General features: G+C 40.0%; 1 protein-coding gene across 1 annotated transcript; it reads right to left on the bottom strand.

The window, feature by feature from the left end:
• Positions 1–15,535: 15,535 nt before the first annotated feature.
• Positions 15,536–51,832, bottom strand: LOC124139276 (putative glycerophosphocholine phosphodiesterase GPCPD1 homolog 2). Its single transcript, XM_046506217.2, has 18 exons — positions 51,676–51,832; positions 42,340–42,544; positions 39,000–39,154; positions 38,279–38,323; positions 37,574–37,725; positions 35,416–35,502; positions 33,872–33,982; positions 32,135–32,291; positions 29,071–29,200; positions 27,888–27,942; positions 27,080–27,172; positions 25,167–25,241; positions 24,529–24,565; positions 23,178–23,302; positions 20,808–20,935; positions 20,222–20,357; positions 18,900–19,060; positions 15,536–17,212 (listed from the first exon to the last, which is right to left on the bottom strand). The coding sequence occupies exons 2-18, from the start codon at positions 42,477–42,479 to the stop codon at positions 17,119–17,121; spliced, it is 1,881 nt and encodes a 626-aa protein (XP_046362173.1). The 5' UTR covers positions 42,480–42,544; positions 51,676–51,832; the 3' UTR covers positions 15,536–17,118.
• Between the last annotated feature and the right edge of the window lie 20,257 nt (positions 51,833–72,089).

Below are 72,089 nucleotides of genomic sequence, written 5' to 3'. Positions count from 1 at the left end.
TTGAAGTTACACTCCTCACGGCAATCAATGTCCACACGCCAAACATTAATTTGGGAAAAGTGGAAAACAAAATGCAACACAGCAAAAGAGAAAATTCGAAATCAAATTCTTGATTTACTGAGGGCAAAGTTAAATGTTCAGGCAGAAAGGAAAAGAAAGTGGGACAAGATTAATAAATTCATAAAACAAAATAAACTGTTCAAATTTATTGAACAGTTTTACATATAACCAATGCCAGTTATGAGAAAAGACCCACCATTGATTCCAGTGAAAGGTTTTGGAAACAATTATGGTCTATACCCGGCAACTGCAACCTCGGGGAACCATAGGTAGAGGATTACAATTATAATGTACATGACAAAATAAAGTTACCATTGTGTTTCCTCACATCCGATTGCCTGAAAAAGGTAATTAAACAGTCCAAATCCAATACGGCGCCAGTGCCTGATGGTATTCGAAACCGGCTTTCGAAACTTATTCCCTGTGTCCAAACACCATTACTTCAATGTTTAAATTCTCTTGTGGGGACAGTGGATATTCCGCCTTGGTTGTGGTCGAACAATACTTCTCCAGAAGAAAGGTGGTTTGACTAACCCTAAACACTTCTGCCCTATTACTTGTCTGAATACACAATACAAAATATTTTCAGGATGTCTTACAGATATTGTGTCATCATACTGCGCATCCAATGACATTATCTACATGGAGCAGACAGAAGCCAGATGGGGATGTTGGGGTTGTAAGGATCATTTGCTGGTTCAGAAAATGATCTTTGAAGAGGCTCAAACTTACCACCGTAACCTCTCAATATGTTGGATAGACTATAGAGAAGCTTATGATTCTGTACCTCACGAATGGATTTGGAAGTCACTGGAATGTATTGACCTGCCCGGGTGACTACTTGTTTTACTCAAGTCTTTAATGAATTGCTGGTCAACTCAACTTGAAATGAATTTTCAGGGGCAAGTGATGACTTCGGAACCAATTTACATAAGAAGAGGTATATTTTAGGGTGATTCTTTTAGTCCCTATTTTTTGTTTGTCACTAAATGCTTTTTCGCTCGGCAAAGAGGAAGGTTATCATTCTGGACCTCCTCGGTACACGTTCTTTTCCATTTCCGTGTCCATTTGGACCTCTATCACGTTCAACTCTCTGTCACTAATACACAAACGGCCTCAACAGACCAAACACACTTGCAATTAACTACTCAAACAATGTACCACATTCACAAGTTCACTTTATTTTGGTCCAAAGTTGAAAGTTAGTCAGAATTAGGACTTTTTGACCAGCTTTCGTTTTGAATAGCCGTATCAGTATAATATGTGCTCATTTAGTCCAAGCGGAACAGGGCATAGAGTATTTGAATTGACTTAGCAATTGTGCATGATTCAGGTCATCTACTGAGCCCAAAACACTCGCTCCAGGCTCAGATCACTCCCCGTTGGGTTTCAATCAACCCCCCAAACAAGTTTTACAGTGTTCTACTTCTGTTCAGTTTTGGCATACAGTTCTGAAGCTTGATATTTTCATGTGGCCTTCTTCTTCCCCGAAAAGGTTGTACGTGATTGTCGACATACATTATTATTTGTAAACAGTTTGTAGTTTTGCATGAAATGATCTGTATATGTTACTTTTGAAATAACATATGACATCAATCGCTAGTTACAATTCTGAAAGGATATTTAATTTTACACTTACATATTGTCAGATCTCTCAAATAGTTAAGTTAAAGGTCACTTTGGTTCCACTTTATTTTTTTTCTATTCATAATAATCATATCAGGTTAATGTCAAACTTTGACACATGAAAAGAATAGCATACATCTATACAATTGTACATACCCATATCAAATAGTAGATAGAATCTCTATTTCTCCTGGAACTTTTCGAAAACATATTAGTTGATTTGGATTTCATAATACTAGGAATTAGAGGATGTTATAATTGAACACTTTATGTTCTATACATAACATAGATAAATGTAGAATCAACACACTTCAGTCGTGTGTACCCGTGACCTGGTATAGACCCGTGAAGACTCGGGGTAAAATCGGTCTTCAGCAACCCATGCTTGCCGTAAAAGGCGACTATGGATCGGGTGGTCAGGCTCGCTGACTTGGTTCATGCATGTCATCGTATCCCAAATGCGTGGATCGATGCTCATGATGTCTGTCACTGGATTGTCTGGACCAGACTTGCTATTTACAGACCGGTGTCACATAGCTGGAATATTGCTGAGTGCGGCGTTAAACAACAAACAAACAAACAAACAAACATAACCTTGTATCGTCTGTTGATTCGATCTTCTGCAGATCCCCGTTTCCCTAAAGGTACGAGCACACATACAAACTATATCTGCAGTCAATTAAAGATCTTCAACACCTTATTGTTTGATATGTCTCGCATGTTACAAAAGACATCTTGGTATGTGGTGCTACAATGGCAACACTGTCCGATCATATTATGTGACAGTCCTTATATATGACTTGATATATTGTAATCACAATAAGTCCCTGTTCGGGCTCATCCCACTTCCCCTAATTTCACATGTTTCCCTTCACCAGGAAGGAACTGGCGCGTCAGATGTATTTAATAACGTTTTATAGATGGTGTATGAAAGTTTTACATCAGAATGTTTACGACATTTGTTTCAGATAACCATCTTTGACAATTTTACTCAGACAGCGAATTGAATGTATGGGTTTTCCTGGTCCCATATTTCCCATATCTTGGTGTGTAGGGTGAAGCAGGCAATGGCGACATAAGACGTTCGCTATTCTGGAAGTGTAATACACTAGTAACATAAATCCAAATTCTTCTATATATTTTCTACTCGGAAATACCATTTCATTAACACTTCAGTTCACTGTTTGTTTATATTAACCTCTGTCTAAAGGTGGTATATTACACACAGGGTTATACTTCATCCACTGTCTTTGTCCTTCTATGTGAACTACACAGGTATGTATAACAGTGAGGCCACAGCAACAATCTCAATGTCTGTGGCCCCCACGGCAATCCTGCCCATGCCACTGGCATCTTAAATGTCTGGATGACCAGAGTAGTATTCAAATGTTTTCTGTATTTCTGATCATTCAGAAACATCAGGTTTACTATGAGATCAAGAGTACCTGGAGCTATCCAGGGAACCTGCCTTTGAAACATGTAATTGAGAGTCTATCATAACTACATCTCCGCCACTCGGCGTCAGTAGGCGTGAACGGGATGTTGCTTTCCGAGCTGGATATTTCTTCAACATCGGCGTGGACGTTGGTCTGACATTGTGGAATCTGTTGCTGGACCTTTAGCATCTATCACACGTAGATACATGTGATTTGACGTCATCTTTGACCCCAGGCAAAACCCGTAATGGGAAATAAATAAATCAAGTTCCATCTATATTTTAGAACATATATCCAGTCTCACGGGTTTACGTTTCCTCGTTTAGTAAACTTGATTTTTTTCATTTGGTTGATTGATAAAGGAAAAAGGAGCTCACTAAAACAAAATAAATATACTGAGTCAAATTAAAAACTTCACATTATTAAAAGTAATCCCATATATGATATACAACGGACAAATTTATCAGAGAAGGTAATTTTTAATCATTAATGTCCAAAGAAGGATTTTAATTAACGGTGGTACACATAAGTTGTTCCAAGCACCTACGGTATTCGGTAATAACATCAACGGTTTAAATCATAAGTCCCAAGTACGAGAATCCGATGGCACACAAGTTCAGTAGCGTGTATGGCCACCATGTGCGTTGACAACTGCCACACAACGCCTCCGCATGGACCTTGTGATGCTTGTGAACACATGATAAGGAAGACGACGCCATTGTTGCTGCAAAATGGTGCCAAGATCTTGCAAATTCTGTGGTTGCCAAGAGCATCCCAGACGTGTTCAATGGGATTGAGGTCAGGAGACCTTGACGGCCAGTCTATGACGTTGACTCCCGCATTCTGAAGGAGATTCCTTGTCAAAATTGCTGTGTGGGGTCTGGCATTGTCGTGTTGGAAGATCAAACCGGGTCCATGTGCTGCCATAAAAGGCAGAAGTTCTGGTGCCAGTACCTGGTCGCGGTAAGCAGCAGCGTTGAGGTTGCCACGGAAGACAAGAAGCCTGGATCGTGCATTGCCACAGAAAGTACCCCACTTCCTGTACACGACACTGGACGTAACGTTCATGACAGCGCCTCCACACCCTCGCCCTACCATCAGCAAATCGAAGATTAAATCGAGATTCATCACTGAAGACGACTTGATTCCAATTCCTCTGAGTGCATCGTAAGTGTCGCTGTGCCCACAATTGACGCTGACGTCTGTGTAATTGAGTCAGAATCGGCCCGCCGTATGGCCGTCGTGCTTGAAGGTGAGCAGTTCTCAGACGGTTTCGAACAGTTTGCGCACTCAGTCTACCCCTAAACAGTTAATTTCTGGTTGAAGTAGCCGTCAAAAATCGGTTACGGAGGTGACGTAAGACAATCTGACGATCCTCTGCATGTGACGTCACACGTGGTCGACCTGGCCGAGGGCGATCAGCGGTAGTACCCGTTTGCTGTAGACGCGTCTGTAAATCATAAACAGTCCGTCGACTACAACCCATCGTCCTTGCGATTTCAGCTACGGACGTTCCCGTCTGCAACATGCCGATGGCACGTTCACGTTGCACATTTGAAAGGCTTGGCATGACAAATGGCCGTAAAGACTTTCGTTTTCTTGTGTTTGTCTTTTTTTGTTAATGACTGCTAACAAGTATGGCTGAAAACACGTGCGGTATTATGGCCACGTGACCAGTTGCACGTGAAAAACCACTTTTGCCACGATAGTGCTGTGCACATGATTTTGATCGATTCACCTGCACAAAAACGGGTGTTATATGAAGACAATATGTGGCCATTACTGTTTAAATACACAATAAGGGCCCACAATGATAACTGGTCAAAATGTTAAAATTTTAGGATTGTGAAGTTTTTAATTTCGTTCAGTATATATGTATCTTCTGATGAAGTCATATTAACCCCAGGTTTAATCCTGTAGTCCTGACAAATCTTCCACAAACAACGTTCAGTGAATGATACAAATAACTATAGAGACATTGTGTTATGAAGCCTTTTTAGCAAAGTGTCCATAAACATTATGAACAACAGATCGGTATTCTGGGCTGATGTTTTTGCAAAGAGTAGTGACGCATAATCTTGTTTCAAGAAATGGTACTCTACAAATGATAATATATTTTTGTTGAAAACACGTATACAAAAGAACTTAGCAAAGAAGCGTGGTAAAGTATTCGCAATTTGTGAAGACTTTTTATTCTGTCAGCAGAATAAATCATTGTCACGTTTCAAAACACATAGTCCTCGGAGTAAGAACGTAAAGGTTTGTGCGCGAAATAACGGTATTTTATATGACAACTTTGAAAGCAATATTGGCGTTAAACAAGGGTGGATTTTATGTCCATTTTTCTTCTCATTCTCTCTCAATAAATTAGCTCAACAAAGTCAGCACAACTGTTCTGATGGCATCCAACGTCCCACGGAAACAAAACGTTACTTCTTCGTTTCTTTGCCGATGACATGGTAATATTTTCAAACACAATATCTAGACTACAGAGGCAAATTGATCAGTCAGAATGAGCACCATGATAAAACTAATGAAAACTTGATGATTTAACAAGAGTTGTTGAATCATGATTTGTGATATATATTCATGCCCAAACTCATCTCTCCAATAAGGATTGTCCATGTGAGATGAGCAGTCACCAATATTAGAGCCAAGTGAAAATATGTTTCTTATGGTAAAACAGATGTTATTGCTACATCTGTTATTTTTCAAATATCGTTTAAAGGTGGGCAGTTTAAGATCATTTATAAAAGGTTCGATGTTAATCATTCTAATACCACCATCACTATATGCTCGATTCATAGTTTTCTCTTTTAATTTTCTCTTTTTTTTGTTATTCCAAATTAATTTATAAAAGTTGATTTCATGTATAAATGTTTTTGGCAGTTTAGGTAGTGCAGAGAAAATATGTACACAGTAGAGACGGGCAAGGTTTTTCTAACAGTGATTTTCTCCATTTGTGTTAACTTTCTTTTACGCCATTTGGCAAGTAATCTGTTTATAATATCAAATGGTCTCTTTGTATTGATCAACCACAGGTCTTTTGAAAGAACGGTTAAGTTTAATAGCTAAGATTTCAATATCTTCTTTGAGCCAGTTTTAAATCATTACCTAAAGTTATATTACTTACCGACATTGCACCTATCCAAATTGCTTATCTGCATTCATTCTAAGGCCAGACATTTTACAGAAATTATTTAGTGTTTCTATGGCAGCATTTAGGCAATTTTCCGATCTGTGTGTGTGTCTGTGGCTGCTTGTACCAGTCCGGACTGATGCCGATTTATAGTGCTAGCTCACTGAGATACCATGCCGCAGTTTAACATGAATACCCCACTCAGACACAGTATACTGACTCCGAGCCGACCAGTCCTTGTTTTAGCCCCTTGCTGCCGAGCGCCAGACAGGGTAACAACAAGTACCATCTTTTAACGTCGTTTGGTATGACGCGGCTGGGGATCGAACCCCGGACTCCCGCTCTCCGGGCGGACGCTCTACCATTAGACCACGGAGGCGGTCCCCTTTATGTTATAATTAACCCTGATCATTATACCTAATATTTCGACTACAAAATAGGGAGATAACAAGTCTCCCTGTCTACAACCCCTTTCTAACATGAAAAAGATGAAAGATGACCATTTTGTATGCCAGATGCTGATGCATTGTCAGCTAATTCTTTGTATTCATTTAATATTTGGCCCAAATCCATTTCTTAAAACATATTCAAAATCAATTAATTACAACAGGCCTGACCTGTTTAACTTTCTAGTTTCAAAGATAATATCGTAGAGTTTTCCTATATTTTCATTTTTACATTTTCCATGTATAAAGCCTCTTTGGTTATCAGACTTCATATTGCTTTTAAATTCGTATTCAATATCAATATCGGCAAAAATATTAGAAATAAAATATACTGAACAACAAAAGTTTCTGTGACATTGAATAAGATTTAATGCAAAGTTATGTTTTTTTACCAAATCTGAAACAATTTCGGTTTGCAACAGATAAAAGACTCCTTAAACTTAATGGTTTAACTTGCCATACTGACTTCAGAAAATGCGTGATTTCATAAAAAACCACAACATTAACATGCCAAAATGTCAATTTACAAATCAATAGCGTGTGTGTCCACCTCTGGTTGCGATGCAAGCAACACATCTTCGTCTCATGGAATGGACCAGGCGTCGCACAAAGTCCTGTGGGATATTTGTCCATATCTGCTGGAGCATGTTTCGAAGTGCCTGGAGTGTGTGGAACACGTGGTTGACGTCGAAGGCACCGATCCATCTCATCCTACATGTGCTCGACTGGTGAGAGATCAGAGGAGCTAGCCGGCCTGGGGATGACATTCACGTTGTTTTGTTGAAGAGAATCCTGAACAAGTCAAGCAATATGAGGCCGGGCGTTGAGGCCTGGGCCATGACGACGCAAAAACGGTAGAACAACAGGGACGATGATCTCGTCGCGGTAGCGCTGTCCATTGAGATTTCTCTCTACCACTATCAAACGGGTCCTCTGTCTTGCTGTAATCCCACCCCATACCATAACGCTGCCGCCCCCGAACCGATCTTCTTCCATGACACAATGATTGACGTAACGTTCACCTCGACGTCGGTACAATCGAATCTGTCCATCGCTGTGGCTGAGGTGAAAACGAGACTCGTCAGTGAATGGAATAGAACATGTCCCCACTGCATGGCCGTACAGCGTAGACGCTGTCTGCACCAATGTAGACGTGCTTGACTGTGGTTTCGTGTCAAAATGGTCACTGTTGCTGGCTGGAATCGATTTCGTAGGTGTGTTGTTCGAATCCAGTTGTCTTGTCGATTATTGGTTACGCGTGGCCTGCCACTCCGAGGATGGTCTCTGACTGCATTCGTCTGTTTCCAACGTTGCCATAAACACCAAATGGTGTTTCTGTGGACGTTAAATTGTCATACCAATGGCTCGCAGACGCTCATTTTCGGACAGGCGTGGCATTTCGTAATGTTGAATAATTGCGTAATTATGTTGTTCTTCTAAGTGGTTGTCAGCACGATGCTAAACAATGCATATGGAATCCCGTTAACGCACATGTTTTTATACCCATTCTTGAGTAGTGAAATGCATGGGGCTTGCATAAAAGTCAACTTTTGCATGGAATGCATGCATTTCTGTAGCAGTTGCGTTTTTGTGACTTGATTCCATGCATGTACTACAATATTGAAAACCAAACTTTACTTGTTTGAAAAATACACTAATATATGGGTGTCACAGGAACTTTTGTTGTTGAGTATATGTATTGGATTGTATGACCAACAGACAAGATGCCCAAAATTAACGCCTCTCTCACTTAATATATATAAATTTCAAGGACCCAGTAAAGCTTTCAAAACGTATTATGATAGCATGTGGAGGGCATTTCCAAATTTGACGCATCAGTGACACAAATGATGTCCGATGTAATTTCCTATTTTGACTTGTACCATATGTTCCCGTTTTTTTTTTCAGGTGAACAATTGCCAAACCTTTGCATGTTTTTATCTCTGGGTGCCACAAGTGGGGCAGGATAAGCTCATCTTTTAGCGAACACCTGCCATCATCACTATTTGATAGTGTCAATAAACACATGCTCATCATAAAATCGGAATCGTATTATGGAGTCTGCTTTTGGCATTCAATGGCATATGATAAAAATGGCATAAATTGATCTGAAAAGAGATTACAAACATCCTATAAGTAACAAGTTTTCATGACATGACTGGTCGATCTCAATCACTCACAATCTGATAGCACTATATAAAAATGCCTGCCATGTGTTGGTCTCCTAGGAGTGAGTGAGTGAGTATGGTTTTACGCCGCTTTTAGCAATATTCCAGCAATATCACGGCGGGGGACACCAGAAATGGGCTACACACATTGTACCCATGTCGGGAATGGAACCCGGGTCTTCGGCGTGACGAGCGAACGCTTTAACCACTAGGCTACCAGACCGCCCCGGTCTCCTAGGAAAGCAGATGCCCTTATAATGACTACCTTTAGAAGTATCACTAAATCACTGCTATAACTCACCGTAAGGTTTCGGTGTTTAACTCTAAATTCATACATTTATGTCCAGTGCGTTGCAGGTGACACGACTTTTCAGCAGGTTTTAAAGACAGCACGTTTATCATTCTTTAGTTATACTCGAGGTAATACTTATATTACATATACTTCTTAGGTAAAAAGTGTCTGCAATTGACTAGCCACAACGGCTGCCGAACTTTGTTAAGAATAATTTGCCTGAAAAGAAGACTCTATGCTGTTGTTCGTTTATCGCCAACTTTGAATGATGTTCACGTAGACAAATCCTTGTGATTTAAACTGCATGATTTGTAATTACATAATATGTTATCGTCAATGTGTAACATGACAAAAAATTCACTAAGACAATTTTCAAAACGCCGAAATTCCGTTATTTTACATATTGACTGACAAATCTGTCCATTATTTCAAAACGCCGAAATAGTTCAGTTATTTTACATATTGACTGACAAATCTATCCATTTATTTCATTAGACCCCTGAAGATTCCGGGGAAAAATAGGTCTTCAGCAATCCATACTTGCCGTAAAAGGCGACTATGCTTGTCGTAAAAGGCGACTAACGGGATCGGGTGGTCAGGCTCGCTGACTTGGTTGATACATGTCATCGATCCCAAATGCGTGGATCGATGCTCATGATATTAATCACTGGATTGTCTGGTCCAGACTCGATTATTTACAGACCGCCGTCATATAGCTGGAATATTTCTGAGTGCGGCGTTAAACAACAAACCAACCAACATTTATTTCATTAAATGAGGTTGAATGATTTTTTTGATTTTTTGGCTTCTAATCCAAGCATAATTAGCCTATTGTGGTGTAAGCCCTTTCGAACTTCTTGTATCTATCTGTCAAATAAATGGACATATTTTTCAGTCAGTTTGTAAATTGAATAAGTGAATAACATTTTGACTGACTTTCGCATTGACAATAACATATACACACGAATCGGAACGGCTTTATACCGACAAGACAACTTGAACACAGCAAAACTAAGATGCTCTGAGCTAAGGTCAATGCTTAAAACCCCCGTACATTTATATTGTATTGGGTGTGTTACAACGTTCTCATGTTATGTACAAAATTAAACCTCATTTGAAGATTCCGATTAGAATTGGTCTTCAGAAACTCAGGCTTGTCGTAAGAGACGGACCAACGTGATCAGGTGTTCTCACTTGGTTGATGCATGTAATTTTTAGCCCAAATGCGTACAACGTTGTTCCAGATGTCAGTCACTTGATTGTCTGGTCCAGACTAAAATACTATCTACATACTATTTACCGTCATGCAGCTGGACGTTTGCTGAGAGGCGTTAAACAAGAAAAAATAAAAACACAGTTAAAACCACATTGTGCAGAATGTAACTTCTTAACATTTGTCTTTTCTTTAGTGTGTTCTCCTCTTTACATGTCTGTTCTTTAGTGTGTTCTCTTTACATTTGTTTTTCCTTTTTTTGTGTTCTCTTTACATTTGTCTTTTCTTTGGTGTGTTCTCCTCTTTACTTGTCTTTTCTTTAGTGTGTTCTCTTTACATCTGTCTGTTCTTTAATATGTTCTCTTTACATGTCTTTTCTTTTGTGTGTTCTCTTTACTTTTGTCTGTTCTTTAGTGTGCCCTCCTCTTTACATGTCTGTTCTTAAGTGTGTTCTCCTCTTTACATATCTGTTCTTTAGTGTGTTCTCTTTACATTTATTTTTCCTTTTGTGTGTTCTCTTTACATTTGTCTTTTCTTTTGTGTGTTCTCCTCTTTACATGTCTGTTCTTTTGTGTGTTCTCTTTACATTTGTCTGTTCTTTAGTGTGCCCCCCTCTTTACATGTCTGTTCTTTAGTGTGTTATCTTTCCTTTAGTGTCTTCTCTTTACATTTGTCTGTTCTTTAGTGTGCCCTCCTCTTTACATGTCTGTTCTTTAGTGTTATCTTTACATATGTCTTTCCTTTAGTGTCTCCTCTTTACATTTGTCTGTTCTTTAGTGTGTTCTCCTTACATTTGTCTTTCCTTTAGTGTGTCCTCTTTACATTTGTCTGTTCTTTAGTGTGTTCTCTTTATAGGTCTGTTCTTTATTGTGTTTGCTTTACAAAGTTTTTCCTTTTGTGTGTTCTCTTTACATTTGTCTTTTCTTTTGTGTGTTCTCCTTACATGTACAGTATGGAACTTCTTAGCATTTGTCTTTCTATTAATCTCATCTGTACAGTATGTACCTTCTTAACATTTCTTGTGAATATGGAATGAGCTTTGTCGATTTCATTTAAATACATATTCAAATTCAGGTTGAACTGTTTCTTTAAATTTACGATGATTGTTTGTCAACACCAAATCCAAACTCGTGGGTTTCATTAACGAGGTACATGTCTGCCACCTGCATCACTTCCAACAGCAAACTTACACGCCCTGAGAACTGAAATACTGTAGCAAGCGACATTAGTAGTCACTCTTTACCTTTAAAGAGTTTGTTTATTATTTAACGCCGCACTCAGCAATAATATTCCGGTGACGGTGGTCTGTAAATAATCGAGTCTGGCCCAGACAATCCAGTGATTGACATCATGAGCATCGATACACGCAATTGGGACACGATGACGTGCATCAACCAAGTCAGCGAGCCTGACCACACGATCCAGTTAGTCGCCTCTTCCGACAGGCATAGTCGTCTTTAACGGCAAGCATGGGTTGCTGAAGACCTATTCTACCCCGGATCTTCAGTGATGATCAAAAACGACAAAAAAATAACAAGACTATTATTCCATGTTTGGTTATATTGGTAACAAACAAATCCAATCTTGTTATGAGTCTACATAAAATATATTTCCTTCTCATGACTTCCAAAGGTGACTGGGAAGGGAGGGAGATTCTAAAATGTCCTCTTTTGGCTAGGTTATATGTATGTGACACACCATGAATGCGCAAACTTGGGCAAAAACGTCATTAAAAAAGTTGATCTTAATAGTGCTTTTAACGAAATAGTGGGGAGGAAATTGTAAGTGTCCGATAGTCATGAGAAACAAGTTATGTTTTAACAAGCTAAAAGATACAATAAATATGGAATCTCGATCTCATGTGAACACCAGATGATACATTCGGGAACAATAACGTGAAACAGTTTTACAAATATGCCAACCGTGTACTTGTACATTTGTATGATTTTCTTCTAATTGAGACAGAATGTTGAAACTATCTGACTCAAGTGTTCTTTACACAGTTGAAATGAACATAGGGATACAACCAGCCTTAGAAAATCGTATTTCTTCAAAGTGAGTGAGTATGGTTTTACGCCGCTTTTAGCAATATTCCAGCAATAACACGGCGGGGGTCACCAGAAAAGGGCTTCACACATTGTAAGAGTAAATCATTTATTGTCGCCATCAAGATAATAAACTATATAAAACCCCATTTTTTTCTTTCTCTTGAGCTACTTAACATTTTAAGGAAATCAATAATATACATTTAAAACTGGATTTTTCTCTCTTGACCACCTGAGCTGGGATTTTTTAACCAAAAATCTGTACCTTCCCCCTTCTCAATGCTGTAACAAACACAACAGTGTCACTTTAGGCCGCTTTGTTTCATAACTGGGTTAACATATATCTTGGTTATTTGGTGGCAGTAAAATGAAATGTAAATTTCAAGAACATGTACCAGTACTTTTGTCATTGGCCGCTTAAAGATTATTGACATTTCAAAATATCACTGAGTAATTACAGATAATTGAATGCAATGTATAACATTTGTAAATAAGTTCTTTGACTTGACACACGTAGACCATCTTACGAGGCAAGGGCGCTAACTGACTATAAAAGTCCAGTTTCCACTCTTGCCGAACTAGGCTGGAATTCCGGAGTCTATGCATAGTCCAATCAAAATCGCGTAACGATCTAGACATCAGGGTGCCGTGGTACAGAGCAAACTTAGTGCTAAGGTGATCGTAACTCACACACCTTAACATAGACTTACGACAGTCGTAGCGCTAAGGTTGCTTTGTACAACGGCACCCTGGCTTGTAAACAATATGGATTTCAACAAGCAGATCGTGGTCGATTGCAGGATTTGCAAAGCACGTGTCGACGTCGACAGATATGTTGAAAATGTTTTCACGTTTATAAGGTGCTCAAGTCATTTGCACTTCGCCGGGTGAACTGTTTTATCAAATATAGATCTTGATTATCGATCAGATCGTCTTGACTGGGGACGGCCATTTTGTTTGCAGCAAATGCAAGTGATACCTGAGGTGGAACCTGATTGGTCAAAAGGAGGGATATATACTCCAAGGCAAAAGTTATTGTGGCGTGAATTCTTTTCACTTACAAACCATCTTCCCTTGGTAAGAGCGTCCACTAGCCTATTTATCAAAGTTTCCACCCTTGCCACATCAAGCCCACTTGCCTGTGCTAAATATGATTGGACTATCGCACATATCGATAGTCCAATCAGAAAACGTTTCACAAAATCAACATCCACGACTGGTACACCTTCGTATGAAAGTGCTTTACTGCTGCCTGTCCTCGTTGACACGAATGTCTTTTTCATATTATAAACATCCAACGATTGCCTATGTTTTTGTGTCAGTGATGAAATCGCGAATGTTTTCGTTATCCCAAAGATGTATATACGTCTTTGGTTATCCTATTGTAGTTGCCATCTTTGTGAAGATATACGAGATAAGAACAGTGATCTGATTGGATATCGCTTTTCATTGCAAAGGGCACAACTCGTGATCTACGCGAGGTGGTCCCAGGGTCGAGCCAAGAAAAGTGGCCTTGATGTGGCAAGGGTAGAAACTAGACTTTGATATAGGCTAGTGGACACGCTTGCCTTGGGAATATGCTTACAAACTTACATCACAATAACTTTTGCCTTTGAGTGTATAAGGGGCATTACTCGTAATAGCTCGGACTAGTTCGGCAAGGGTGGCAACTAGACTTTACAGACAGTTACCACCCCTTGCCCCGGGAAGAGGAACATAGACTCACGGGTTACAGCCCTGTTACAGTGGCAAGTTATGCTTTACCAACTTTCACACACATCACTAGAAGTCTGGTAAAACATTTCTACCAAACAACAATAATCCTGATCACAGATAAGCACTTCAAACTGCCAGGTCCCAAGCTATGAAAGAAACCAAATAAAGTCTTGATGTGCGACCAACACGGGTTCATTGGCACAATGATCCTGCTATCTTGCTCCTTTATTTGTCACAGGTCAAGATTAAACAATCGTCAGTATCACATCAATAACCTTTGGACATAACCACTTCAAATTTCTAAAAAAAATAAGGTTATCCCTCTGAGTGGCTGAAAGTCTGCTTAAGTTACGACATTTTGATCATATTTTTGTGATCTGTGGCATCAATGTTGACTCTATTGCAGTGAGTGAGTTGGGTTTAATGCCGCTTTTAACAGTATATCAGTTATATCACGGCATGTCAGCTTAATGTGGGAGGAAAGCCCAAAGTGATGCAGGTCTCAGACGTTTACCACTTTGGTGAAACCCACGAGCACGGGTATGGAGCTGACAAAACCTAGAAACATAATCGGGGTGAATCGGGATTCGAACCCACAATCATAATTTAGCGTGCCCAAGGAATGCAACTCTACACAATGAATTGCGGCGCCATGTTAGACAACTGGGCCACCCCTACCCTAATTCCATTTCAAAACACTTTAAAGTAAACGCAATTATAATGGCTACAGCAATTTCCTGTACATACGCTATATATGCTAACAACGAACTACGGTTATAACAATCTAAAACAAGTATTTGTCACAAAGTGACGAAATGTCCCCCGCCGCCTTATGCGATGTGTTTTTTCCCCAAATATTTTATTCCTTTTCTGTGTTAGATACCTCCATGGAACTATTTGTCGTACCATTAGAAATAATTACCCAAATTCCTGCAAATCAAATCGGCTCATGGCTGCTCATATAGAGACATGTCTGATCATCAAACGTGAAGGAATCCAGAAATTAGTTCTTTAGATATCGCAGTAACACTGTTTTCCATCTCGAAAAACAGATTTGCCTGCTGTGACCTTGAAAATGGGGTCAAGGTCACCAAAACCGACTGGTGTCTGCGGAGTCTGTATATACACCATAGTTCCAAATATGAAGACAATCCAGTGTTTAGTTCTTGAGATATCGCGGCAACAAACAGGTGGGACGTACGGACAGACGTACGGACATACGGACGGTCGTGAATACTATGTCCCCCGCCGACAATTAGTGGTCCCCTTGAGTTCGTCATAACCGTACTTTACTGTACTTGTACATGAAGATGAACCAACACCCTGCCTTGTTCAGTAAATACCTTCCAACATTAGCACTCACTAGAACACCCTCTCAAAAACTAGATTCATTGCATGAACAAAATCAAACTCCTTTTATTCTTCGAAGTAATAAATCCATAGATATTCACGAAGACTGGTTGTGAGAATTTCTTTTTAAAATCACATCTAGAATGGATGCTGCAAACAAGCGACTCATTCATAATTCTCAAATGATGCAATGCCATACCAAAGTCACAGTAAACGATATCACAGGATAGTTTAGGTGTAAAAGTATGTCAACATATTCTGTGATTGACATAGCAGAGGGCGGCTAATTCGAGATCGGGAGAACCACGGGAATGAATCCTTGGGTTAGTGTAGGTTTACCAAAATGCGAGCCCTGGAGATGTAGATGATATAGATGTAGAGCCATACATACAACTTGACCACCATCCCATCCAGTGATCAGGTGAGTACAATAATTTATGTGATGATACCTAATGGAGAATGTTTGATCATATCATTGAGGCTGAAATAATGATGTAAACATCATATGCTGTTGAGACTAATGTTATGCAAGTTTTTTATAGCTGAATTCACAGAATTCATGTTTCTTCTCAATTTCTTATCATGTCACTCACATACCCCACGACTATGTTGAGTATGGTAAAAAGAGAGTACGGCAAAACAGTAATCAGTGTACTGATGTAAACATCATATGCTGTTGAGACTAATATTGTCATGCAAGGTTTTTTAATAGGTGAATTCACAGAATTCATGTTTCTTCTCAATTTCTTATCATGACACTCACATACCCCACGACTATGTTGAGTATGGTAAAAAGAGAGTACGGCAAAACAGTAATCAGTGTACTGATGTAAACATCATATGCTGTTGAGACTAATATTGTCATGCAAGGTTTTTTAATAGGTGAATTCACAGAATTCATGTTTCTTCTCAATTTCTTATCATGTCACACACATAACCCACGACTATGTTGAGTATGGTAAAAAGAGAGTACGGCCAAACAGACACTGCTTAGCATGCTCAGCTGGACCTCACTTTCTCCACAGTCATGAGGGTGTTTTGAGATGATCCAAGCAAATATTTCAAAACTGCCATGCGATATTATCAATATTGTATTTGTTGTTTAAATTGTGAGATGTGGAGTATTGTTTTACCCTACTTTTGACAATATTCCAACCACATCTCACATCTCATCAGACATGGGCTTCACAAAGTCTACCCGCGCGGACTCTGACCTGGGCCCACTTGCACAAAACGATCTTAGCGCTCAGACTATTGTAAGCCTATGTTAAAGTATGGGAGGTAAGATCATCTTAGCGCTAAGATCGCTTTGTTCAAGTGGGCCCTGGGTATCAAGTGTGACAAGCCAACACTTTACCCACAAGGTACCCTTATTTTACACACATGACAGGTATTTGTTCATAAATAAATATGGGCATGCATGGCAAGTTTTGCAAGCTAAATTCTTGCTTGTTTCATTTCAGAGATGCAAAAAATGATCATCCAATACATATACTCCTAAGATTAACTCTATAATATTAACACATATACTTCTAAGATTTACAATAAGGTGGCTGTAAGTGCATTCTCTATAGTCGTGTAACCTTCCATCTAGTACATTAATCCCTTCTAAAAGCACTAGTCACTATTATGATAGTTCTCCGAGACCAGTCAGCACTGTTGTACTACTGTTGTCCCCCAGCACAAACTGCTGACCCTTGTCTGCCTTGTAGAAGTCAATCCTGAAAACAGAAGAGAGAGTGTGAGTGAATAATGTTTTATACCTGACAGTACTGTTCCCATCTTCCCGAAAAGTCAAGTTTCCTCCCTTGCAGAACTAGGCTGGAATTTCTGGGGTCAATCGTAGCGCCAAAAGTGACGGTTACGAGCTATGTCCCTTCTATTTCTCTCCTATTGACCAATCAGATTCCACATCTCATATCACTTGCATTTGCTTCAAACAAAATGGGGGCACCCAGTCTAGACGATCTGAACGATAATCAAGATCTATATTGTAATAAGACGGGTCTAACACAGCGTGGTGCACCAAATCACATGAGCACCTTGATTAAAAACATGAAAAGATTTGAAAAATATCTGTTGACACCGAGTTGGCGTTACACATGCTTAGCAAATCCTGCAATCGACCAAAATCTGCATGTCAGAATATGTACCGGATGTCGATTTTGCTATGCTATTTTGACAGGACAATGCAAAGACTCGTTAGTTGTTGGCAAGGGTGGAAACTGGACTTTTATAAGCTAACTCAGGAAGATGCACTGTTCGCGCCAAAACAACCACACAGCCACTTGAGTTTCATTACCCGGAAGGAAGATACATTCACATCAAACTTCCACAGATTTTCAAAAGAGAGTGGATATGGTGAGTGACTAAATCTAACTAAACCTTGTACTCAGCATATTCCAGATGTGTAATGCCTGTGAGTAATCAAGTCTGGACCTGACAAACCATTGACCAATGATCCATGCTGTTAGGGAATATGACCATTATTAACCAAATCAACCCCTACTTGATGCTCTTTAGAAAAGCATTGGTAACATGAAGACCAATATTTTTATCCAGAAAATTTTGCTTGCCGGAAGAGGTGACGTAACTCCCACACATTAACATAGACTTACAACAGTCATAGCACTAAGATGATTGTAACTCCGATACTTTAACATAGACTTACAACAGTCATAGCGCTAAGATGATTGTAACTCCCATACTTTAACATAGCCTTACAATAGTCATAGCGATAAGATGATTGTAACTCCCGTACTTTAACATAGACTTACAACAGTCATAGTGCAAAGATGATTGTAACTCTCATACTTTAACATAAGACTTACAACAGTCACAGCGCTAAGATGATTGTAACTCCCATACCTTAACATAGACTTACAACAGTCATAGCGCTAAGATGATTGTAACTCCCGTACTTTAACATAGACTTACAACAGTCATAGCGCTAAGATGATTGTAACTCCCATACTTCAACATAGACTTACAATAGTCATAGCGCTAAGATGATTGTAACTCCCGTACTTCAACACAGTCTTACAACAGTCAACGATAAGATGATTGTAACTCCCGTACTTCAACATAGACTTACAAGTCATAGCGCGAAGATGATTGTAACTCCCGTACTTCAACACAGACTTACAACAGTCATAGCGCTAAGTTGGTTGTAACTCCCATAATTTAACATAGACTTACAACAATCATAGCACTAAGATGATTGTAACTCCCATACTTCAACATAGACTTACAACAGTCATAGCACTAAGATGATTGTAACTCCCATACTTCAACATAGACTTACAACAGTCAGCGCTAAGATGATTGTAAATCAACAAGGGCCACATCCATGTATTTAAAGCTCGCATTGAAAGGAAAGGAAATGATACCAACGTAGTTGCTACTCACCTATCATAGATTATACCCTCCACTCCCTCCTTCCTCAACAGGTTGATGGTCTCAGAGCTATTGTTCTCATCTCCCCACACAAACATCACCAGGCCCATGTTGTGTGTCTTCTTGATGATAGACAGATCCTTCAGCAAGCCCTCGGCCTGGAAGTCCACGCCCTACAACAAACACGACCAGCATGTCAGCCATGCAATCTATAGAAAGGTAGACAGTGTTTTATCAGTTGGTAGAGTTATAAATCAAATTGTTGGTTGATATCTGCAAAAGAACCTAAATCCTACCCTAAGTAAGAAATGTACTCATTAAAATGACCACCCATTGGATGAAGGTTTTTAACAGTTCTAACTTGCCAACTTTTAGTACTACAGTAAATTATGGTTATAACAAACTCAAAGCCAATACTTTTTGTTTGTTATAACCGTAATTCGTTATAAGCATTTCAACTAAAGGATACCACAAAATAGGTGGAACCAAAAACAACAGTTCGTAATATCCGTCAATTCATTATAAGCGTGTTCGTCATAAATGTAGTTCACTGTATGTGAATCAGAAGCACACAAAGAATTAGAATCTGTCAATTCCAACTCCACAGATTTCCATTTCTCACTTACAAACAAGACAACTTTTGGGGGGCAAACAGACATGCGCCATTGTCAAAACTTGGGATACACTTTTAAGAACCATTTATCCATATGTATGTATGGTTCTAAAGTAGACCTTAAGCCTCATCACAAATTATCCAACAAAATTGAATCAAACTGTACAGAATTCAAAATTCATAATATTTTGTAATTTTGTTTCTGCAATTTGTATGTCAATGATAACTGTATGTCAAACATGACTGCAGGTTAATACCTCTTGTGGTTACTCTTTCCTTATTTTATTGCCAACAGTATTTGAGTACTGATAACACCAAATGAAGAGTTCTGCATTTTGTATGGATCATTAACCCTCGTCTTCCTGGGACGAGTTAAGGGAGTCAACTGGTTAAAAAAAGTAAGTTTCCATCCACCCTTGCTGAACAAGGCAGCAATTCTTGAGTTATATTTTGGATGGACTTACGAGTCAAAACTCGTGTGATGTCAGAGGTGGAATCTGATCTGTCAGTTGAGGGGACATAGAAGGGACATAACGTGTAATAGCCACTGGTGGCGCTACAATCGAGGCCAGAAATTCCAGCCTAGTTCGGCAAGGGTGGAAACTGGAATTTAACTCCCCAGTCAGTTAACTCCCTTGCCTTGGGAAGATGTAACACCCCCCCAAAAACATATATATGTTATAACAATGTTGTTCACTGCATTTGAATAGATGAAATTTACCAGCAATCCATAGGCAAGAGCAAATTTGATGCCAGTGTCGAACTCCCTTGCCCTGAAGTCAGTGTATGGAGAGTACTTCACTGTGGGGCCGTTGCTTAGGAACAGAACAGGATATTTGTTCTGCTTCATCTGCAACCTGTAGTTGAATAGTGGATTACAAAATGGAGATGCTTGATGCATTTACTATTAAGATCATGATAATGATACGTGACGTTTAGATGACTAATATGTTTTTTTCAAAGATAGTGAAGCAGTCCCGCCAAGATTCTTTTAAATGATAACAGCTTTAGTGCTACTTATCAAATAACAAAACGAAATAATACACATTTATGTTGCTTACTGTCCAAATAAAAAAAAGAACATACATATTTTTGTGTAACAGTATTTATCAGTTTATTTAACAGTTTATAGAATTTTTTTTAAACATTTAACACAGGTGAATAAGGGGTTCGTTTCTTAGCAACATCATCATTTCAGGTATGTTCAACAGGAACATAGCTAATGCTATACCAGACACAATGAGCCTGATGCTAAGCCTCCCTTGTTAAGTGTTTGGATGACACCCTATACAGAAGATCTCGCTTACATGATGCAACTGTCCGGGTCAAAACTTGAAAAGATGATGCAACGTGTTCCAGCATGGTCAAAGATGGTCTTGAGGATTGTGTCCACATGAAGGTTGTGATCAAAGTAGTGTTCCAACTCCGGACCATCCTGAAACAGAGGATATTTTTTTAAATTTTATTATCAGCATCTTATCACGTTGCTCAACTAATGGGTTCACTTTAAACGCCATGAAAATAAAAAGCAAAAATATATGACCATAAGATGACTCTAGGACACCTCAATGAACACAGAACTTTGGCGTATCACTGGAGTATTGACACATTGAGGATACAAAATGTCGGAGGTTGCTGTTTGTCTCATCAAGTGGTGTGGACAGAGCTCATATCGTCATGAGTGGCATGTATATATATAGTTTCACGCAAATTTTCAAACAAATACTCAAGGCAGAGGTGAGCAGAATAAAGGTCGGGGACACCGTTTGCAAAGACTGCGCCTTGCGGTGACTTCGATGTTAAAGACCAAAGTCTCTACAGACGAGTGAATCCATCCTCCAATCGGGAACTCCTTCTGGGAAACCCAAATAATCAAAAATCAAGTTGTAACTTTAATAGATTTATTCCATATATACACGAACGTAGTAGAGAGCAGGAACGAGTAAACGCCACTGTTTAGTTGTGTTGGAGAGACGTTATCAGCTGTTGTGCCAGGACGAGAGGACCGAACTGGTGCAAACCCTGGACATCAGTGACAGAGATGTCACGGAGATAGTTTAAGGCAAAAACTGTGACCGACTTACAAAAGCACCCTTCCATGATGGCGGAGAGGTTGCAATAGCTGTGCAAGACCATGGTGGAAGCGGCAGCTCGAGTTTCATGTGGGTTCGATTCAACAGGTGGAGGTAACCCAGCAAAGTTGTAAGCACGTAGGATGATCGAGCGGAGCCAGAAGGAGATCATGGTATAGGAAACTTCAAATACTGCCGCAGCCGAGAGCGGAATGAAGAACCTCTTCTGTGAGCACCGACGTGGACTCTTCTAGGTCTTCCGAACCCAAGATGGGCATCAGTTACAGGATTGTGAAAAGGCGATCAGGTTGTCCTGGAAGCAGGTTCTTCGTTACAAAATCCCAGTGAAAACCCAAGTATACTGTTCCCTTCTCAGACCATTCAAACTACAGCGTGTTGACATCCAGAGGGTGGGTCTCGCTAATATGAGCAGCAGTTGCAAGGGCCAGTAGAAAGACGGTCTTGAAAGTGATCACCTTGAAATCTTTGTCAGCAAGTGGTTTATAATCAGCCGACATCAGATGTTTTGAAGTATGAGGTTAAGATCACAAGAGGGAGACATTAGGCCATGACCAAGGGCTTTAGCTGATGTGTGTATTACTACTGATCATGCTGATATCACTTATCGTCACATAGCTTTGGTTGGTTGGTTGGTTGGTTGGTTGGTTTGTTGTTTAACGCTGCACTCAGCAATATTCCAGCTATATGACGGCGGTCTGTAAATAATCGAGTCTGGACCAGACAATCCAGTGATTAATATCATGAGCATCGATCCACGCAATTGGGATCGATGACATGCATCAACCAAGTCAGCAAGCCTGACCACCCGATCCCGTTAGTCGCCTTTTACGACAATCATAGTCGCCTTTTACGGCAAGCATGGGTTGCTGAAGACCTACTCTACCCCGGAATCTTCACGGGTCTTGTCACATAGCAGAGGTAGGAGATTGAACTCAGTGATTGTTCTGGCTACACACTGTACCAAAGCCCTATGTCCTGTCACAGTTCACGGGACAGTGTCGTTTGCCAACAAGCAGTATGTCTTTGTAAGGTATTGCTCTCAGGACCATGGCAATACAGCAAATGCACATATGAGTAGACATCCAAGCCCTTGTTTTGCTGTAGTGACACTTTGGACTGCCATGGGACCCAATCATTGACCCCTGAAAACAACAAATGCCCCTCTGATGCAGCGTTATGTTGGTCTCCTACCTCTGTGGGTGTCCTGGTCCTTCATTTTCACATATACTATATAGCAGTGTTCGAAATACCTGCCTGCCCGACCGTCTGAGACGGGTTGATTTCAACTCGGGCTGCCAGATTTTCAAATCCCCCTGCCCGACGGTCGGGTTATATTTCATATGTGAAAATATTCAAAATATTTCCCGATGATAAGCATTAATTCACATGAAAAGATGAATGATAAAATGTAACCAAAAAGAAACCCCGTTAGCTTATCCTGAGAAACATATGATTATAGTGGGCAGGCAGGTTTTGGTCAGGATTGGCAAGTATTTCAGCTAGCCAGTCCTGTGGTCTGGCTGAAATTTTTGGGAGTTTCATACCCTGTATATAGTTCCATCAATCGTATGTAAAAATACCTACATCTGTGGCCTGTGGGTGTTTGATCTCGATGTTGAAGCCGACTTCAGGGGCCACCCTCCTAAGACAGTCCTGTAGAGTGGGAAATGGCTGCAGGTCGTCACAATCACTCGAGTCCAGCGTCAGCTCTGAAATGATACCATGATGTGAGACTATGTGTGACAGTCGGCAATTTTCTTCTCAACAAATGTGACCAACAATGAGATAAGGGACCTAATGGGTGAAAAATCACATTTTGACTTTTCATTATATTTTTAAACTACAGCATCTTTAGAACACAAAAATACAATTCACAAGCTTCAATTCATATTTATCACCGAGATTCATGACACCACACATGGCAATTTCACTGAAGTAAGTTGACATCAAACGTCTTTAAGACATCATAGCACAATTGTATCCTAGCACCCATAAGGTCCCTTTTCTCCTGGTGGACCACAAATGCTGCCAGTTATTAAAAACATTTCCTTTTTTTAATATTGATGACATACTGGCAAATATTAACAAGCAACTAAATTGTAACAGACTTCAGATGCAGCAATTAATGTAACAGTGATATGGAAGCCAGATCGAACAATTTCAGGAGCCAACATGGATGGGGACACGTTTCAGCTTCATTGGTCCAGTGGTTTGTCATCTTCCCGAGGCAAGAGAGTTAACTGACTATAAAAGTCCAGTTTCCACCCTTGCCGAACTAGGCTGGTATTATGGAGTTACATTTTGGCTTGACTAACGAGTCTATGCAGAGTCCAATCAAAATCGCGGACCAAAATTGAAATCCAGTTCGTAAACTGAGGTGCAGATTTCAGTCAATTGCAGGATTTGCAAAGCACGTGCACCTCCAACTCATTGTCAGCAGATATTTTCCAAATCTTTTCATGTTTTTAATCAAGGTGCTCACGTGATTTGATGCATTTCGCGATGTACGACCCGTTTTATCACAATATAGATCTTGATTATCGATCAGATCAGATCACCATTTTGTGTGAAACAAACGCAAGTGGTACGAGAGGTGGAATCTGATTGGTCCATAGGAGAGGCTTAGAAGGGACATAACTGGTAATAGCCCAGTAATTCCAGCCTAGTTTGGCAAGGGTGGAAACTGGACTTTAACAGTCAGTTAACTCCCTTGCTTTGGCAAGATGGTGGATTGTGTGCAGATGTTTACAAGGGATTACGAACAAGAAGGTTATAAGCTTACATGACTTTTAGTCAGAAACTTTGAGGATATTTCCAAAGTGTTAAAGTTAGGAACTGTGGTTACAGGGAAACATGCCATGACACAACACTGCTAATTGAAGTTTGGTTCCTGTGAACTACTATTCTTATCTCAACATGTGGAACAATCACTTACTGATGTGATTTTCTGCTGATGATGATGCATGATACAGCTGAAACGAAAAAAATACATCTCGGTATCACACTTGTGCATTGACATGATACAAAACTGACAAGACTGAAAACATTTGAATAGATTTACAGGATTGGCTACACATTTCTCTTAAGTTTTCACACTGTTGTTTTTCAAATACGCAGTATATTTTTAGAACTAAAACAGAACAACCTGATCCTAAAATCAGCAAAATATACATCAGAAATGCATTCTACAAATGTTCCAGGCAGTCTTTGGGGGGAACATAAGCATGTACATGTAGAGGTGACTGTGAGAGTCACAGTGTCTGACACTGATGACTGTAAGAAAGGGGGGGGGGGGGGGGCAGTCCTGGGGGGAACATAAGCATGTACATGTAGAGGTGACTGTGAGAGTCACAGTGTCTGACACTGATGACTGTAAGAAAGGGGGGGGGGGCAGTCCTGGGGGGAACATAGGCGTGTACATGTAGAGATGACTGTGAGAGTCACTGTGTCTAACACTGATGACTGTAAGAAAGGGGGGGGGGGGGGGGGGGGGCAGTCCTGGGGGGAACATAGGCGTGTACATGTTGAGATGACTGTGAGGGTCACTGTGTCTGACACTGATGACTGTGTTACCCTGAGAGACTGCAGCTGTTCACAGGTCAGGTCCTTCACAGGAATCTCCAGGAGTTCTTCCTTGTCATCATATCTCTGTAATAAAAAACAAGAAGAAGGGTAGTTTTACATTGCAAAATGACACATTTCTCAATTTTCTGATGAAATCTATTTGAAACAAAATTTAACTTCACTCATAGTTCACTATCCTGAAATCAAAACGCACATTCAAATAGGGAGGACAGGCAAGTGGAAATTTTATAATAAATTGTATATTAATATACTTATCCTATCTCACACTATGGATTTCTTCTTTAAAGAGAGCGAGGGAAACAACATCGTCTTTGTGGATCCCTTTCTGTTTATATGCCACAAAAACCGCATTGTTGGCAGAATGTACCATGAAGTGAGAGGAGCATAGAAGCTCCGGCCAATGAGAGACTACTGGAATTACCACACTGGATTCTAGGTTGTTGATATGGAGAAAAGTGTCCCCATCAGACCAACACCCAACTAGTGGGAGATCGTGGAAATGTGCTCCCCGACCCACGGTTGAGGTGTTGACAAACAGATGAAATATTGGGACGAACGGCTTTAAAGAGACCCTGCCGATTCGATGAGTGCCAAATGCTAGAGCGGGTAACTAATCACATCATCCGATTGTCAAGATGGAGAGCAGATGAGTCGAACCAAACCTGACCTCCGAAAGTCAATCTTTATCTGTTAAACGCAATCATTAATCCCGAGTAGATTTCTCCCCGCGATCCTAAGAGGGACGATCAGGGACATTCAGATCCAGGGAGCGTGATATAGAATCCGATTGGCTAACCAACAGAGAAGGCACTGTTGTAGGCCAACTACCATCCCACAAAACAAACAACATCGAAGGAGCGGAAGTCTCTGAGATCGGAGTCTTGAAGGCAGAAGCATGCATGTTCGACTAAGGGTCGAGAGAGATGACAGAATTGTTTGATAGGCATTGCTTAAAAGTTGACGGATGACAAGATAGACACAATTTTATGGATAACAACTTCTTTAATACTGTGAAAAGCAACGTTTCGGTATAGATCCTTATACTGTTGTCAAGCAAGACTGACTGTTGGCAGTCTCGCTTGACAACGGTATAAGGATCTATACAAGCAAGACTGACTGTTGGCAGTCTTGCTTGACAACGGTATAAGGATCTATACCGAAACGTCACTTTTCACAGTATTAGAGAAGTTGTTATCCATAAAATTGTGTCTATCTTGATATGACAGAAGCATGGCCAGCCACCAGCATGGACGTGTCTGCGGGTCAGGCTGAGTGAAGACATCATCAATCAAAAAGCTATCAGATACCTCATCGTCGGCAACAGATAAGAAAGGCAACTGGGAGTCTGAGGAAGCGTCAAGAGGACTAGACGTGACAGTTGACTTCTCAGCTGACTTATTCTTCTTGTCAGAGTCTTTAGATTTGGACCGACGGTGACACTTATGGAGGTAAATGAGAAAAGCAGAGTCTGGCAAGTAATGACACTCATAATCAGGCAATGTGAAGTCAAAGAACACTGTCTTTGGCAGTCACAACACTGCGTATGGGGGTCTGAAGTAGAGCATGGGTGTCGGCACAGCGTGCACACCAGGGTAATTTGTCCTCTTTTCCAATATAGTATGTTGTCTTTCCCCAGCAACAGTGTTCAAAACAAACCCAAACATAGAGGGATGATGGTGTGTGAAGTTTTTTGTTTTAGAAACTGGAAACATGTTTCAAGCACATTTCCACACTGGATTGAAGAAGAAAGTCGAAATGCATAGTGTGAGATAGGATAAGTTCAAAAATATCCTTTCCTTTAAAATGTTCAAAAGGTAAAAGATGGATGCCAGACAATTTCCATGTGAGAAGACTTGAAATGCTGTTACTACTCTGCAGGACTACTGTGTGACATGACCAACCTTCCTATGCTGTAGAGCCACACTGAAGTCATGGTACACCACAGGCTGTAGATCCTTTGACAGCATCACATCAAACTCCACAAAGTCAGCTCCCTGCAACAAGTGAATGTGTTTATTGTTTAACGCCCCACTCACCAATATTCCAGGTAAGTGACCACCACCTCTGAAAATAATCATGTCTGGACCAGTGGTTAATATTATGAGCAACAATCCACGCTGTCGGGGCACGTTGACACAACCATATCATAGCCAGCCCACTCGACCGATCAGCTTGCTAGGGACCAATTCTAACCCAGAGCCCAGGCCTGGCAGTGTTCAAGTCACAGTGTGTTGTCAAAGATTCGAAACTACCTGCAACTGGTAGGCAAATTGGGAAAATAAACATTCTTTTGTTCAAAATCAGGGCTTTTCACATTGCATTCAGAGTTATTTTAACATTGCATTCAGTGCAGTAATGTAAAATCAAGTATTAAACTCTTCCTCTTTTCCTTTTGTATTCTGGTCCTGTTATCAGGGATATAAGTTACACATAGAAAGCCATAACATTTAATATAACTACCTTAACATGACTTGGGACATTTTTAATTCAAATCTGGAAATTTACACTGAAATTTGCTGCAGACTTAGGGTTGATTATCGGCTTCTGTTTGTTTGTTTGTTGTTTAACGATGCACTCAGCAATATTCCAGCTATATGACGGGGGTCTGTAAATAATCGAGTCTGGACCAGACAATTCAGTGATTGACAACATGAGCATCGATCTACGCAATTGGGACCGATGACATGCATAAACAAGCATAACACTTACATGTTCACCCGCTGCCATCAGTGAAGCCACGGTGTTCTCTCTCACAAGAGCCATCCTGAATCAAAAGGGCATGTTGAAAATAACACGTGAGAATTGAAAGAATCCTACATCATATGATGTAGAATCCTCAAAAAAAAATATCTGACCTAGAATCATTAGTTTAGAACACCAACAATGAGTGAGTGAGTATAGTTTTATGCCGCTTTTAGCAATATTCCAGCAATATCACGGCGGGCAACACCAGAAATGGGTTCACACATTGTACCCATATCAGGAATCGAACCCGGGTCTTCGGCGTGACGAGCGAACGCTTTAGCCACTAGGCTACCCGACCGTCCCCGAAGACCAACAAATCCCCCATACAAGAATATAGAATCCAAATCGCAAGCACACGTCTATCACAGTGCCCAATGAAAAGGAAGTGAGGGGATCAGGGACAGATAACTCTTGTTGGTAACCAAGGGGCGCCCCAAAAGGAGGAAGAGACAAATTTTTGGTTCTGTGATATCACCCAGAAGGAAAATACAATGTGTTGTGTCAGGATAAAAAAAATTAAAAATAATATCAGCATTGTCAGAAAAATGAAGCCTATTTCATTGGTTGAAAAAACAAAACAATTGGTTCTTACGAAAAGATTTATAATTCTAAGAACATGGCTGAAAAGTCCAATTGTATATGCTTTTATTCTGAAACAGTTTTCAAGCTGTTAGTTTTCTTCTATCAGCAGAAATATGCAATCTCATTAAAATCAGATCTAGGTTCTCGCTGCCGCAAAACAAAGATCTGAGGACATCCCATTACGGGTCACGTCGGAACGACCTTTCGCGAAATTTGACTGACAACTAAAACGACTAACAAGAAGTCGACATCAGCCAATTAGAAATCTGCTTTCTCAAGCTTTACGGCACTTGTTTCAACCTGGCGACTTCCATTGCAGACTACACTTGAGAAATATGTTGACACAGTTCTCAATTAAAATTTTGAAAACGGAACAAAAGAACATTCTGGAATGTCTAATATGTCCCACGGGGTGCACAAGATGTATATGCATCTCAACCTCTGTATTCATAATAACATCATTCTCAGGCTACTTCTAACACTTACACTTACACTTACACTTCTTACACTTTTATCAGTGAAGGACACACATGTATTTGAAAATGAAATAATACAGAAACTGTACTTTTTATAAGATGCTCCCATTCCACGATGGCCAACGTCCAGACTCCGTCCGTTTCTATGCCAGTGTTTCTGGTAGGAAAGTTCCAGGGTAAAACTATGATCTGTGTATGGTTGTATGGTAAAATGATGCACTGAAACAAAGCATGACAGGAGTTATTAAATATTTTGGTCCTCAAGATACTTCAATCTGCAAGTCAAACCAATGGTCAGAGGATTATGCCACTCCAATGTACTAAATAAAATGGGAGTGTTTTGAAATTTGAGGTAGTCTCACTGTAGATTAGTCATCTTAGAAACCTTTTTTAGTTAAGAAAATAAACGTTGTTTATCATACAATAAAACACCGTAGGGGGAATAAACCATGAGGGGCTCAGCCCTGAGTTACTTATTCTCCCAGCAGTGTTTAATAATACCATAAACAACGACCACGAGTTGTTTATTTCTCATATGAGCTGTCAACATTATGTACAGCCTCTCTAAGGATTTTGATAAAAAGTACAAGCTTTAAAATATTTACCGAAATTTTAATACTGACGACTCCCTGAATAGAATCTAACCACGGAAATGTCGGACTAGCCCATTTTACGAATACCGGTAGGTGTGTTAAGTTTGGTATTTCCCGCTTATTCTCACAATCCTCACGACGATTGTCTGTACCTTTTGTGCCAATACCGATTGTCATATCTTTCCCACTTTTGGATACAATCGTTCGGCCACTGCGTTTATCTGCATAGCCCAGTTACATCTTTGGGGAACACCTTACTATGCACTCCCCTCTCAAAAATAATGTTGTCTAATATATGGCGTCATTAAACTGCAAGCACATATTCTCCAGAAATGACATCAAGATAAAACAATGTCTTATCGTGAAATAAACTACACTTTGTTCTTCATTGTTCTTTGCGATTTAAGCTGTAAGTGCATATTCTCCAGACATGACATCAAGATAAAACAATGTCTTATCGTGAAATAAACCATACTTCGTTCTTCATTGTTCTTTGCGATTTACTGCATAGGTATCTTATATTTGGGAATAGAACACTTCGGGTATCTAATCCAGGGGTCCGCAAAATTTAAAATCCCAATCGGACATTTGCATTTAGGCCACGCCCCCTTCAAATAGCTTATTTTAGTACAACTTTTCACACACATTACAAGTTGTTACGTATTCATAATATGATGAATTATGAATTGTTTCAATTTAAGTTGTTTAATTCACCGGACAATTAATAACAAATAATATCATTTTAGATGTACATGGAAAACATACGTTTGTTTCTGTTATAATAACGATCTGTTAACGTAGTGAACGGTCTAATTAATATTCATGAGTTATATTCATGAGTCTGCTCAAGTGTACGCATTGTAACATTTGGATCGAGTCTATTATCCCATATTTGGTTATCACGTGACCTCACGGTGAAAGGTTTTTTTTAAACTAAAGATTATTTAAAAACATGACAGATAATATAATCACAAATACTAAAATATCGTTGATAGCAATAGTTATTTTAATACTTTTTTCATCTTTACTTAATTATTGACCATAAATTTTTTTGATATCGATCGTCACAGAAAGCAAAATGGCGGTCAATCAAGATTCATTATACGACTAGCTACTGAAAACAATAAAATCTGCAAATCCTCATTGTATGTCAACCAAGTGAAAGTCATTAGCCACGACTTACAAAATGATCGTCCAGACTTTGAGGGTTTGGCAGATCCGCTCGACTGATCTGCATCGGTCGACTGGCTGTCGTCACGCTTTCGCTTCTTGTCTGAGGTTACGTATCGTAGCATTGTGAGGATAATGAGGTACATCGATGATGCAAGGTATTTATGTACAGTTGTAAACACCTTTCACTCAAATTAACAAGATGATTCTCAGTAATTAATCCTCGATTAATCAGTGTCAACTCAGTTTATTGCCTATTACAGTGATTGACCGATTGGACTATCATGTAGGTACGATGTATTTACAGCAATCAAAACAAACAAAGCTTGTCAGTGTAGATAATCTTCATTGTGTTACAACTGCAGACAGAAACTGCTCAGTCCTAACTGTTGATCATGTCCGGTCAAAATTTAAGAATGTCCGGACAATACTTTTTAAAATGTCCGGTTAGCAATATTTTAAAACGGACATTTGAGATTCCCAATCGGACATGTCCGGCGCATATGACGGTTTCCGGACCCCTGATCTAATCTACAGTGAGACAACCTCAAATGTAAAAAAACAGTCGGTGTATCTCCATTTGATCTCAACAATATCAGAGGTGGTCATTGTGACTTGAAACCTTTGATAGACCACTTGGAATCGAGTCGTTTCCAAATTCATGGTAGGATTGAAGATAATATACTTTGCGTTATGCTAAATACTTGAAACTCTATATGCCTCAGCAGCAAAGTGTTTTTACTGCACAGCAATCAGTGTTATTAAACTGTAAGATTTAACCATTAAGATTTCTAAAATATATCTACCTTAGTAAATGCTGAATACTTTTAAACAATATGTAACTAGCCAATATCCTTATAGTGTAATGAGTAGTAATGAATACACTATGAGACCAATACGATACGTATCACAAAGATAGGGTAACAAATACAAATATTTATTCACGAATACAATAACAAGTCAGCAGTTGATGTATCATGATGTATTATTTGTTATATTTAGTAAAACATAAGAACATAAATTATTTGACATGATTTGTTAATTATCAACATATTATACATTTATATACTGCACTTATCCAGGTACTAGTATCTGCTCAAATGCGACAGTGACCAGTGACCACAATACTGTTAAATTAAATATTATAAGAGTGTTGTCTTTGAAGAAATCTATGCACATAATATGTTCTTATGGACATTTTTAGGTACAGGGTATGTAAATGCACATGACTGCATATTCATAAATATTCAATTCTAGTGGCCATGAATAACGAATATATTCCATGAATACGGTGCAATTCAACGAATACGCGAAAATCGTAACAGCCCTAGTGATGAGACAATGTAACGTTCAATTATCATCAACATCCATCACATCTAGTTTCATGTACCTGAGACCTCCCCAATGGGCTTGTGCTTCAGGCCATTGATGGGTATTTTTCTGCAGCCGAGAGATTCTGTTAGGTTGTTCAAAGGCAAGATGTAGGCATATCCCACATATCGAGGTAATCGGTTCTCCATCTCCACAAAGAAGTCCAACTGGTAACCCTGCAATACAAGGGTTTTACAAGTTTCCTTTATCAATACTAGATTTGTTTGTTCTTCCGTTAAGTTGATAGATTCAGCAATGACAGTGCTGTAAATAATCGATGATGTCAACTTACGATGATCGACAATCAACAAAGTCAGTAAGGCTGACTGACCACCTGATCCATTTGGTCACCTATTCTAACCCAGAATCCCCACAAGGTCCATGGTATATTTTGTTTTGTTTGTTTGTTTGCTGCTTCACACTGCACGCAGCAAAATTCCAGCCATATGATGGTGGTCTGTAAATAATCAAATCTAGACCAGACAATCCAGTGACTGACACCATGAGCACTGATCTACGCAATTGGGATATGATGAGATGCATCAATCCAATCAGCAAGACTGACCACCCGATCCCATTAGTCGCCTCTTACGTCAAGCATGGTCATCTTTTACGGCAAGCATGGGTTGCTGAAGACCTGTTCTACCCCGGATCTTCACAGGTTCAATGGCATAGCAGTTGATTGTACATGTATAAGTCTGTTGGAGACAAATCACTGTTTGGTCATGTCGACAATCATAATATTAATAAAGCTGTTTGAATGTACGCAAGCTGGAAAAAGCTGGAGAAAGATGGGGATGCAAGTCCTTATGCTACCTGGCATTTCCAGTTGTATTCAAGATAAGTGAGTGAGTGAGTGAGTTCGGTTTAACGCCGCTTTTAACAGTATTCCAGTTATATCGCGGCGTGTCAGCTTAATGTGGGAGGAAAGCCCGAAGTGATGGAGGTCTTAGACGTTTACCACTTTGGTGAAACCCACGAGCACGGGTATGGTGCTGACAAACCTAGAAACATAATCGGGGTGAACCAGGATTCGAACCCACAATCATAGGTTTCTGGCGTGCCCAAGGGACGCAACTCTGCACAGCGAATCGCTGCACCTTAGACGACTGGGCCACCCGTGCCCCCTCGAGATAAGAGTATTAAGATGAGTCAACATGGTTAAGTACAACCAACATGGTCAAGTACAACATGGTCAAGTACAATAGACATCAACTCTTGCTGTGATCATTAAACCGTCATCACATAGCTGGAATATTGCTGAGTAGGGGGCTAAACAATAAAAAATTAATATGATTAAAGAACAGTAACTTGATTGCAGAATCGTCAGCTCCACTTGAGTGAAAACAATCTTCTCTCAGTTCGACAGACTTTGGCTATAGAGCATTCTCTCACATTATTCCAGCATTGTGGAACTCCCTCCACCTTGGGCTGAAGTTATGTCCCAGTCTTGAAAACTTGAGCGAACCTCAAAACCTAACTGCATGAAAGCTTTTTTAGCAGTGATTAAATCCCCATTTCTCTCTCTTTCTTGTACTTTTTCAAACATAATTTCAAAGCATATTTAAACATTAATAACTTCCACTATTCTACTTTGTACTTGTAGAACTCTGAGCAGCCATTGTCGTCTGGATTAAGTGCAATATAAATGTACATTATTATTGGATGGCTGTGCCAAGCGTCGTCGCATCCACATAAGACTCCATGCCCAAGGTACTGTGGAGTAATGGTGAATTGTTTTAGCCAAAACGCTTACCAGGTGTTCCGAAGTGAAGGTCTGACTGCTGAAGACCAGGTAGTCATCAGGTTTGTAGACAAGGCCGAATTCGCCCTGAGGTTGTCTCTGAGGAACTTCGTCTCCCAGAGACTGAAACAGAAATAGTGAAAACACAGGTAATATCTATGTGAACTGAAACAGTGAAAACACGGGTAATATCTATGTGAACTGAAACAGTGAAAACACGGGTAATATCTATGTGAACTGAAACAGTGAAAACACGGGTAATATCTATGTGAACTGAAACAGTGAAAAGCACTGGTAATATCTAAGTGAACTGAAACAGTGAAAACACCCAGGTAATATCTCTGTGAACTGAAACAGTGAAAACACAGGTAATATCTATGTGAACTGAAACAGTAAAACACAGGTAATATCTATGTGAACTGAAACAGTGAAAACACCCAGGTAATATCTAAGTGAAATGAAACAGTGAAAAAACCCAGGTAATATCTCTGTGAACTGAAACAGTGAAAACACAGGTAATATCTATGTGAACTGAAACAGTGACAATACCGTTAATATCTATGCGAACTAAACAGTAAAACACAGGTAATATCTATGTGAACTGAAACAGTGAAAACACCCAGGTAATATCTCTGTGAACTGAAACAGTGAAAACACAGGTAATATCTATGTGAACTGAAACAGTGACAATACCGTTAATATCTATGTGAACTGAAACAGTAAAACACAGGTAATATCTATGTGAACTGAAACAGTGAAAACACCCAGGTAATATCTAAGTGAAATGAAACAGTGAAAAAACCCAGGTAATATCTCTGTGAACTGAAACAGTGAAAACACAGGTAATATCTATGTGAACTGAAACAGTGACAATACCGTTAATATCTATGCGAACTTAACAGTAAAACATGGGTAATATCTAAGTGAACTGAAACAGTGAAAACACAGGTAATATCTAAGTGAACTGAAACAGTGACAATACAGGTAATATCCATGTGAACTAAACAGTAAAACACGGGTAATATCTCTGTGAACTGAAACAGTAAAACACAGGTAATATCTCTGTGAACTGAAACAGCAAAACACAGGTAATATCTCTGTGAACTGAAACAGTGAAAACACAGGTAATATCTCTGTGAACTGAAACAGTGAAAACACAGGTAATATCTCTGTGAACTGAAACAGTGAAAACAATAGTAATCTCTGTCATGTCAATGTGAACTGAAACAGACCTATCCCACTACTAGTACCCAGTACCTTGGTTGTTTCAGGACACTAGAAACATATCCTGTCAATTACCTAATCCAATGTGTGACCATGAATAGAGACAGTGAGTGAGTGAAATACACCATACCTATATTCCTGTAATTCCACAGCAGGTGACACCAAGAGGCTTGAAAGTTTGTACACACGTGAGAGATGTCGTGGGCAACATTTAAACCAGTGGGCTACCCCAGACCCCTTGTATAAAGACAAGCTAGTACCTGCAGTGACATGGCTGTTCGTGATTTTGACAGTATCTTTGAGAGAGCAACTCTGAGATATAAACAACTCACAAAGCAGGTAATTGCTGTCTTCTTACAAGGCGGAGGACCATCTCTGCTCTCTTCTTCATCCACATCATGCAAGTCAGGCATTGATGGCTGCAACAGACGATTACACTCATAGACATTGTTTGTTTGTTGTTTTACGCCGCACTCAGCAATATTCCAGCTATATGACGGCGGTCTGTAAATTATCGAGTCTGGGCCAGACAATCCGGTAACTGACATCATGAGCATCGATCCACTTATACTCTCATTAGGATCGATGACATGCATCAACTAAGTCAGCGAGCCTGACTACACGATCCCGTTAGTCACCTCTTATGACAAACATAGTCGCCTTTTATGGCAAGCATGTTCTCTCATACACAACTTCAGAGGGCAATCTATTACAGTACTATCACTGAACATACTACTTGTCATAGGAATGTGTTCTTTATAATCATTGAGATTTCGAGTACTTCAACACCATTATTGTATGTTTTTTTGTTTATTTGGATGTTGCACTCAGCAACATATGACGGCAGTCTGTAAATTATCGAGTCTGGACCAGACAATCCAGTGACTGACATCATCAGCATCAATCCATGCAATTGGGATACGATGACATGCATCAACCAAGTCAGCTAGCCTGACCACCCGATCCTGTTAGTCGCCCCTTACAACAAGCATAGTTGCCTTTTACGGCAAGCATGGCTTCCTGAAGACCTATTCTACCCCGGATCTTCATGGGTTTCACCATCTTAATACTAAATAAAGACAGAGACACTTTTCAAGACAGTCACATGACCATGATAATTTCAACCACTTTCCAGTTTAACACACTTTTATATCACTGTGTGTCTGCTTAATATGGGAGAAAAACAGGCCATATACAAGATAGACCTTGACCACAATTTTGGTGCGGACAATATTACTTGAATTAATGACCAGCAGAACCTGGTACGGATAAGGGAGGTAACTACATAGATCACTAGGCAGCGATAGAAATGTATTTTTTTTAGTACTACTCATGAAGACGTTTAGGTATGCCCTTTGGAATATAAGTTGTCAACCGATCTCAAGGGGTACATGGTGTGATAGGGTTCATCACACCATATGCCCCAAGGGATTGGTTGACAACAAATTATCACAACGATATTCATTCATGCAGACCCGGAATATAAGTAAAACGCCATGATTCCGCCATTTCGACAGCTAACTGATGACGCAAAAGAACTGGGTTACTTCCCTTTATACAATGCATTTGGATAAACATCGGTTCATTTCAGCTCAGTGATACTTATGTGAGATAAGCAAGTTACCTATAGTGTGTTCCGATTGATTTCTCAGTGGGGTACATGAGTGGGGTACATGAGCAGGCTACTTGAACGGGAATTATGGAATTATGGAAAATAATTGCCCACTACTTAACCTTTCAGAAGGTAGTTTTTTAATGTGACCTGAGATAATATTCTTTATCCATCATCAACCTCGCTGAACATTCTAAATGTCATTTCACAAATGCTAGATACTATGCAGGTGTAATTTATAAAGTTTCAAAATAACCTTATTTATTTCGGTACACCCACATTTATCTGGTCCTTCAAACTGTGAACATGGTGAAAATGCAAAATCATCATTTTTCCGTGTGCCTCTCATGTTTCTTTTGTGATTCATAGGACCAAATAATGACAAATTCTGAAGCCGAATTAAAAAAAAATAATGGTTAGATATGATCTACAGAATGTTGAAGAAGGTAATCCTTGCAAAATAATTTGTTAAAAAGATTAATTTTGAACGGATGGCTTGGATTATGAGAACAGAAAAAAAATTCACAACTACACAGATGGCGTAAAAAAGAGACAGTGACGAGTTACTGGTCATGGTCACGAGGTTACGGTGCTCCTGTGCGGACACAGGGTGCATTGGGGTGAGATGTTTCACACTGTTCTCTGGGAACACAGAACAGGACATTTCCACTACTATTCGGAAGAGAGAGAGAGAGATAAGCAATAAGTTTGTGTCAGGATAAGACAAAATTATTTATTTTATCCATTATGATTTTGCCCATCAGAACTAACATATAAGAAATTATAAACCCTAATATGCCATTCTTTCCGAACACGCAACATACTCAACCATACATATGAACATAAAACGATCAACTAATATTTTTTTGCATCCTCACATCACGAATGGCGTAGTCCATGGGCACACACTTGACCCTATATGTTTGTGCACGGTGACGTTGTTTCCACATGTAGATTGGGTTGTTGTAGAGTCGGATCTCGGTGCTCACTGGGCCCATCAGCCAGCCCTCACTTATGTTGTTGTAGCCACCTGAAACATCCACACACCTTGTCACCAGAGTTCTAAATATGTAGCTGGTAGCCCTAGGCTAGCAATATTTCAAGAGGATCACATCTTCCCAAGGCAAGGGAGTTACCTGACTGGAAACGTCCAGTTTCCATCCTTGCCGACTTGGCTGGAATTTCAGGGTTCAATCGCAGTGCCACCAGTGGCTGTTATGAGTTATGTCCCTTCTATGTCCATCCATTTGACCAATCAGATTCCACCTCTGATATCACATGCATTTGCTTCAAACATTGAGTCACATTGATATTGAGTCGCATTTTTGGCTAGAGGTCAGCAGTCGTATTAATTTGGAGACGCATTAATTTCCAGATTTACGCCATCTACATGATCTAACCTATTGTGGGCAAGTCATCTATGCTTCTGGATAGTATAACTGAAGGTGTTCGTCCATCTGGCTTATTAAAACAATAAAATATCTTGTACACTGTTTATCATGTTTACGAGTATTTGAAATGTAAAAAATGGCCTAAGAACAGATTACCCAGCGAATGATTTTTTGCTGCAGCTCTACACTCACCAAAGTGACCAAACTCTGAGACATCTCCGCGTTCACACAGGCCATCTGTTAAAACAAAAAACAAGACCATCACAGAACACAGTCCAGTGCACATGTTCTAGATCTAAGCCATCGACAGTCACATCTCACCCTCTGCCGCAAGTGGTTGCTCTGGTTACCATGGAAATAGATGATTATTTCGCCCAGGCCAAACACATCATCATAAAAATGTACAGGATCCTATTACAAAGAGCGATCATAGTGCAATGACTGTTGTAACCTTATGTTGTAACATAGGAGTTATGGACTATCTTAGTGCTAAGATCGCTTTTTGGGGTGGGCCCAGGCAACTTTACTCTTGCTCCTTGGATATGTGAGGATGTGGAATATATCTTATCACATTCTTTCAAGGATGAAAAGATGGTGGAAATTTACTTTTCAAAACAATATATATCAATATGAACAAGATATGCTTTAAATATGAGAAAATGTAGATTAAAAAAAAGTGTGTTCCTAATCTTGGCTATTGCAATCATGACAAACAGCTAAGAGAAGGCTTCCCAAGGCGATCACAAGTCCAATTGTAAACCTTTTTCAGTTTGTTGGATTTTAACAGAATCTCAATCTCCGTAGCCGCTTAAGACAAGCATTGAGGTTTCAGGACTAATAGATGGTGACCTGATAGTAAACTGGTAAAACAATTAGATCAGAGCAAACCAAGGCTAATCTTCAATTTTTGTACTTTTCATTTTAATTGTTCTTGGATGCATATTGGTCTCCCATCGGACAACAATCAGCTTTAGCTGGCCACACCCCGCATCCAGGAAACGGCAGATGTAATATCGGTACAGGTAGTCTGCATCTCCCGGCAGGTCGATAACACGGCTCCACGTGTTACTATAGAAACAAAGTGGCAAAATATGGATTGCTCCATTTTGACAGGTGACATTTACCTTAGGTCACAAATTGAAATTTCCTAAGATCTAAAAGGGGTGTTGGATTGCAAGGCGTGTCAGTTCCCTGAAACGTGTGTGAGTGTATTCAAGCATGAAGCACGATTAGTATAGCAAGACAACGGAAATGAGACTTGAGCCTGAAAAACTAAAGTTTTAAGTGGGCTGTCCAAAATCAGTAGGTTACCTTCTATTTAGATAGAGTTGGCCCTATGCTTGGTGTAGATAGAGAATTTAGGCCACGTAAACTGTATGGCGCTAGCTCAGCGGTAGAAACTAACAGTTTCAGTCCACTAGTCCTTATAATGATAACATATAGCAAAACCCTTAAAAATGGCAAATTTCTACTAGTCCTTATGATACCTTTACTATTGGGCAGTTTGGCCAGGACTACAGGACTACAGGACTAGTGCCAATTTCTTACCCTGTAGCTATAGCCCAGAGCTCAAGATAAGCTGCGTATCTGCGTGAAATACGCATCAGAAATGCAGAAATACGCAGTAAAATATAATCCAAGCGTATCAAATACGCAACGAACATTACAGATACGCTACAAAAATAAAATTTGTGCGTATCATCAAATTATTGTGAAGTAACCCTGCGTATTCGATAAGCAAATCAGCAACTTATTTTGAAATTATAAACGGGCATTCCGTCAACCTTGCCAAACTCCACGATGACAGTTACATCCTGATCATTTGCCATCACACTTTCGTGTGGAAGTATCGTGGTATTTTTTAGTCCTATAAAGCTCTCGAACCCACATGACACCAGTTTGCAGGGACTAGATGAATAGTGTTTTTAAATATTTAACTTAAATACCCACATGTGTAAAAACTAGTGGGTAACAGAAATTTGAATACGCAGATAGAATTACTGATACCCAATGATTTTAAAATGCATGGGTAAAATACCCACAACACCAAAAGCTTATCTGGAGCTCTGATAGCCAATGAATTCCACATCTTGTTAAATACAAATCTATTATCATCTTAAGAGACTTTTTCTGATGTAACACCATGGATGGTTCTTTTTGAGGAACAAAAGATTGCTTAATTGATTGGTAGCGCTATACAGAGCTCCGGATAGCGTTTTGAGCAATTGGGTTTTTACTCAGGGGTTTCTATTTTAATCATTGTTAATTGGGTTATTACATTTTTCATTGGGTAACCAATATTTTTTCACCCTATTGGGTTTTTCCCCAAATTAGTGAACATTTAAAGATTGAAAAAATATGAAATAATGTTTTAGATGTATATAAATATTCTAAATATATAAGCTTGACTCTGAAAGTAAATTAGCTCATAATTTTGTTTCGGAAATTAGCTCCTTTGTACATGTTGTACTCATGCTGAAAAAGCTTCGTTTGTATTTACGCGTGCTGTTTTAATAATTTGGGTTTTTCATTAAATGCATGCGTTTCTGTACGCAAATTAATTGAAAGTAATTGGGTTTTGAATATTTGGGGGTGGGTGGGGATCTTACGCAACTTTGGTGTTATAGATCACTGTTTCAACATGTTCAAACAGAATGAGATTTTTGTGTGCTACCAACGTGTTAATGTTGTAAAAACGAACACTCTTTTGCCTATTGTAGATCAACAATAATGCTCACTCAACCATTGTCAAAATAACTAGACCCTCCCGAGACAGTTATATACTAAACCTCTTTGTTCACGATTGTGAGAAGGGCGGTAACAACATGTTTCGTAGCTACACGAATCACATCATCAAAGTAAGGTTGAAAAATGATGTGTGATTTTCATGATTTGTTCAACTTTTGACAGGACATTCTTCTAAATCATTACCAAATTTGCAAATATCTTGAGGACATTTTGGTAACCATGACAACAATCAGTCAGTGTCCATGAAAATGAACCGATCTGAAACCCTGTACATTTGACAGGTTAAAGAAATATTTTCATCATCAAACGTAATGAATAGTGGCCTAACCAAAACATATTAAATGGATTTATTATTTTAAATCAAAGAGTGCAACAGTGGCATGAAAAAGTAGTAGTTTTCAATTCATGTCCATATTATTTTACAAGAAATCCTCATGTAAACCTGTATAGTTTTTTATCGATATGAATGACAAACTCAATACATAAGCAGTATGACACTTGTATTGTGTATACGGAATGCTGGCTACAAGTCATCAACAGCCTACAATAGCAAAGAAGTTTTTGGAATCATATCATTAGTCATAAATATTTACAACTGATCAGTCTTGGATAATGTAAAGCTGCCAATGTGCCCATGAGAATTTTCTAGAATTAGTCTACTAAAGAACTTGTTTTTTAACATGACATAACATTTTAAGAAGGTCCAGAACAAATTAAACATAAATGTCAGTATGTTTTCTTGTGAAGACAGGCAGCAGGATATTTTTGTGACTTTATCAACTCTTAATCATGTTAATAGGAGTTTTGTTTATCAATACCATGATAACAATAAATGAAAAAAATATCAGTACATTTTAGATAAAAGTCAACGTTCATGGAAAATGTGTGAGTGAGTTGGGTAAAACACCAATCTGAACATCAGTTCAGTTTGATCATGGCATGTCAGCCTAATGTGAAAGGTAAGTCAGTGATAGAAATATTGTCATTGCCAAACTGCCCAATAGTTAGGTATCATTTAGACTAGTAGAAATATGCCATTTTTTAGGGTTTCCTGTAAATTAATGCTATCATCATATGGACTAGTGGACTAAAACTGTTAGTTTCTAACCCTGTTAACATGTAGTGAAAACTTAACCATGTTAACACTTCAAACTCATTAAAATTAGATCTTAATGCTTGCTACCACTACCCAAAGACCTGAGGATATGCCCTTACAGGCCACATCAGAATGTAGATAAAGCTTAGATACTTCTTTCTGAAAATGGATATTTGAACATAATAATCAGAATCATACAACAACAAAAGGCTTTCTACAAAGAAAATAAATAAATATCAGCATGATCAGGAAACAACAATAATAATTTAGAAACAACCATTATTATGATTTGTAATTTCTCACAGTTTTCTTGACCCTACTAGATCATGATGAACTGAATACAGATCCTTATCAGTTACAGATCCTTGCAGGGTCTGATCCTGTACCAAAAACTTGAACTTGCTCTTACCTCTCATCCTCCTGTCCTTTTTCTAGAGGTACACCTCTCTGGGGCTCCCAGTTCCCTAGTAATGGTGTGTTCCCTGTCACATAGACTACTTCACCTTTCTCTGTCGCAACATTGACAGCAAACAAGGTGGCCACAGTCATTGTGGAAAATGGAGTTGTGAGTAGACTGGCAGCAAGAGGTTACAGATGTTCCTTCTACCTGAAGCCTGAAAGATCAAGAAAGCAGAGTAAGGCCAAGAAACTGAACAAGTGGGGACTGGGACCCCTTCTGCATAAATACATGGGGAAACATTTTCAAAACACTCTGAGAGATCAAATAAAACATGAACCCCATGGTATGCTGGTTATTGATGCAGAATCGCCATCTACAAGTAATGTTAGCTATACACAAAAATTTCGCACAGCATCTCTTCTTCAGATATTACGCATTGCAGCAACAACGTCTGATATATAATTAGCCTCAACAATTTGTTTGTGATCACTGCCGTCAGCAGGTCTCTCCAAGGTACTCATTCTAAAATAAGAATTTAACTTTGTCATTGAATTAGATTTCACATGATTAATACAAAGTTGACATGTCGTAGTATTTAAAAATTCTTTCTGAGTTATGCTGCGACTACGTGAGGTCACGAAGCCATGTTTGCTGAAAATTTCTACCTTTCTCAGTTTTTCTACTTTTCCTGTCACCATGGTCACTGCCAGGTGAGCCATGCGAAACATTCTGTGTCTCTCAAACATGGTCATTTGAAGCAGAAACATAGTTGGCATTATCAGAACTATGACTACAATATTTGCAAATATGTGTAAAATCAATTCTGACTGGACCATCTGGACTTTCAGCAAATGAAATGTGCTGAAAGTTAATTGAGATGCACATGACAATGAAAATCACAATGTTTACATTGAACAATAGAAGCAGCGGTTCGAGTGATGTTAATTGAAACAGTCAGTGACTGCCATAATTATACAAAATAAGTCACCTACATGAAAGTGCACGATGTCCTGCTGAGAATAAATATCATGCACCAAACAATAAATTATTGCAAGAATTCAGGGTTGCTGCAGCCTTGGCAGAACACTGACTGAGAGTTGGAACAAATAGTATCAGAGTTGAGTAAATGTCATGTTCACAACATCTGTTACCTGTACAGGGTGTAAGGTGTACAGCTGTCACCCTGGGAAAATATTTCAAAACAAGGACCCCCACAATCGATGACCCATCTTCCCGAAGCAAGAGAGTAAACTGACTTTAAAAGTCCAGTTTCCACCCTTGCCGAACTAGGCTGGATCGTAGCGCCACCAGTGGCTATTACCGGTTATGTCCCCTCTAAGCCTCTCCTATGGACCAATGAGATTCTACCTCTTGTATCACTTGCGTTTGCTTCACCCAAAATGGTGGCGCCCGGTCAGGACGATCTGATCGATAATCAAGATCTATATTGTGATAAAACGGGTCTTACATCGCGAAATACCTCAAATCACGTGAGCACCTTGATTAAAAACATGAAAAAATTTGGAAAATATCTGCTGACAATGAGTTGGCGGTGCACATGCTTTGCAAATCCTGCAATCAACCGAAATCTGCATGACAGTTTGCGAACCGAATTTCCATTTCGGTGTGCGATTTTGATTGGACTATGTATAGATTCGTTAGTCCAGCCAAAATGTAACTCCATAATACCAGTCTAGTTCGGCAAGGGTGGAAACTGGACTTTTATAGTCAGTTTACTCACTTGCCTGATGACTGAGAGTCCCAGGGACAAATACATACTACATAGACCAAGGTAAATCTCTGCCTATATTCAAAATCACTGACAAAGTAAGTCCTCATGCTACAAGTGAGTGAGTCAGTATGGTTTTACGCCGCTTTTAGCAATAATCCAGCAATATCACTGCGGGGGACACCAGAAATGGGCTTCACACATTGTACCCATGTCGGGAATTCGAACTCGGGTCTTCGGCGTGATGAGCGACCGCTTTAACCACTTGGCTACCCGACCGCCCTTCCCCATGCTACAAGACATTCCGGTTCAAGCTCAAGTAGAGTCAAGAACTGGTGACATTTTTAGCATATTGTGATGTTAGAAGCGGACTCAAAATAAACATAGGGCTGCTAATGTGCCTAGGGTGTTCATCACTAGAGAACAGAGACTGGACATACTGGATAATGGAAGAGGACTGCCTACATGACAATTGAGTCTGTTATTAACAAGCAAACCAGACACCCACCCTTAAGCATGCAGTATGCAAGGTGCTTCTTCTGACAACATGCCTTAAAATAGGTATGCCATTACAGATTCCAGTGTTAGAAATTGGTATCATAAGGACTAATGCAAATTTGCCCTTTTTAAGGGTTTTGCTGTACGTTATCATTATAAGGACTAGTGAACTAACACTGACTCTGATTCTAGTTCCAAACTGACAGTGAAAGAAAAATGGTGATAAACAGAAAATTCTCAGAATAGCCTAACAGGGTTCATGTTTCAGGACTTGATAAATTTTACAATGGGAACTTCTGAAACTTGCATTGCACTGCTTGCAATGTGGGGCATATGTCAGGGATGGATTCCGTCGGCAATGATAGAAATTAACCTAAACACATGAAAAAGTCTACCAGCCAGAATAGTGATTACATTTCTTAACATCCCCAAAAATGTTCAAAATTCTACCATCGCTTTGGATACATTCAATATAAGCTTATATATACGATTGTAACTCCCACACCTCAACATAGACTTGCGACAATCGTAGCACTAGGATCGCTTTGTGGAACAGGGCCCAGGCTTTCTATCACTGCAGTGGTCATGTTGGTCGTGTACAACTAGTCCGCACCTCTATCCCTGGTATATATATAGGGACATGGGATTATCTAAGTCAACAATGTTACGTATGGCAACCAGAAAATATTTCACAAAGTTTTGTGCACAAATGAAAAGTAACCCAATACTTATTAGGATAGAATAATGAGAGATCATGTGCTCATCACCTGAGGGGAGCAAGGCAGTTAACTGATTATCAAACTCCAGTTTTCACCCTTGCCGATCTTGACAGGTATTATGGAGTTATATTTGGCTTGACTAACGAGTCTCTTTATAGTCCAATCAAAGTCCTGTAACGAACCTCCAGTTCGTAAACTTCAGTCAGATTTCTGATGATTGCAGAATTTGCAGAGCATGTGTCATCTGGGCGTCGACATATATTTTCCAAATCTTTTCATGTTTTTAATCAAGGTGCGCAAATGGTTACATGTATTTTGTGAGGTAAGATCCATTTTATTACAATATATCAAAATCAGATCGTTTTGACTGGGTGCCACCATTTTGTTTGAAGCAAATGCAAGTAATATGAGAGGCGGAATCTGATTGGTCAGTAGGAGGGACATAGAAGAGACATAATTCATAATATCGATGGTAGGCAGTGGTGGCGCTACAATTGAGCCACAGAATTCGAGACTAGTTCGACAAGGGTAGAAACTAGAGTTTTACAAATTACAGTCGTTTGATACCCTTGCCTCAGGACGATGGTGCTCTCATACATGTTTATTGCAAAAATTGTTGATGTGCAATCATGGCGAAAGCCACAAGAAATTAGTTACTTACAAAAACATTACGAACTTGGTTCAGGTATACAGTAGGGCAGCAACGAATACGCTATAAGGCAAATACGAAATGTATCACGAATATAGGGTAACGGATATGAATAGTTATTCACGAACACAGTAACAGGTCAGTATCAGTTGGTGTATTATTATATTTAGTGAAACAATAAAAAAAATTTTTTTACATGGTTTGACCATGTTGACAGAGTTAATGATTATTATTATATAAAAAATTTATATACTGCACGTATCCAGGTAGTAGTATCTGCTAAAATGCAACAATGACCAATGACCACATTACTGTCAAATTTAATATAAATATCTTTGAAGAAATCTATGTATGGATATAATTAGTTCTTATGGATATTTTGAGTTAAAAAATACTTATCTTATTTTTTTCGTAAATATTCGATTCTTGTGTCCACGAATAATGAATTCAATTCATGAAGGGATACGGTTTGAGTCACCGAATACACGAGTGAATCGTAACAGCCCTAGTAAACAGTGACAGAAATTGATAAAGTCAATTGTCCTTGCCAAACTGCCTGGTGGAAATTTGCCATTTTTTAATGGTTTTGCTGTGTTATCATTATAAGGACGAGTGGTCCAAAACTGTTCGTTTCTCTTGCTGGGTAGATAACTTGGTTCTCAGCAGCTATGGCCACAATAAATTAGTTACTCAGACTTTTACACACAGAAAAATGCATACTTAGTCATGTTGGTCAGCAGAACAACTGAAGTTCTCATCAGTGAAGGCTGTTAAACAGTTTTGATCCATATCACTACAAAACAATCGCCTAATCATTTTATTGTCGACAAGTACCAACTGACGAAGAAAATCGCAACATGTGTTCTTTCTTTACCATGTTTCCATTGTGAAATACCCCAATCACCTCATCCTAGTCCAAGTACTCATCCTGGGTTAATTCTAGGGTGGGGCCTTGTGCTTTTAGCCTTTAAATTTGTAAAACAGGCCCACATTTTCCATTTCAATGTGGCATTTTAACATTGTGCTGTATGGGCGTACCTGTGGAATATTTGAAATTTTCACATAAAGGGCCCATGTTAGAAAATTTCAAGAGTAAACCCTGATCATCCTCCATGCAAATCACATCTGTTGACAGTTTATGTACACAGATGCAGTAGACAGTTTGTTTAAAATATACATATAATTAAATGACTGCTGCATAACATTATAATAAAAAAAACTGGATAAATATGTAATTATTACAACAATGGAGCCTAACCAGTAATGTATTCATAATTGTATCTACAATGTTGTCTACTGTGCCATGCTACCAGGCTTAGAACTAAACTTTAAAGCTTTATTACCTTGTGTAAGGATAAAATGCCATTGTAATGTTAAAACAATGGGGAAATTTGTACTATCCCACATAAATTTGTGCTAGCCCCGAGCTAGCAGGCTAGTGTTAATTTCTCACCCTGGCTACTAATGCAGTCCACTCAGGTGAGGTGAAATGGGGTTTAACGTTGCGGTCAACTGATCCACTGAGATACCATGCCCCAACTTAACATGGATGCCAAACTCAAACACAGTTTCCTTGTTTTATCCCCTTAATCCTGAGCACAGGCAGGACAACAACAAGTACCATCTTTCAACATTTCTTGGTATGACATGGACAGGGAATGAACCAGCAACTTTCTGCTCTCCTGGCAGATGCTCTATCCACTAGACCACAGAGGTTTGGTTTGGTTTGGTTTGTTGTTTTACGCCGCACTCAGTAATATTCCAGCTATATGACGGCGGTCTGTAAATAATTGAGTCTGGACCAGACAATCCAGTGATTTACATCTTGAACATCGATCCACTCAATTGGGATCGATGACATGCATCAACCAAGTCAGCGAGCCTGACCACCCGATCCCGTTAGCCGCCTTTTACGACAAGCATAGTCGCCTTTTACGACAAGCATGGGTTGCTGAAGACCTATTCTACCCCGGATCTTCACGTGTGAGGCCACAGAGACGATCCTGTGCACTAAGCATGCTGCTAAGACAAATCTTATTGCGATACAGTTTTCCTTCACTCTAATTGGCTTGTACGGCATATTAAACATATCTATGTTGAAAACTATGGGTAGATTACAAAGATCCCTACCTGACTGTGTTACAACATTTATGTTATTATCATAATCATACGGTAAATAATTTTTGTAATAATGCAACCAGATGGTTCAAAATGGGCATTAATGTTAAATGTTTCGGTTTGTAGCATCCAGGTGCCCCTCAGTTTGGATTGTATTTCATTGTAAGGCTGTCGCAGGCTGATCAAGGTCAGAGCTATAGATAAGCAGCATATTTGCGTAAACTACCACCCAAAAATATTTAAAATCCAATTACTTTCAACTAACTTGCGTACAGAAACGCACGCATAAAAAAAATCTCAAATGTTAAAAAACAGCTCACGTAAATACCCAATGAAGCTTTTGCAGCATGCGTACAAAGGAGCTAATTTCCGACACAATTACGAGCTAACTTACTTTCCAAGTCCAAGTATATTTAGAACAGTTATATACATAATACATTATCTAATTTTTCTTAAAATGCTCGGAGGGGAAGGGCCAGTCGTCTAAGGCACCGCAATTCGCTGTTGTAAACGTGGTAAACATCTGAGACCTCCATCACTTCGGGCTTTCCTCCCACAGTAACCTGACACGCTGTGATATAACTGGACTACTGTTAAAATTGGCGTTAAACATAACTCACTCACTCTTAAAATGTTCATTGATTTGAGAAATGTAATAGCCAAATTAAAATAGAATCCCTAGAGTAAAAACTCAATTTGATAAAAAAAGTTATCTGGAGCTCTGCAAGGTCGATCCAAATGTTTGCGTATTTTATGCTACAGAGCACATTTTAATCATTACAATATACACAGCTTGAGGAGATGTGTCATAGATAGCAGATCCAACTGCAATTCCTGTTTTAACCGAGTTAGGGCAGGGGCATGGTCTTGACATTACAGTGAGCAATGAATGTGAGCAGATTTTGCCCCCCCCCCTCAAAGAGGGAAACTGTAGGAGGGGGCATGCCCCCCCCCCCACCATTTTTTTAATCATTAGATTGCATTTTAAGCAATTTCGTGCAGTAATTGTAATAAATCACATGCAAAAGTCAAGTCAAACGAACAAAATGGTAGATGCAGTAAAATTTCAAAGTTAAATCAGTACTTTTAAAAAATAGGGCATTAGGTTTTACAGGTGCAAGGAGAGATTTCAACGACGTGAAAGTTTTAGGACCAATTGAAGCCAGTAGTGCCGATGTTTTACGGGTGTCCGGAATACCATTAGCATTACATATTTGCTCAAAACGTTCAATGTAAGTTTCAAAGTCACATTTACTGTCATCAAATTCTTCCAAACTCCCAAACATAGACATGTTTGATATTTGACTATAGATCAATGTACTTTAGGGAATGTCGCAGGGCTGAGATAATATTGAAACGATCCGTCCTTCGTGTTTCCGAATTGATTATTTCCAAAGTTCCGTGAATTTCCATGAATATCCGTGAGAAAACATGCACTGCACAACACCACTAGCTAAAATGACACATTTCCACAAAGTCACTGTATCCTCAGTTCACAAGGTACCACACTTCCAGAATCCATTCTGTCCGATAACTTGGTTTCTGAATGTCCCGCATAAACCACATATTTGTCCAAGAACATTTTCTTGTGACTGTCTTATTCTTCAAAGTTTTTATCTTGTCGCCAGATTGTAGTGTGTAGGTCTAAATATTTCTTCAGTAACTAGTACGTAATGATAACGAGATGCCTTTTTGGTTAATTAGGAGATAAACATACTGTGTTTTCAATGTAGAGCTAGGTTACCTGTAGATTTAACCCCGCTAAATTGAATTTGGAATCAAACGCGCAGCGTGAGGTTTCAAACGTTAAATTTAGCGCGGTTAAATCTACAGGTAACCTAGCTCTACATTGAAATCACAGTAGGTTTATCTCCATTCTACCATTACTAAATAAAACGCGAACTCTTTGGTGTTAGCTGCTGAGTGAAGCAGCATGGGTTGAGTTCAGTGTTTTGAGTGGGTTATCGATCTGAATTACGGAATCACCGAACAAAATATGGTGCTGAATATACTCAAGCAGTTTGTTTACACCGTTATACTTCACTCGAACATATGACAGGCATTGAAAGCATATAAGCAAGGCAACTTGGTAAGCTAACATGAGGTGGGCATCCCTAAAGAAAAAAAAGCAAGCTTTGCAAGGCTTTCGCTCAACATCGCGCATCACCATTATGACGTCATATCGCTCATTGTGACGCAAAAAATATGACATCACAGTCGTATATAGAAAAGCGCCAAAATTCCAAGCTCTCTGTTGTCTCCAAAACGTAAATACATTCCCTGTGTTGATTTCTGTCGTGTTTTTTCTGCACGAAATGTATTGCCAAACATCCTTTGAATATTGTAGTAACCGCATCTGTGCATTTCGTAACCTGTAATTGTAGATATAATTATTTAAATATGCCTACGGACAATGACTGAAAATAGAACTATTCTCTGAATATTAGCTTCCGTGGTGATGCGGCCGTCAAACCAGCTGATTCAACCAGAGGGGGTTTATTGTGATTTAATAGCCTCTGATTGACCAATCAGAATCGAGTAAATTCCAAATTCATGGTAGAATGCCTGTTTACTTGGGAACCCATGATGACAATGACAAGCAGGACGTCGCTTCGACATGTGACGTCACATCCCAATTGGCAGTGTGCGAAGGTGCATGAGCACCATGTAAACAACACAACAGTGATCATTGAAGATTTTGATATTACAAAGGGTGCATGTTGATGCTCTAGTTAATGAATTTATAACAGGTTGCGATCTTGTTGAGATTTATGGAATATCATCCGGGTACCCACGGGGAAAAAACAAAAGGCAACAAGAAGTCCAGGTGAATTGTCAGAGATCAGCATTAGTGCCCCTTTAAAGATGAAGATGGCTTTCACTTCCAATGTAAAAGAGATAGGCCTATACCTACTGTTTAGCAAGCCTATGCCGGTGTAGGCAGATCATGTGACATTGGAGTCCGACAAAATAATATAATACTTATGTACTGTCGTGAAAATGTTTATCATTACCTATAGTATACGGTTATTTTATAGCACTGATCTTGAATTAACATCAACATTAGGGCTGGGACGGGTAACTCGGGCTGGGTGGGTCCTGAGTAGGACCCGGGTACCCACAGGACTACCCGGACCCGTGATTAGTCACGTGATATATATTGTTTAATGACAAAAATTATCTAAAACTCTATGGTTACACTATAGGTCACTAATATTCCCATTTCTTTCTGACAATGCACCCATTCCTTCTTAATTCTATATGTTTGAATAAAGATAAAACTTCATGCATTAAACTTCAGTGTATGCATGAGCGGATCGTTTTACACGTGTATCTATATACATTTTGCCAGGGTTACGGTCAAACTTTTCCAAATCGGTCAGTTTGTACCTATTTCTAAATATCTACAACGGGTAACCGGGTAGGGTCGGGTAATAGGGTGATGGGTACCCGGGTAGTAAATTTGGACCCGTCCCAGCCCTAATCAACATCATCATAATCATAATTGACATCCAGCAGAGGACAGTCTGTCACTCATGACATGTTTCACTTGCTTGTGAAAAGGCTTATTGCACTCGCTCAGGCTCTAAATGCTACTGAAACAACGTATCTAACACTTTTTTAGTACTCACCTATCAAATCCTGAACTGAGCTACGAAGAGGAGGTGACGAAATCTGATTTCAGCCTCATATCATTATCAACTGATAATCAAAAACACTGGCTGTGCACTGTTTTCACAATAACACAACTTGCAACAGGGGACGTAACTCTAACGGCTAAACGTGAGGATGAAGACGACAAACCAGTTTCGTCCGGAAGTATCCAGTTCGCCCTTCGATCGCAATGGCAACTGAGCGTGACAAGAGACTGGGCTACCGTCTGCAATGACAGCAAAATAAACTTGGAGGCAACATTTGTTTTACCCATTTTTGAACACTGATTGGTTAACCGTGATCTATAAAGATTTCGACAAAGGGCGCATGCTAATTATAATTTCTTCAGCCTAAACAAACAGATAAAAAGAACGGCGGAGCTCATCATTTGGAAATACAGTGAAAACAGTGAAATGCGGTGAAAACATTTTCGGATTGCGTCGATAATACGATAATACTCCCTTGTTGACATCCACGTTTTCTGGTATAACCCTACACTTGTGTATTTGTCGTCATTCACTTGATGCTCAGTTAATGAATTTATTACAGGTATAATTAGTGGTAGCTAGCACCACTCAGAATACCTGACGAAGGTTCCCATTTGGCATTTATTGTGTCTGGGGTAATTATTCAATCTAAATCCAGGTTTGAAGTGAGGTGAAATGTGTGTTATGTAATATTCACGTGGCAGCCCAGCAAGAGATGAATGATCAGTTGATTTACTTTTTTTTGTAAATCAGCGGATCGTTCGTAGTCATCAAAGGATTAACAGAAAATACATTGATTGATTGATCACTGTTATCTTGTACGGTGGATATGTCAAAATTGAGTGTTTACATGTCTAGGTTTACTAAAACAAAGGGAATACACTCATATCACGGCGTGAAGTGCCGATGTAAAAACAACATGCTTTGTTCAAAGGGTTTACCGATAATACGTTGATTAATTGCTCATTCTAACTCAATGGATATTTTTTAAGAACCGTACGTGGACGTTATGAAAATAGTTGTCAGGGGGCTTTCTCAGCCGACCTTTGAGACTTGACACCTATGTGAAACACCTGAAACAATCTAAGTGATCAGTTGAGAAACGAACATGGGTTATAATATCCCGAAACGATACATATATTTTAAAATATTTGATTGTTAGAGAGACACGTGACATCGAATACGTTCTTTGTACAGCTGCAGACGTTTAGGATATTGTTCCTTTGTGTGGATATTCACGATACATTCCTCGAACAAGGAAGCTGCCTAAAATTATACACATAAATTTCTTAGGTTGTAATTATGATATTCGCATTTTGTTTTCCTTCATTTGCAGTAGCATTGGACAGATTCATTCTTGTTCCTCTACGCCTTGGTTGGGAAATTCTTCGATGCACGATAAACGTTGTCCTTTGTTTATTACAGTCAATTTGTAAAATGTGATTCTCTCAGGCAATTAATAAAATGTGTAAATATTTCAGTCATTTTGACTGAAACATCTGTCCATGTCTAACAGATTGACCAAAATTTATTGAGACGATCAATAGGGCCTAAAAACATCACAATAGATTATCATGTAGGATTAGAAGCCAAACAATATAGAAATGTACTTTTATCGTAACATTTTCAGTCTCTTGGTGTGAAATTAAACATAAAAATGTTTTGAATTCGTTGTCATAATAATACAGATGGACATATTTTTCAGTCAGTTTGTAAAATAACTGAATATTCAGGCGTTTAATAAATATCCTAAGTGAAAATTTTGCACATTTTGACTGTAAAAATATAAACACGATAAAATAAGCAATGCTCAGGAAATATATTTACTTTGTGTTGCAAGTCAAAATAGTGTAAACGAAAATCGCACAATTACCAAACAAGTGACTCATCAAAACTTCGTCACAATTACCGATGCTACCCACAAAGATACCTACATTTCCTTATTATTTCCAAAACTGTATTTAATTTTGTTGATCAATGTGACCATAAGCCCTTATACTATCAATAAAAGTGACAAATGCGCTTACGAATTGCGCAGCACAGGTTGCGAACTAGTCTAGGTTTCTGCTCCATCATCCGGGTACTCACGGGAAAAAAACAATAACAAGGGAAACAACCATTCCCAGGAAATTGCTTTAGATCAGTGCCCCTGAACGTTAACAACATTGTCTTTTAGAACATAGAATGTTAACATTATTGTTGTTTAACATAGAATGTTAACAACATTATCTTTTAGAACATAGAATGTTAACATTATTGTTGTTTAACATAGAATGTTAACAACATTATCTTTTAGAACATAGAATGTTAACATTATTGTTGTTTAACATAGAATGTTAACAACATTATCTTTTAGAACATAGAATGTTAACAACATTGTCCTTTGAATATATAGAATGTTATATAAACAATATTGTTGTTTAACATAGAACGTTAACAACATTGCCACCTAACACGTGAGGTTCGCATTGTTGTCACAACACATAAAATTATTCACTTAACAAGATATTGTAGGTCATTTTAGATTTTCAAAGAGTTAAAGGCACTTAACTTCTTGGCAATTAACGTTCAGTTTTTACACAGATTACTTGTTTGATAGGCATGAAGGCTAATTAAGTGAGCTTATACTAACTAATTTAGAGGTAAAGGAGCTAATCTTTCTACCATAGCGATCGATTCAGGATTAATAAATCTGAATTAACATTTCATTCCAAAGGCTAATTACCATGGAGACATGACATGCCATTAATTTAAATGTGCTAATCCCTGTTTCTAACCCCATTATACACGTGCTGCCAACAACCTTGAACGAGTAGTGGGCCTTTGGTATCATCCTGATCGGTCGAGAATAGAGTTTTAATTCAAAAATACAGTAAACTGCGGTTATAACGAACTAAAAGGGACCACTAATGTTTGTTCGTTATAACCGTTGTTTGTTATAAGCATATATACAACCAATATACATCAAATGAACAGGACCAAAACCTAGTTCGTTATATCCGTCAGTTTCTTTATAATCGTGTTCGTTATAAACGTAATGTTAGACCGATCAGCCCCGTATATTGAAGGGTATTCAACGGATCAGTACCTGGAGATTAACAATCTCAAAACAGAGCAGTTCAATATTTATCAAGAAGAGTGTAGAGATAAAACATAGCGTTGGATGTCATTCATGAGAAGTTGGTTGGTTGGTTTGTTGTTTAACGCCGCACTCAGCAATATTCCAGCTATATGACGGCGGTCTGTAAATAATCGTGTCTGGACCAGACAATCCAGTGATTGAAATCATGAGCATCGATCCACGCAATTGGGATCGATGACATGCATCAACCAAGTCAGCGAGCCTGACCACCCGATCCCGTTAGTCGCCTTTTACGACAAGCATAGTCGCCTTTTACGGTATGGGTTGTGAATAGTGAATAACAACATGAAGTCGGACCTCCTTCGTCGGGCAGTTAATGGAAGACCCCGGGCTTCTGCAAATGATAATGCCCTAAAAAATAGCGTTACCATTATGATATGGTGAGGTAAAATGGGGTTTAACGTCGCGTCCAAGATTATTGCACTTACATAACGACGTGCATGCACGGATGGGGCTGCTTGTACTAGAACGGACTGATGCCGATTTATAGTGCTAGCTCACTGAGATACCATGCCGCAGTTTAACATGAATACCCCACTCAGACAGAGTATACTGACTCCGAGCCGACCAGTCCTTGTTTTAGCCCCTTAATGCCGAGCGCCAGACAGGGTAACACAAGTACCATCTTTTAACGTCTTTTGGTGTGACGCGGCCGGGGATCAAACCCCGGTCCTTCCGCTCTCCAGGCGGAAGCTCTACCGCCAAACCTATGGATTTGATGTTGTCACTTCCAACCGAGATCCGTACATCCATACCTCGCATGTGAGGCCGTGCGTCTCACCAACGCGCACTGCCCTTTGTTATTCACAGTCATTTTTATTTTTGTTTGTTTGTTGTTTAACACCACACTCACCCATATTCGAGTTTTATTGGCGGTCTGAAAATAATCGAGTCTGGACAAGACAATCCAGTGATTAACATCATGAGCATCGACCCACGCAATTAGGATATGATGACATGGATCAACCAAGTCTGCGAGCCTGACCTCCCGACCCCGCTATTCGCCTGTTACGACACGCATAGTCGCATTTTTTGTTTCAGTGACGAATACAAATACTCGTAGCTTCTGTCTGAATGGGTCACAAAACAAATCACATTTGGAATAGCGGAATTATATAAATCTAATTCCAATCTGATTACAATAAAAAGCTATACTCCAATACGATACCTCTCCGATAGATCCGATTTTAATGTGATTGGTCTAATTCAAATCATTTGTAAACCGGACTTCGTATTTATAGGTTTTCTGTACATATATTGAATAAAAACAGTTAAGGATTATGGGGATATTTTTTGGAGTGATTTTTTTTTTTTTTTGGGGGGGGGGGTATTTTTTGTGGTGAAGGCTGAGCGCACAATTTCATGAAGATATCCCCAAATCTAGTCATGGTCCCTAACTTTATTTGTTCCGTATAGATGGAGATGATTAATATTGCGAGTCAGGACGCGAGTCTCTCATCTTATTTTGTATGTATATAGTGTGTGGTTTTGTTTTACCATCCCTGCTGCATTATAGATCATGGTGAGTAGACAGTATGCATAATCAGATGCATATATTAAGTTACCGTTACTTACTGCGGTGGAATGTTTCTGGTTTGATCAAACGTTTCAAAGCACATATGTTACTATATATTCCGAATAATCTCTCTCGGTGAGAATGATCGGAACTTAGGTGCTTAAGTTTAAAGCATCAATTTTCTTGTATGCAAATTTCCGGTCATTTCGACCGAGAGAGAGTATTCGGAATATACATAGCTAATATTATGACCAAAGGCAATGCTGAATATATCCGTTTCATTCGTATCATCAGACAGAATCATGTCAGATTCTTCACCCTGTTGCTATGAATTGCAAGCATTTTTATATGCCAGTAAGTAATGAGTGAACGCTTTAACCACTAGGCTAAACCTAGCCCCTGCCTGTATCTGATGTGAAGGCAGTTGAGAGCCTGTCTTTCGCTGATAAGCCAACGGGTCGCCTACAGAACTGATAAATATTTTATGGAAGACCTTTAGAAAGCTTTTTACTGAATACAATCCCATATTACTACAACCAGTTTCAATGGAGATTTTAGTGACTGTCCTGTTATTTCATTATAATTATATGTCATTAAATATTGACGCGAACAGCCAAATCACCCTTTCGTTTTCTTTTAATAATACATATTGGTGTATGGTAAATATTGGTATGGTACTAAGATATATATAAAAAGATAAAATACAAAAGTCCAAGGATGAGCTGTATAATTTACTCAACCGGTTTCACGAATGTGATTTTCATACATATATATATACACACACACGTACACACACACGTACACACACACACGTACACACACACGTACACACACACGTACACTCACACACACGACCGCCTCCGTGGTCTAGTGGTAGAGCGTCCGCCCGGAGAGCGGAAGGTCCGGGGTTCGATCCCGGGCCGCGTCATACAAAAAGACGTTAAAAGATTGTACTTGTTGTTACACTGTCTGGCGCTCGGCATTAAGGGGCTAAAACAAGGACTGGTCGGGGTATTCTTGTTAAACTGCGGCATGGTATCTCAGTGAGCTAGCACTAAAAATCGGCATCAGTCCGGACTAGTACAAGCAGCCACACACACACATACACGTGCATGCAGGTCGCTACATAAGTGCAATAATCTTGCACGCGACGTTAAACCCAATTTCACCTCACCTCACCTCACACACACACACACACACACACACACACTTGATTAACACTTTTCTCCGTCTCCTGACAGCCATCATGATATCTGAGGTTGCATTTTATGCGTTCTGTTTCGGATACCGACCCCAGTTATCCTTGATTAACACGACCCGTGAAGATCCGGGGTAGAATAGGTCTTCAGCAACCCATGCTTGTCGTAAAAGACGACTTACGGGATCGGGTGGTCAGGCTCGCTGACTTGGTTGATGCATGTCATCGTATCCCAATTGCATGGATAGATGCTGATGATGTCACTGGATTGTCTGGTCCAGACTCGATTATTTACAGACCGCCGTCATATAGCTGGAATATTGCTGAGTGCGGCGTTAAACAACAAACAAACAAACAAACTTGATTAACACCATTTGCCGTCCCCTGGCAGCCATCATGATATCTGAGTTGGCATTTTATGCGTTCTATATCGGATACTGACCGCAGGTATCCTTGATCAACACTGGCAAACCCAGATTGACTCTCGTCAACACTGGTTGCCAGAAATATCGAACGCATCTACTGTTAGGCTTGCTGCGCGAACCAAACGTTGAGCCAGTTTATCCAGAAGCGGGTTAGAAGGTCAGCCGTATACACTGCAGAGGTTCAAGCGCTGATGGCTATTTAAAGCATGGTCCACTGCGTGACCTCCCAGCTGCTTGTAACAGTTACATATATTAACCTAAAAAACCATCCACTGTAGATCTGTGTCATCGGTGCGGTTTACGACCGCTGCAGCTCTATTTCTTTCTCATATCTTAATCGAATTGTGGAAGAGGGCACAGGGTATCTATCTAAAGGGGGGGGGGGGGGGGGGGCGGCAAGTCTAGATTACTGCAGTATCAGAAAATGAAGAGAATCACTGGGCTCCCTTTTTATTAGATTTTTATTAAGATAACTGAACAACTGGTTTTTTCTGTACGATATGTTCATTTCAGAGACTATATGTTAGTCTAATACCCCAGTTGTCAGACAGCGGAGTAGAGACGGCTTGTCAGTGCATATAGGATTTACCTGTTCTGGTAATGGACCAGTCCTAATACACTTACTTCTCTGTAAGGGGCGGTCGGGCGCTCGTCACGCAGAAGACCCGGGTTCGAATCCCGACACGGGTACAATGTGTGAAGCCCATTTCTGGTGTTGCCCGCCGTGATATTGATGGAATATTGCTAAAAGCGGCGTTAAACCATACTCACTCGTTAACCCTCCATATAATTATGGGAATACTACGTTTTCTAAATTTACATATTTTTACTTAATTGTGCATATATTGTCCGAGATATATCTGATTTTGTCACAAACAAGGAAGATTTGAAGAATGTTGACTTCGTAGCGAGGTACGCACCAGTACGATTTCAACATGACCTCTACAACAAGAATAAGATTCTCCCAAAAGACGCAATATTGACACGTTTTCATCACAAATTGAGTTATGGCATAATGGTTTTTTTGCATAATTATTGTAAACTATGTTAATTAACGTTTATAAAAAAAACACTCAGCATCAAAGTTTGCGAGATGTTAATTTATATAAAAGGGAAGAATGTAAGAAATCAACATCTAATGTCATTACCAAACTTCTTAATTACAGTAAACTACGGTTATAACGAACACGCTTATAACGAACTGACCGATATAACGAACTTACTTGTTAGCCCCGGCCATGCGTTGCATATATGCTGTATATATGCTTATAACGAACTACGGTTATTACGAACTAAAATGGGTGGTCCCTTTGAGTTCGTTATAACCGTAGTTTACTGTAGTTAGAATTAATCTCAGAAGTAGTCCTGCTGTAAGTTGCAGTCTGGTTATTTAAAGTTTGCTAATATAGAGATTGAATATATCCTCATTACCAAAGGGTAAAAAAAACCATCTCAAATTTTATAACGTACACATATTTCTAAAGTGTTTTGTTTTATATAAAATATATACAGAATGTGTTTAAGGCAAACTGAACGTTGAAATTGATAACAGCAAAGCGAGAAGCAGAACTAACATGAAAAAAATAATGTTTTATGATTTCATATATGTTATTAATAGTGTTGAAATACTAAAAATGAAAAGTCTTTTCATTAAAACAAAAGAGCAGCATGTTTTAGTCAGTGTCAATTATTATAAGTCTTATATTCAGGATCTTGATCTTGACTTTGATCTGTAACTAGGCTTCGAAATACTTTTTTTCAGAAATGGATCGCCGCATACATTATTTTTAGGGCTTTTACTTCAATGTAATCATAAGCAGAACTAAACACAAAAAGACATGTTCAATATCATTCGACCACTTTTCAAAACAAATGTGAATGATTAAAACAGGTCTGTATGGTTTCCATGAATAGAAACGTTTAAAACGTAGGTAAATATGATATAACGGTACTTATGTTGTTGGGTTGACACTGTATGGAAACCTGTACAGCCAATCATCCAGCTACAGGAATTCTGCGATTCTGCGATTGCGGAAATATTTGCAGAAAACGTAACTTACCGCAGAATCGCAGAAACATCGCGGAATTTGACATTTGTAATCAATCAATACACACATGTCATTATTTTAAAGTTTTTCTATCGAATTTCCGTCAAATGATGCCCAAATATTTAACATGTGACTATTTTAGCAGGGTGTAACAGGATTTCACTCTACACATGATTAGTTGTGTAAGACCTACCTTAGACCTTAGATAGTGGGTAGACTATGGTCGTCTGGAATGGCTGTAATCATCAGAGAGGGCATACGATTATATACAGACACAGTGACCTACTAACAAACAACCTGTCTCCCCCGCTCATATATCATATGTCAACGGTGAACGCAAAACCCCGACCCCCCCCCCCCCCCCTCCCTCTCACCACCACCACCAACCTTTGATCCAACAAAACGCTAAATATACTCTTCAAAAAAGAAACGCAAAGCCAGATTTGTGTGAGGTAGGAAAATACATTGATACGAGTTACCGTACAAGGTAATTGAGCCAACATGTTGTGGAGAGAACACTTAGTGATTGTAGTCATCTCAGTTATCGGTACATAGGAAAAGTCCAAGGTGAAGGTCAGCTACTATCAATAACGCATATGTAACCTGTTGGAATCGATAGCGGCCTCATATCTCCTGCCCATGGAAGAGACGAGTATACGAATCACATCCTGGGGAATGGTAGCCCACTCGGCCTGCAACGCAAAAGCCAACTGCTGCAACGTCTGGGGTTGTGTTCTATCCAATTCATCCCACAGGTGCTCCATCGGATTCAAATCCGGGGATCTGGAGGGCCAGGGGAGAACATCAACGTTTTGTTGTATAGACAGGCTCTTGTAATCCGTGCTGTACGCGGTCGAGCGTTGTCCTGCTGGAATACACCGTTGCCGTTGGCTGCAATTGGGAGGACGTGTCGTAGAAGAATTTCGTTGATGCATCGTTGAGCCGTAAGATTGACCAAACTTGTCCTGCCTTGATGAGAGATAGCCGCCCACATCATAACGCTACCCCCACCAAACCATTCCACTTCCTGCACGCAGTTTCCGGCGTAACGTTCTCCCCGACGTCTGTAAACCTGTGATCTTCCATCCCCTCGACGAGGGAGAAATCTTGATTCGTCCCTGAACCAGACATCTCTCCATCGCAGTTGAGGACATACCCTGTGTTATCGACACCAATGCAGTCGTTGTTGACGATGTTGTCGACTCAATATGACGCATCGGACAGGACGTCTTGTTCGTAGATCTGCTGCTCTTAAACGGCTGCGTACGGGCTGGTCGGAGATTCTGCGCAGTCCGGGTATTTGGGATGCGGTTGAGGAGGCTGTGGTCGTCCTTTCACATAGGTGGCGCAGTCGGATGTATCGATCTTGGGCGGGGGTGGTTAATCTTGGTCGTCCCGACCTTGCCGATCACGTGTTGACCCATGCTGTTGAAACCGATCCAATAGCCTTGTGATGGTACTGGGCACTACATTAAAAACCCTGGCTACAGCTGATCGGGATTCATCTGCGTGCAAGCTGCCTATGACGTTGTTTCTTTGCACTTCTGTTAATTTTGGTATGTTGTTGAACTGTCACTGTTCGATTGACGCAGACGCCAGGCAACCAAAACCCCTGCACTTTAATACCGTTTATAGTGCTGCTGCACATGCAGTACGTGCGGCTCCATATCCCTTTTGTTTATGCACTGGGTGCGTTTTTTCCGAATCGTACGAGTTTCCCGACTAATGGTTTGCATGTCATTGTTGTGATAATTTTGAACAGGGCCATTTGTCACTGGCACTATAACGAATTAAACCTCTTCATTTTGTACCTCTTGGTCCGCTAATTTTGATTTTATGGCCAAAAATATCCGTATTGCGTTTCTTCTTTTGAAGAGTATATTTGGAAATGTTCAGGGGACTCTCTCACTCCATCTCTCTCTCCATCTCTCTCTCTCTCTCTCTCTCTCTCTCTCTCTCTCTGTAGGGGAACAATCCGTGTCGTGTGATTATTTTGTTGATTTCTTAACATATGTGCTACTGTAAACAAGTGAATATCACCCCATTATTTATATAACGTAACTTCAGATTATTTTCCTGCCTATTAATAACAAGGATATATCGTCTTACAAAAGCGGACCTTGAGGCTTAGTATCAGTTCAAAATCGATTGGCTGGGTTTTTTTTGAAAAGGGGATGTACTTAAAATACATAACTATTAGCACATAATTCGGGGGGAAAATTGCGTTTGTCAGATAAACGATAGTCAATTGATTTTTAATTTTCACCAAATGCTTTAGTTACTTGCTTTTTTATGTGTCACCATATGCTTCATAATAAAAAGGCGGAGAGATGTACAACCATATATATAATCCAGTGGTTTATGACGAAGGTGTATTTCGCTGCTGTCATATAGCATTGTTATATATTAATTTATAGTCATGCCAGTACGTGACCACAATGCGGTCTTCAAAAACACTAATTAAACTCTTTTATGTGTCACGATAGCAGGTAGAAAACCATGAGATGGTGAGAGAACAATGGTGCGCCTCCATTATCAAAGAAAAGGTGAGTGATTACAATGCCAAAACACTGGATGCGCAGTCGTCATGTGCGCAGTCGTCATGTGCGCAGTCGTCATGTACGCAGAACATGGCGCACATGCCCGGATTATATTCTGGTGAGGTCACCAGATGTCGTGTCAGTACTGACATGGTTAAGATTAGAATGTTTGATCTAAATTCATACACGGCATCTTACTGCCTGAGGGATTTCCTTCTATAATGGACCGCCTCCGTGGTCTAGTGGTAGCGCGTCCGCCCGGAGAGCGGTTCGGGGTTCGTTCACCGGCCGCGTCATACCAAAAGACGTTAAAAGATGGTACTTGTTGTTACCCTGTCTGACGCTCGGCATTAAGGGGCTAAAAGGACTGGTCGGCTCGGAGTCAGTATACTGTGTCTGAGTGGGGTATTCATGTTTAACTGCGGTATGGTATCCCATTGGGCCAGCACTATAAATTGGCATTATGAACGTTTGTATCAACACCAGCCATTACATGTTGGAATGCGAAACAAGTGGTTTTTATTTATAGCTCTGGCTCTAACGGGGCGGTCGGGTAGCCTAGTGGTTAAAGCGTTGGCTCGTCACGCCGAAGACCCGGGTTCGATTCCCGACATGGGTACAATGTGTGAAGCCTATTTCTGTTGTCCCCCGCCGTGATATTGCTGGAATATTGCTAAAAGCGGCGTAAAACCATACTCACTCACTCTGGCTCTCACGGTATTGCTCATGTGTTGTTCACCAGTAATTGTTTGCACGTGCTGACCCCATTGACCTAGCTGTCGTAAGTCGCAACGCGAATTCAAACGCTGGCGGACGACGTTGTTTACTGGTATTGATTAATATTCTCTCGCGGAATTTGTGGGTAGCGCCGCTAAAAAACAAGCTTAAGACGACGATAACAGTGACAGCAGGGCTAAAACATGTCTTTGTTGAGGGGCGTATCCCCAAAATGATCAGAGCTGATAAGGGCAAGGAGTTTGCAGCCACGTTTGAAGAGTATGCATATACACAAAACCGTACAATTAATTGGGGCATATAACGAAGATATAAAGGCCAATTATACAGAGAGAGTCATTAGGACATTGCGATCGCTCATGTCTAGATATGTGACACACAACAGCACAGACAAATACATTGGTGTTTAACCACAGCCACACATTGCATAGAAGTCTCGCTCAATGGACTCTCGCTGACGTCACGATGAAGAGTGAGTGAGTGAGTGAGTTGGGTTTTACGCCGCTTTTAACAGTATTCCAGTTATATCACGGCGTGTCAGCTTAATGTGGGAGGAAAGCCCGAAGTGATGCAGGTCCCACGAGCACGAGTATGGTGCTGACAAACCTAGAAACATAATCGGGGCGAACCGGGATTCGAACCCACAATCATAGGTTTCTGGCGTAGCCAAAGGGACGCAACTCTGCACAGCGAATCGCGGCGCCTTAGACGACCGGGCCACCCGTGCCCCCCTCACGATAAAGAATAAATTGAAATTGGGTCACATCTGCATATGAAACCCGTACTGGCTCGTGTGCAAAGCAAGAAGCGATTTCCGAAATTAAATTTTGAATATGGAGATGTAGTGAGAATAACATATTTGAAGAAACTTTTCAGTAAGAAACACAACACACTTTGAACTGAAGAGTTGTTCACGATTGCTGCTCGTACACGACGACAGGAGATACCTTGTTGCTCCCTGAAAGATTTCCAGGATGAGCCACTAATGACCAAGAGCTTCGGAATGTAAACATTGACTTCGACATTGTTTGGAAAATTGAAAAAGTACTGAATAAAGGTTAAGAAAGTGCATCTGGTAATATGGCCAGCTAGTTTTAACTATAGGGTAGAGAAGTTTGACATTCAAAACAAGTAAACTAATGAATAAACTGATACTTAAACAATATAATTCCCCATCAGTGCTCGCAGATTTCACAATGAAACACAGCTTGGGTGTCCCTCTATCTGGGTAAAAGATACCTGTCACGGGAGTACTCACGATAGGGGACTTGATGGTGCGGGTTTTAGATGGTAATCCGCCTGACAGGAAAGGGTTCATGAGAGCAGGTGTTGGAGCGGCGGGTGAAGGAGCTGGGCTGGGAGGCATAATGAGCACCGAGTCACGTAACTGGGATACGATGACATGCATCAACCAAGTCAGCAAGCCTGACCACCCGATCCCGTTAGTCGCCTCTTACGACAAGCATAGTCGCCTTTTCCAGCAAGCATGGGTTGCTGAAGACCTATTCTACCCCGGATCTTCACGGGTATTCAGGAAATGAAGAGATGAGGGACAGATGTGGATTTTAACATGTGTCATGGTGAGTGCAGTATTCCAGTTATATCGCGGCGTGTCGGTTAACGTGGGAGGAAAGCCCGAAGTGATGCAGGTCTCAGACGTTTATCACATCGGTGAAACCCACGAGCATGGGTATGGTGCTGACAAACCAGGAAATATAATCGGGGCGAACGGGGATTCGAACCCACAGTCATAGGTTTCTGGCGTTCCAAAGATGGCTTGCATAATCTCGAGCAAAAGCATCGATTTTCTGTCGATTTAGAGAAAACACAAAACTCAAGACAATTTTAAAATTTACATTTCTATACATTTATCAAACATTGGTAGCGCTTAAACATAACAAATAGTGCCGTCGAACTTGTATCTCACCTGTCTATGGGAGCGGTGGGTTAGCCTAGTGGTTGAAGCGTTCGCTTGTTACGCAGAAGACCTGGGTTCGGTTCTTCACATGGGTACAATGTGTGAAGCCCATTTCTCATGCTCTCCCCCCCCCACCCCAACACACGGTGACACTGCTAAAATATCTCTAAAAGTGGCGTTAAACCATACTCACTCACCTACCTGTCAATGTGGTCAACAGTTTAAAATATCAACAAAGACAGAAGCCATTCAAACTGTCAGCATTAATATCCAAGCATGGGTAGAGGAAGAAAGGGAAAGAGGGGAAGGGAAAGACAGATTTGTTGGTTGGTTGGTTGGTTGGTTTAAGCATGTCGCAAAACGCACGTAAAATCTCCAAATCATCTCCATCGATATCGCATTCATAATTATTTCACTTTTAAGCGACGTACATGTTCGTGTGAGTGGCTGTTTGTACTGCACTTTTTTAGCCCGTGAAGATCCGGGGTAGAATAGGTCTTCAGCAACCCATGCTTGGCGACTATGCTTGTCGTAAGAGACCGCCGTCATATGGCTGGAATATTGCTGAGTGCGGTGTTAAACAACAAACAAACAAAACAAATATGACGGTTTTATAGTGCTGGCCCACTGACATGCCATGGCGCAATGGGGCATGGATACTTCACTCAGACACATAATTCTGACTGTGAGGTGAGCTGAGGTGAGGTGAAGTGAGGTGAGGTGAGGTGAGGTGAGGTGAAATTGGGTTTAACGTCGCGTCCAAGATTATTGCAATTATAAAGCGACGTGCATGCACGTGTGTGTGTGTGTGTGTGTGTGTGTGTGTGTGTGTGTGTGTGTGTGTGTGGCTGTTTGTACTAGTCCGAACTGATGTCGATTTGAATACCCCACTCAGAGACAGTATACTGACTCCGAGCCGACCAGTCCTTGTTTTAGCCCCTTAATGCCGAGCGCCAGACAGGGTAACAACAAGTACCATCTTTTAACTGTATGACGCGGCCGGGGATGGAACCCCGGACTTTCCGCTCTCCAGGCGGAAGCTCTACCGCCAAACCTATCGATTTGATGTTGTCAGTTCCAACCGAGATCCGTACACCCATACCTCGCTTGTGAGGCCGTGTGTCTCACCACCGCGCACTGTCCTGGATCGAACCCCGGACCTTTCGCTCTCCGGGCGGACGCTCTACCACTAGACCACGGAGGCGGTCACATTCTGACTGTGAGCCGACCAGACCTTGTTTTATCACCTTAATGCCAAACACCAGGCAATAACCAATGTTTAATGTAGTTTTCTATAACGCGGCTAGGAGATCGAACCACCAGTCTCTACCCAATACAGACGGCATTGCGTACTTAAATCAATTGTCAAAATTTGAGTCAGTATCATAGCACCCAGTTAGTCCAGAAGCACCAATGTCGTTTTTTTACGAACAGGTTCATGTCCATTTTAATTTTTTTTTCTATTTTGTTTTCGTAGAACATGACGTGGCTATCAAGTATATGTCTCTGGAAATTACTGACAGCCTCAGGCTAACAGGAATATCAGTAATCTGATATTTCCGTTCTTCACGCAAGTTTTAGATATCAAACGTTTTTTTGTTTGTTTGTTGCCTAACGCCGCACTCACCAATATTCCAGCTATATGACGCCGGTCAGCAAATAATCGAGTCTAGACCAGACATTCAAGGGATTGATAACATGCGCATCAATCTAAACAATTGTGATACGATGACTACCAAGTAAGCGACCCTGACCACCCGATCCCGTCAGTCGCCTCTTACGACAAGCGTAGTCGCCTTTTACGGCAAGCATGGATTGCTGAAGACCTATTCTATCCCGGATCTTCACGGGTCGTGTAAATATTTGAATCACTTTGATACGCCAACATATTCTCAACGGCAGATGAAAACGTAGCTTTAAATGTTGTTTTTAAACTACATATACTCATCTTTGATAATGTATATGCTTCCTATTTCTAACGGAGATAATTAAATGGTATCTATTACCTATAAGGGTAGAAAGATCGATTGCAATAGTGAGAGAGTGAGTGAGTTAAAATTTAACGACACATCGGCAATATTTCAGCCATATAGGGACGAGATCAATTTATACATCAATAATAAAGACATTTTGACCATATAAAAACCTGTCGGCAAAGGACAGTAAAACAAACTCGACTATCACAGATATGAATGTAAAACAAGCATGGAATTATAAAAAGGTGCAACGATACACAAGAGATCGATTGCAATAACTTTCCGATATTTGCACATGTGTATTTTAGGGATCCTCGATGCTGATTGGTCAATTGAAGCCACACAGTGCTTCATTGTTGAGAAACATACGATGTGACGTCATTCAGCTTAGTGACGTTCCCCTGTTTGTTTGACACTCCATATGTTTTTTTGTTTATGCTTTCTTTAAAATATCAATCGGTAATACACAGGACCACGTACTGGAAACACGCATATTACGGATAATCTGTCCCTCGTGATTGAATGCGGTAAGTCCCTCGCCAAACACCTTTCATTCAAATTTTATGATTTGACCACTGAAAATAAGCGATGACACCAGGTATCGCGAAAAGGGTAAGCATGTTCTGCCCTACCGGTCGCACCCACCATTCACACAATTTACATAACAAATAAGTTTTTATTGGCTGACGGAGGACAGCAGTACCCCTGCCATGTGACGTCAGCCGGTAAACAAACCAGACAATCCAGTGAACAGAGAGTACCATTACTGATTGCGTTGAAACTAATACAAAACGTATGTTAACTTTGAATTAAGTCTGCCGGTACACAGGACCATGTAACTAATAATAACAATAAAATAAAAAAAACCTCGCAAAAAATCATAGCTTTTGCTGCATATAAGTACAGGAATACGTTAAGAAATATATTCGGTTCGCAACAGCGGGGCGCAGCTTTAAAGTCTCGGCCAAAAGATTTTTTCTTTTTCAGTTGACTCAGTATTGAGAAATGCTACTCCACCAGCAGAAACATCGACCCAGTTCAAGTAAATATAAATAGTCAGTGCAAGAGAAAAACCAGCCTAGATTTTCTGCCGAAACAGATTCCACTTGGCGTAAAGGGCACAGAGATGTGGGAATTGAATGGGACTCTGTAAATCAGTGATGACACCAGGTGCTCGCGAAAATGGTAAGCATGTCCTGCCCTACCGGTAGCACCCGCCATTAAAATATTCTACCACGTACCACGGAGAGCTTTCCCATTCTTTCTTCTGTGAGTGTCGACACTTTTAGAAACCAAACAAACGATAGTCTTGTTTTGAATGTTAGTTACCTTTCAGCAGCTGATATAACTAGTCCACATACTTTCATTTTAGGGGTCACGGGTGGCCCAGTCGTCTAAGGCGCCGCGATTCGCTGTGCAGAGTTGCGTCCCTTGGTCACACCAGAAACCTATGATTGTGGGTTCGAATCCCGGTCCACCTCGATTATGTTTCTTGGTTTGTCAGCACCATACCCGTGCTCGTTGGTTTCACCGAAGTGGTAAACGTCTGAGACCTGCATCACTTCGGGCTTTCCTCCCACATTAAGATGACACGCCGTGATATAACTGGAATACTGTTAAAAGCGGCGTTAACCCAACTCACTCACTCACTCACTCACTCTTTTTCATTTTAAATAGTACTGTTGTCGAGGAGTATGTCTGAGTAAATCTCGAAATGTTAATTTGCATCTGATGTACATTAAGTGTCTTGAAAGCGTGGCCGGAGTGTACCTGCAAAACTCTGGCCCTGCAATACCTCGGAATCAGCACGCTTCTGCCCAGAGCTTGACTGGACAGAATACGACCAGTGACCAGTTACCTTACATCTTTGTTTCATGGGACACAACGGTAACGCCGGGGATCCTCAATGCTGATTGGTCAATTGAAGCCACACGACGTCACAATGCGTCATTGTTGAGAAACATACGATGTGACGTCATTCAGTTTAGTGAAGTTCCCCTGGGACCCGTTCCACAAAGCGATCTTAGTGCTATGCCTGTCGTAAGTCAGTGTTAAAGAATGGGAGTTACGACCGACATAGCGCTAAGATAGCTTTGTGGAACGGGGCCCTGTTTCCTTGTCACTTCATATGTTTTTGTTTTGTTTATGCTTTCTTTATAATTTCAATTGGTAATACAAAGACCGACCTAGAGCTTGACTGGACAGAATACGACCAGTGACCAGTTACTTATATCTTTGTTTCATGGGACATAACGGTAACGCTGGGTAGCATGGAGACCGGTTAGTGTTCATGTAGCCGGTGCCATCCGCCTTTAATTATGATGGACGACAGAGTTCGGGATGGTGACCCCTAAAAGACAAAAAAAATTTTAAAACAAACCACAACAACAACATAAATGCTTGTTAGATCATTATACACCTTGTCTCACATCATGATCATGCACAAAAAAACACTACTACAATATACTAAGAAACACAATTCACATTCAAATTAATAAAATAAAACAGAACACAAATGAACAGGCACTTATGAGATATGTGGCAATGTCAACAACACCAATGAACTGTTACATCCATTGTTGCCATCGAGATAACCAGAATGACACGAGTGGGTGAGTGAGTTTGGTTTTACGCCGCTTTTAGCAATATTCCAGCAATATCACGGCGGGGGACACCAGAAATGGTCTTCACACATTGTACACATGTCGGGAATCGACCCCGGGTCTTTGGCGTGACGAGCGCACGCTACCCGCTAGGCTACCCGGCCGCCCCCAGAATGGCACGACCTGAACAAGTAAAATGTACATAAATAAAATATTCAAACCATGACAAGACCAACTAAAAAGTCAAGCTATGTTTAAATACAAGTACACTGTAAATACAACTACACTGTAAACTGTTCGACAATGTTAAAGACATTAATTTTGTACAAGTACAACTTTCTAAATTTACTTCTCAAATAGAAATAATGCCAACATTTACATTCCTTCATAACATAACTTTAAAATACACATTATACACATCAGCAAACAAAGCAATGAATAAACCCCAAACTTTAGACAAAGTACTCACAAGAACCAATTCAATATACTCAACCGCAAAAGAAACGCAAGTGAAGTGTTTTGTTTGTGAAATGCACAAAGTTGTGAAAAGAAATGTATACAAACGTAAAGAGACGTATTGAAGAAACACTGTTCACTATTTACATCATTCATTTTGAGCACGTCGCAGGAACGCATCTAGTTTCGTCTCATTTTACGTTTTTGCACGTGCAGCGCAAATCACATGTAAAACTGTGTGTATTTCCCCCTTGTTCATGCTTTATAAGTGTCCAAGACCGGCCTCGTTCTGGACGGCCGTGTGTCACTGCTCCGGTGGGGCGGAGAAAGCATCATGGTGAGGGGAGGCTTCGGTTATCATCACAGGACCCCTCTACACGTGGTCCGTCAGCGTTTGACTGCTGTAGTGTACAGGGAAAAGGTTCTTCGTAATCACGTCAGACCTCTTTTCCTGGGTCAAACTCAGCACCAGGTCGTTCAGCAGTTCAACGCTCGTCCCCATACAACACGGGTCTCAATGGACATCCTCAGAGTGGGTAACATTCGTGTGATGCCCTGGCCGCCTGAGTCACCGAACATGGCGCCAATTGAGCATGTCTGAGACGAGATTGGGTGACGTCTTCAGGCGGCAAGGCAGCCTCATACACTTCAGGAATTGGAATCCTTTTTGGTGCGGGAATGGAACGGGATTCCTCAAGACTTCTTCCAAAGACTTGTCGACTCACTGAGACGGTGATGTGCGGCCTGTATCGCAGCTAACGGAGTCCACACACACTCTTGATTGACAAGACTGACGCTTAACAGTTTTTGATGTTTTTTTTCCAATAAACACGGATGATTCTCAAAAAAATATCAACGCCTATTTGTTATCAATATTTTCTCTCAACATTCCTAATATTATCTTCATATCTTTAATGATCTTAACGTTATCAGCATTTTATGTTCAACTTGCGTTTCTTTTGCGGTTGAGTATATAATGAACTATTATAAACTCACCATGTGACCACAGCAAAAACATCCTTGAAGACTCACGAGCAAACAAAAATTCCCTGGGAGACCAAAGCAGAGTGACCAAAAGGCCACACTACCAATTATGTCTTCACTCCGCCAACCAATCACACGAACCCTTGAAAACCTTGTGAAATGGAGGCTGGTTGTGTTCATGACATGCATTTCAATGCCAGAAGTTGTGTTTGTAAGATCTGTTCAAAATTCAACATTATTAAGAAACCTGAACTACGTATGGTTCACTGTACAATGAAATAAAAAACAACCCAACAAATTGGCTGCTTGTTTGACTCTTAGTACAAGAACATCTAAATGTCTCTCAAAAACGTTATACGTACTCGTTAGCAAATGCTGCAAATTTAGGCTGCATACAAATATGCTTTTCTTGGACACATTTTTCTCAAAAGTAGGGAAGGAGGTAGGATTATTTGTCTTTTCTTTTTCTGGGATGAAGGGGTAGCTTAGTGGTTAAAGCGTTCGCCCGTCTCGCCGAAGACCCGGTTCGATCCCCACATTACTAAAAGCGGCGTAAAACCACACGCACTCATTTTTACTTTCTTCCCCCAGCAAGCATTATGCCAACGTGTATGTCGACGGGGGAATTAGCTCTTTGAGAAATCAAGGACAACATTGGCATCACTGTCCCGGAACCTTAAATAGACAACATATAAACAACAAAAACACAATGAGCGTAATATCTGCTCCGACATAATAACACAACGATGAGCGGAGTTTCCAGCTCAGACATACATGGTCACCCTTTTGGCGTTTCCTACCAGCGTCACATCCTTCTAAGCGGCCGTCCGTTCACCAGCACTCGGGATACTGTTTTAGACCTTC

Source organism: Haliotis rufescens, unplaced genomic scaffold (assembly GCF_023055435.1).
Source record: "Haliotis rufescens isolate VD_foot unplaced genomic scaffold, xgHalRufe1.0.p SCAF_8, whole genome shotgun sequence".
Classification (NCBI taxonomy): domain Eukaryota; kingdom Metazoa; phylum Mollusca; class Gastropoda; order Lepetellida; family Haliotidae; genus Haliotis; species Haliotis rufescens.
Note: the sequence above shows the minus strand (reverse complement) of the source record. Positions and strands in the feature narration are given on the sequence as shown.

Bases quoted from the DNA above. Each gene is read 5' to 3' on its own strand.
- LOC124139276 (XM_046506217.2), bottom strand. From the start codon at position 42,479: ATGACTGTGGCCACCTTGTTTGCTGTCAATGTTGCGACAGAGAAAGGT. The intron at 23,303-24,528 runs GTAAGTGATTGT...GTATCATTTCAG, and splicing joins ATCAGCAGAAAATCACATCA to AGCTGACGCTGGACTCGAGT. The intron at 20,358-20,807 runs GTAAGCGAGATC...ATTCAACTACAG, and splicing joins GACCCGGACAGTTGCATCAT to GTTGCAGATGAAGCAGAACA.